Source organism: Periplaneta americana, chromosome 4, assembly GCF_040183065.1.
Source record: "Periplaneta americana isolate PAMFEO1 chromosome 4, P.americana_PAMFEO1_priV1, whole genome shotgun sequence".
In the NCBI taxonomy this organism is placed as follows: domain Eukaryota; kingdom Metazoa; phylum Arthropoda; class Insecta; order Blattodea; family Blattidae; genus Periplaneta; species Periplaneta americana.
Window position 1 is genome coordinate 109453487 of NC_091120.1, and position 60948 is coordinate 109514434.

Consider the following 60948-nt stretch of genomic DNA (forward strand, 5'->3'; position numbering starts at 1 on the left):
ATCAAATATAGAGAAAGAAAAGAAGAATAAAAAGAATAATTCCGTGATTGTAACTAAACTAATATAATATAGAATAATAACACCAAAGACAAGGAATAATAGGCACTAATAATCAAGAGTGGAAATAGTGAAATGATGAAACAATAGGAATTAAAAGAATGAGCGGGGAAACAAACTATGACTGCCATCTAGTGGTGGAAGAGAGTAATAACTAGGTGGATCAAATTAACCTGCAATTGCCATCTAATGGCTCCGGAAACAAACTACTACTACTGCTATCTAGTGATGTTACTTCATGCATTTTTCTTTAATTTTCTTGATATCCTGTTCGACTATAGGCACCCATATGTTTGGAAGAACGAGACTGGGTTGGCTAATAGCGTTATCCGAAAAACTCATATGTGCGGCTTCCTTGTACTTCCTCTGAACCTCTTCTTTTGTTTCTCTATTTTCATGCTACAACATCGTGTGATTCGTATTTATATTTCGCACCGACCTGATGGACGTCGATGATTCAGACAGGCTAGCTGTTTGTAACGATCCCCACAGTAGGTTTTCATCTTACGACGAAGAGAGATCCACTCTTCGAAACGTTGTGCTACAATTTTGAAAATTAGCAATGGAAAAAGTCCAAACAACTCAACCATTAAAGTATTCACCGTTGCTCTCCCCCCTTCATTCAGATCAGTATTATTAATTAATTAACTTATTTATTTCTCCATTTGTCCGTTCGTCTGTTTATTTATTTATTCATTTATTCATTTACTCATTTACTCGTTTGTTCGTTCATTCATTAATTCATTTATCCATTTATTTATTTATACTGGCAGAGTTAAGGCCATACTACTATACCATGTCACAAAGTACACAAGTAGTGTAATTTAACAAAGAATTAAAACAGAATACTAACATAATATTACAAAAAATAATAGCATAACAAAATCGACACTAAAAAATATGAAAATAATACCATAATAGAAAAAATGTAAAACACAGATCTAAAAATTGGAATATAATATACGCAACTCATTAAAAATAATTAACAGGGAAAATGTAATGAAGAATACAAAAAATGTAATGTAATAAATAATTAAAATAATACGAAATTTAAATAAAAGCCACAATAAAAAGGCTATGATAATAAATTCATATAGTAAACAAGAGGAAAAAAGGAAGGAAAAGAAATATATCCATGCTGAGAAAAGGTCCTATAATTGAAGGAATGTGAATTGAAAAAGTGCAATTCCAGTTTATTTTTGAAATTAGATGATGTCCGACAATCTTTGATATGCTATGGTAGAGAGTTCCAGAGATGGGCTACAGAGACTATAAGTGTTTTACAATAATTCTTGAGTTATTTTACAGAATTGCATTAATTGCAACTTAAAGTTGCAGAGGCTCTTAAAAATACGCATATAATAGTGTTATATGATAATATCAAAAGAGAAACGTAAGCAACAACGAAAATAAATCTCAGTATTTTTTTCCTTGAGAAGTTTGCCGGTTAGTGGTTCACAAAAACAAAATATTTACTTACTGCGGGTTCATATTATTAACGAAGAACTGATTAATATGTTATATATCGACGCTATATCAATTGCGAAGTTATCTAACGTTAATGAGATGAACCCGAGATTTCTTCATGGAATTACGTGATATTCGCCTTAGAGCTAATTTAAACATACGAAAAACGAAAGCAAGTAATGAGTCCAAGCGAGATTCGAACTCAACGCTGAATGCAGCTTCGAATCAGTAGCCAAACGCGCTACTGGCTGTACTACGCCGGTGGCTTCCAACGAAGAATGACGGCGTGAAAAAAGAGACTAATTTCAACACATGTTGCTGGACAGGATTTTCCCAACTTAGACAAAGGTTAAGACAACGATATGTTATCGAGATTAATCTGCACTTGAGCAATATATTCTAAACTAAGTACTTCAGAAATAGGTATAAAAGGATCCGTCACATCACAACAAGGCATCCTCCAGTAATCAAGCTACAACATGCTTCGCTACCTGGTACTTGCTTCCCTCATCGCTTGCAGCCTTAGTGAGTATTAGCATTTATATAATGTAGTATAAATACTGATCATTGTCATTCAATATATTAACAAGAAAATATCAGACCTGTGCTACAATTTTATTGTAAAAGTAAACAACGTTGCAAAAAATAATTATAAGTGGTTTCTTCCTTTTGCAGGCGCTGTTCCTAAAGCCAAGCGTCCCCGCCTTGATGGCCGTATTGTAGGTGGTCGACCTGCCGACATCGCCGATTACCCATACCAGGTAACTAAGTCTCGTCCACACTATATTTAGGTTATTTAAATACAATTAAAGTATATTAAATAAAATAATATTCTGGTACGCTGAAATAATCCTACTTTATTCTAAGATGTTATTAACATGCAGGCCTATACAGCCTGCATCTATTGCCCTTATTTTTCGGGGGAACACTGAATTTTAAGGGATGACAGTAGAATTCGGGCAATCTTCGTATAGGGATATCTCCCTGCATAGGCCTACAACTCACAAGCAAATATTCTGATGGCGACAGATGAAAACTTTATTTTTTTTCTTTCACCATGTTAATAAGTCAAAAGCAGTGCTGATATAAATTTTGGCCACTCGGCCGCAATCACGAAGGTCGTAAAAAAATAAGATCGCCAGGGGCCGTTAACAGAAAGCAAACACGATTTCATTGGAAAAATTTACTGGAATAGACACAGCAATTCTTGGGCTATTTTTCATCATATTACCACTGGAATTGAGAATTTTGTCATATTATCATCGGATCGACAAAGAGGTGCAGAGGCTGTCAAACTCTGGTTCCAATCCCAGACAGCTGACTTCTACGATACAAGGATACAGAAATTGATTCCATGGTATGATAAATGTCTCAATTCCAGTGGGGGATATGTTGACAAACAGCGCAACAATTACTGTATCTGTTTCAATAAATCTTTCCATGCAATTTTGTTTTTTTGTATAAACTGCCCCAGGGAAAATCACTTTCTGGACGGTCTCGTAATTGCGGTCGAGTGGCCAAATATTTGTATAAGCACTTCTTTTGACATTATTAACATGGTGGAAGAAAAAAAAAAAATATATATATATATATATATATATATAAGTTTTTATCTGCCCCCATTAGAATGTTTGCTTGTCAGACGCTTTACCTCTACACTACTTGTGACTTTGATAAGCAAAGGAACAGTTAGTTGTGCGCATGAAACTGTCTCCACAAATGATACGCATAGAGGCTCAAGGAGCACAGGTTTGTATTTACGGCATGCCTGTGAATGTGCGGGACTATATAACTTCAAAGAAATAGGGGCAAGGGTTACATTCGATATAATGGTTACATTAGCTTATGTTAAAAATACTTACAAATGAAATAAAATGTATTTTTGAAAGGAACGTTAAAATTATCAAAAAACGTAAATTATATATCTATTCGCTATTAAAATATCTTATAAAATGTGTTCTGTTTTAGCTTTCATTCGAATACTATGGCAGCCACATGTGCGGAGCTTCAATCATCAGCCCGAACTGGGTGGTAACAGCCGCACATTGCGTTGATGGGTAAGTTTGTGTTTCCGCAACTGACCGAATACAATAATGTAACTGTTATCTATGTTTCATCATTACTATCTACACAGTACTATTTAAAAACAGATTAAACTTCCCTCATCAGCATTTAGTCTTAGGTGTAGTTAACTAAAGCCCCTTTGAAGACCAGATTTGCTTTTAAAAACAAACATTCACTCCCTAATTCTGTGTTTTTGGAGGTGGTATAATATGCAAATATTTCTGTACGAAAATTATTTCTTAAAATTGAATGTTAAAGGCCCATTCACAATGAAAATTAAACATAAACATAACGTAAGCATAAAACCTTGTGTCCATGTTATTCAATAAAAACATTCACAATGAATTACATAAGCATAAACTTAATCTTAATCATAAGACGTTAACATGAAAGTTTGCAAAGTCCAAACTTTCATGCTTATGTTTATGCGATTTGGAAACAGTACACAAGCGGAAAGCGTGTTTTCACTTTTTGTTTAACATGTCATGGGCTTTGCCTACAGGCAATATTTTGATCTATTGGCCGTGATGATAGCTAGGCGCGCAACATGGAATCATATGACGAAAAGTTGATTATTTTAAATCTCCGTTTCTTTGATTTCAAGTATTGAAAGCCATATACTGATGCCATTGTAGTTATTAGAAACATAAATTGAATAGCTACATCGTCAGTCATTGTGCAATTCTCCATTTTTATGTAATAGATTCTGTAGTTTTGTTGATTCGGTATGTTTGTTTCCACACACGTGTTATGTTTACGTTATGTTTAATTTTCATTGTGAATGGGCCTTGGCTACTTAAGTTTGTGGCATATGTTTATGTGCTTATGTTAATGTTTACGTTATGTTTAATTTTCATTGTGAATGGGCCTTAATACTATTTAATTTTAACTGATATGATATTATATATATACATACATATATATATATATTTAATATCATCAAAAAACATACAAATAATGGTGTACCTTCATATTGCTGTAGGCCTATACAGGTACTCACCGTAACTATATATACACGTAGGCCTAAATATTGTTGTCAAAGTATATTATACATTTTATTGACGTCCTGACGCATTAAGCCTTTAGGTACTCACCTTAACTATAGCTTAACTATTACAACTAGGACGTCGTTGCTATTGTTACTAAAATTATAGATTTGTTTCTTTACATTAGTAACCGTGTAATAACAGATGAATTTTCTCAGTTTTCAATTTGCATCTGCGCTATCCTATTGATACACATTAGTCTTAATCACCATTCGTTTTGCAAGTCAAGTTACAACCTAATTTTTATTACAGTTCCTTCACATATTTCAATAACACTTTCACACAGTTTTCCTGAAAGAAAGAAAAAACAATTTCATTGAACAAATTTATAGGATCAGATACAATAACTGTTGAGCTGTTTTACAACATATTCCTCACTGGAACTGAGTCATTTGTCATACCATGGGGTCGACAGACATGTGCAGACAGCTGTCACATAGGCCTACTGGTTCCGATCCCAGGCGGCCAACTTCTACGATACAGGGCTATGAATGTTGATCCCACGGTATGACAAATGTCTCAATTTCGGTGAAAAATATGTTGAAAAATATCTCAACAATTGCTATATCTGTTCAAATAAATCTTTCCATGAAATTTTGTTTTCTTTCTGTAAACGGTCCCAGTAAAACTTAATTTTCTACCCCTCGTAATTGCGCTCGAGTGGCCAAAATCTGTATAAGAACTTGTTTTAACATTGTCAACATGGTGGAAGAAAAAAAAACTTTTTTATCTGCCCCTATCAGAATGTTTGCATGTTAGACGTGAGAGGTTGTAAAGGTAAACGAAAGAAAATCTACAGTATTTTTGAAATGAAGATGATAAATTAACAGTCAATCGCTAAACAGAGAGTACACTGTCTTAGTACAAAATGAGGCATACTGAAAACAAATTGTAAACTCGCTCGCTACAAAACAAATCTCAGACTGAAAGCGATCATACGTCACTTTCAGTTTAGTAGTTTCAAAGACTGAAAACAAGATACCGTACATAGTATAAATTCATAAAATTCGGAGGTTTGTTTAGAATAATAACGGGATGAAAATTTAAGAAGAGAAAGCACTTAAGAGAGATTATATTAGTAGTTGTTACATATTGATTGTAGTCTTACAATATGTCTTGAAGTCTGGAACAAGAAGAGAATCAACTTTTCAATAAAGAACTCGAAGTTATTAAGCAATATTCTCTTATCATCCCTTTTAAGTATCCGAAAGACATTATTTTTATTGTTACCGTAAACTGGGGTTACTTTGAACACAGAGGGAACTTTGAACATTATTTGAAAAATCATATTTAGGTTTCTACATGCTGCACGTTATAGATGGAGGTAAATTTGGTATGGGAATAATTTTTATGATAATTTACCTCCATCTATAACAAGTGCAGCATGTAGAAACCTAAATATGACTTTCTGAAAAATGTTCAAAGTTTCCTCTGTGTTCAAAGTAACCCTAGTTTACGATAATAATAATAATAATAATAATAATAATAATAATAATAATAATAATAATACTATAGTGATTGCCTTTTCTTTTAGTGTATCAGCTAGCTCTGCTACATTCCGAGCCGGAAGCAGTATCAGGGAGAGCGGAGGCTCTGTACATCAAGCCACACAACTGATTGCAAACCCCAATTATGACTACTACACCATTGACTTCGATGTTGCAGTCGCAAGGGTTAGTATAAAGACAGAGAAGTAGAGACGTTAATGATAGAAGTATTTTGTTATATGTGCAAATGAAGTACTTCATTTAGAACTTTTTGCAATGGAAATAATTTTGAGATTGAGAATGAAAAATTACAATTAATGTTATTTGTTTTGGTAGGAGATTATTTATTGACAACAGTTAATAATTCATCTATTTACCAATATTATAAAACTAAAGGGAATTAATGTCCGCTACATGTATGGCAATACAGTCGCCGACAAACTTTCAAGAGAATAACTGCAAAAAGTAAATTAAACTTAATGCATCCACATTATTAATAGGCCATGCATAGTACTGTAACTTTATTAACAAATTCTTATCCCTTTTATTGTGACAATCACGTAAGAGTAGTTCCTAAAAGGCTAATTTGGCCGTCTCTTGAGTGTTGCCAATAAATACCAGTAATCACCAAAGAAGGTAAAGTCAGAATGCCATGTACTGGAATAATAATAATAATAATAATAATAATAATAATAATAATAATAATAATAATAATAATAATAATAATAATAACAGTAATAATCTCTTGTTTATTTACTTATTTACCGCATCTCATTTTTATGTTGAGAGGTGTTTTCTAAATGGATCAATAATTTGTGAAAGAGTATATCTTCCTCCTGGACCTCTCGCACATTATATTGATAATTAGTAGATCAGTACGATCTAATTTTAAAATGTATTTTGTCTGACAACATGAAATTAATTGCTTTGACTGAACATTTTACGACACGATACCTAATCTAAAAATGTATTTTGTCTGATCATATGAAATTATTAGTATGAATTCCGAAATTACAGTACTGTAATACAGTACGGATTAAAAATAAAAGAGATAAAGTATGTTTTTGCTAAAATTGAAATAGAACTATTTACGAGTTTAACACAGAGTAAGACTTCTATCACAACACTAAAAGAATTCTATAAAACGTTTCAATACATCATCCCAAAATGCAAAAGGAAAGCTTCTTTTCACAAACGATGAGCACAGCGTCTCTCTTTGGAAGCTCAATCACGTCAGAGATTAATAATAACCGATCAACATAAAACCTTGTAACTACAGGTATATAGGAAAATTATGCAGTTTATAAAAAATGCACTCGTGAGTTTACCCAATGGAAACTTATCTAAATTATTATCATATACATTTTTATAATGTTAAATATACATGCAGAGCGTTCATTTCAAAACTTCCCAGTTTAAATAACTAGAAAATTTATATTGAATTTAATTGAACAAAGAACACTTCAATTTAGATATTGAGGGGGGAAGTTTAAAACCAGTCACAACTGCAGATTAAGTTTTACCCGCTCACCTCCAGTCACCCCTAATTTGAAATACAAATGGCACCCCTATCCTGTGATACTTAAATTTGAAAGAGTATTCAATTTTATTGTATATACCTCTCATTCGTTTTTGAAATAAAACTTATATTTATATACAGAATGAACATCAAGCAATGTCATTAATTCTGGTGGATAATTTCTTTAGTAAAGACCAACAAAACAGTCATATTTAGAATAGTTTTCCAGAAAATCATTCATTTTAAAATACGTAAATGAAGATATCGTGCAACACTGTAGTCAGGAGCGAGTGTACGTCAGGATTATGTTGCTCTGAACAACCCCTTGACCTGACTTGCTCTGAATAGGAAAGTGCAAGGTAATTGTCAGGAACAGGGAGAGACACAAACTGTTGAGGGAGTGAAAATGTTTCAATACCTGTATTGCAGTTCATAAGAGACTGTAGTTTTAATTTATTCTCATCATAGATAGGCTATGTAATTTTTAAACAGAAAATCGAAATCGAAGTGAAGACATGCTCAACATATGACTGAAAATTTCGACTCGTAGCATGCTTGGTGTGGCATTCGACTTAGGAAAAAGTCGAATCTCTCAACTATTATATCTCTCATTGTACAGTGTTTTAAACGCTTAAAAATACAAATGATACACCGTTTAATTTTTGTGTTTAAACTGTGTTAGAAAACGGAGAATGAACACTGACGATTTCACGTTAAACAAAATCTTGGAAATTTTAAAGTAAATTCTACAACCTAATTTTAACTAAATGTTCAGAGAACACATACAATAAGATACGCTTATCTTAAAATAAATTTAAAAGATTAAGAAATATTGATTATGCACTCCCATTTCAATTGAATGTTCTAGAGAAATAAAAAGAAAATAATACTTATTTGATGTTACAAAAAAACAAAATTTTTAAAGCATTTAAAATTCTCCAGTTAAAAATAAAAATACGATAGCTATAATATTTTACGTTAAACGAACAAAATTAAAAATATTTTTAACTATATCGACTTAATTTTAATTAAATATTCGGTGAAGATGGGCAATAAAAAACTTATTTTATGTTATATAAATCAACTTAATAATTTAAAACAACTCCGTTTTTCGTACTGCAAGCATCTTCTTTAGGCAATTAGATATAGTTCCTTCCCACTTTCATTTTGAAAGTGGTAACCGGTAGAATTACATAAAATAAATCAAATTTCCCGAGACGTATTTAAAATCAATCGCGTATGTTATGTTTTTATTTCTCGTTTCTTACTCGTCTCGAGCACGCCTGCTGTTCAGGGTGCCTGGCCTACGACACGTACATATATCTGCCTCTCCCAGGAGCAATAACTTTTACAGAGTTTCCACGCTGTCATTACGTTTAAAAATTCCTTTGCAGAATGAAAACTTACGTTTGTTCGGATCAAATTTCTGCACATTTAAAGGACAAAACTTAAATTCTCTCAACTATAATAATACACTTCTCTTTTAAATTTACTGATCATATTTAGAATTAATTCAATGGCTGTCCCAAAATACGCTATGAAATGTTTCATAAAGCATTTTTTTTTTCTCGTAAAGGAAGCGAAATCGAACAAAATTGCATTCATCATTTTGGTTTGATATATCTCAAAGAATAATTCCTTAAAATAACGCCACTTACGGAGCTTATGTCCGAAGACATTCTGAAAAAAGTCTCCTAATCTCAATATTTTCAGAATTTAATTAATATGAAGTTGTTTGTAAAGTACCATTATTCTTTAGTTTTAACAGTAAAATAATATTACAGATAAGGAATGAACTATTCAGGAGTATCTTTTCTTTAATTGGCTAGTATTCTGAAGCTAAATATGTATTGTTTATTCCATAGTTCCTTCGTAGAGTATTTTTTTGTCTATTTTTAACTACAAAATCATATTTTTTTTAGCATTTATCACAGAAATTGTTACAACTCACGGCACACTTGTAAATCTTTAAGACTGTCCATTAGGATGCATAATGAAACTGTAAAGAATAAAATTCCTAAAGTCGTACCTTTTGTAACAATTATTTTCATAACTGCTTAAGAATGATATAATTTTTGTTAAAAATTGGAAAAACAAAATCTGTACAAAGCAATTATCAACACATTTTTAGCTTCAGAACACTGGCCAATTAAAGAAATTACTTCTGAATAGTTAATTCTATATTTGAAATATTCTTTTACCCTTAAAAGTAAAGAAACAAGGTACTTTACTAACAACTTCAAAATTGCAACTCTGAAAATATTGAGATTAGGATACATGTTTATATGATATTTTGCTCAGAATATCTTAGGAAATAAGCTCCGTAAGCGGCTGTAAATCCTCGTGAATCACCTGTATCATATTGTCAACATTTACATCCTTGTAATGTGGAACTCACAATCTAGCGTGAAATATACAAATACATGTTAATTCAGTTTCATTGACGTTCAAATGTCATTCTGGGTGCCTGATATTACACTCCCAGTAAAACAGTGTCGTAACTCGAAAATTGTGATTTGTAAATATAATGGGTATATACCTAGTAAAATAATGCTATAAAATATTTTAATAAATATGTACCAAACTTTTGATAAGTTACTATTTTATTATTAGAATTTCATAACACGAACTAGTAAAACAGCGTTGGAAATAATTTACTACAATAATACGCGATTTTCGACAGACGAAGTTATTTTACTGCGCGTGTGATATATAGTTTAATGCATTTAAATTAATCCGGTGTAAAAGTAAAATATACGAGTGTTCGGAATTTATATCACAACATGAGGATATTAGGCTAGTTGTGCATAGACTGTCGTTACTTATGACTGACGTGAAGCTTGAGGTATTGCCAGGTTACAACTGAAATGTGTTGTGTTCGCAGCAATTGAATGGGGATATGTTTCTCGTGCGTAGGGTTCAGCGTTTTACCCCTACAATTTGTTTGTTTACATTACACTGCGGTTCGTTGATTGGCTAAGTTACGCTCTCACCCTGCTTATACCACGGCAGAGTTCCCTAACAGGTACCCATGTACCTGCATTGCTTGCTACTCTCACTCTCTCTTTCAACAACGAACACACTATCCATACCAAACCTTGTTGTCTCTGTGGGTAAATACCTATCTTTATTAATCACTATATTTTTAGTTCTCAAGAGAATCATTTTTAAAATTATTGTAATTTCATTTTTTTTTCAAGGTCTCCCCTGCCTTCAGCTATGGAACCGGAGTTCAACCTATTCCTCTCGCTTCCTCTGAGCCTTCAGCTGGACAAATTGCAACGGTCAGTGGCTGGGGAACCACATCAGAGGGCGGATCTACACTGCCATCTCAACTGCAGGTTGTCTCTGTGCCCATTGTGTCTCGTTCTGAATGTAATCAGGCTTATTCTGATTATGGTGGCATCACAGACAACATGATCTGCGCTGCTGAGCAACAAGGAGGAAAAGACGCTTGCCAAGGAGATTCAGGCGGTCCTCTCGTTGTCAACGGACAACTGGCCGGCATTGTATCCTGGGGTGTAGGATGTGCCGAGCAAGGCTACCCTGGTGTCTACTCTAATGTTGCTTCTCTCAAGGGCTTCATTACAGAACAGACTGGAGTCAACTAAGTCATGTAATCATATCTTGAATTTGTGAAATGTTGCATCTTACAATGATGAATAAAGTCAGAAAACATTCCATCTATATTATATTACATTAATATGACCTAATTTATTCTGTAATTTGTAATCATTCATTCCTTACCTTCCATTGCTTGAGAAATACGTGTTTCGCATGTGGAAATAATTTCATAGTAACAATTATAATATACCTAACTATTGCATATTATACAGTTCATCGCTTCTGTGGAACTTATGTTTCCTTTAATCCAAATCTCTAATCAATAATAATAATCATCATCATCATCATCATCATCCCTAAATGACTGTCTGCCAGAGAACTCTGTCTTCTTTTGTTGTTGTTTTTTTTTTGTGGCTCTGTACTTGTATAGCCTAGTTGTTTTGGAAATATCTCATTTTCTATTCTTTATTAATCTCCTTTGGTAATAATTAACTAACAAAGGAACCGTCTCAGGTTATGATGCTTGAATTTCATGAAAATGCATATTTAAGCTAATTTTCGTTCTTTAAGAAACGTAATGACAGCCGTTCGTTTCGCTTTTTCATCGTTTACGAATTATATTGATTTAAAATTTTTTGCCACTTATACCGCTTCTTTCGCGCACTCGGATCCTCATAGTTGCAAGACACCTTATCGCAGCTCTCGCATTAATGCTGTAGTTAATTTTTTTCCTCTTAACTCGTCTTAATACAGTAATAGTGCAATCTATAGCATCTGTCAGTCATTCGTACACCATACAAATCCGTATATCTGCAGCTGGAAGCCTAGCATCACGATTATACATACAGTATGCTTTCAAGAACAGAAAGGGGAATTTGGACCTAATGGGGACTATAGTGAAATATAAATTTTCAAATTTTTTTGGCTAGAGATTTTAATTTTATTATATACAATCCTCTTAATATCTAAATACAGTCTCTAAAGCTTCATCTTCCTAACACAAATATTTTTTTAGATAATCTCCTTTTTATTAAAAGAATACCATTTTTCAAAACTCTACTCCTCATGTAAAATACGATACTACACATGGAAAAAAAAAAAAAAAAAAATATATATATATATATATATATATATATATACGGTCTGTACTATGTATAAAAAGGACTACCATTCCACATTTTGCGAATAGGGCCTCGTTTCAAAAATAAAAAATAGAATGTAATGAACTTTGAAATTTTATAATTTTTTGCTTGAGATATATATATATATATATATATTGAATAATTACTTTTTGCAAATTTTAGAATATTAAAAATCTACAATGACCAAGTGATTCAGTATAGTATGTTGAACAAGCAAGGAAAATTTCAGGTTCCTAGAACTAAATTTGTGGAATCCTTAGCATTTTTCGTGCAAGAAATTGAGCAAAAAAAAAAAACAGAAACGGAGAAAAATGAGGTTAAAGTTTTACAATCATATTATAATGAAAATCGCCATACATATAGTGTCAGAAACACTTAGCTTCATATGTAGGACTTTCCTGGAGTCTAGCTACCTCCTCTCCTCTAGTCTGGGTAACTTCAAAACATCTCGATACTGCTGAACTTCTGAACTGCCCCACATTTTGTGTTCTTTACAAATCAGATATTCCTTCGAATCCCTAATTCAACTGCCGTATTGGCTGGTGATAATCCTGCAGCTGAGTTTCATTTACACTCATTAAACTCACTCACTTCTAGTCCAATTGGAGTATCGACTCGATCCTTGGAACCAAAAGTCTACTTCATTCACATTCTGAGTATTTCCCTGTAGACAGATCTTCAGCAAATCATCAGATGCCAGTCTTTGGTAGCCTATAGCAACCTAATTTCAATGGTTTCCCAACATGCTCTTTTTGTGCCCCATGTTTCCCCCTTATCTATAGCTCTGTTGAAGAAACACCAAGAATCCTCTCTTTTATAAAATGTCAAATGCTAGGATTTTAATCAGTGGAGATACTATACCGGTAGCATAAGGTGGCATAAACTGTAGTTTTCAGTTTTAATGAAGATCTGTACAGTTAGTTCTTATTGCCTTCTGGTAGTATGAGGTCAATTTTGCTATGGTAATGGCTTTTAGAGTACCAAGGCATCGACCACCCAATTTCATACTTTTCGTTCTCCATTCACTTACTGCATTCTTTCTAAGAGCAGTTCCCATCCTCTACCCACTATGGTTTCCACTGTCAATATATTTAGATTCTTAGCAAAACTATCCATTAATGTACTCAAAATACAACGATTTATAAAGGAAGCTACAGAAAATACACCCATGCCACGCCCATTAAGAGAGCGCAGACATTTAAATATGACGTCAAGCGCAGTAGGACTTTAAAACTTTGCAAACATATAAAGGGGTACGTAGGAACAATTTTATGAACTATAGCAATAATGCGCATCGCAGCTCCCTCATCTTAACACAGCAATAATATAATCTATGGTATGTCAGTCATTCGTACACCGTCCAAATCCATATGTCTTCAGCTGGAAGTCAAGGATTACGACTATACATGTGCTTACAAGAACAGCAAGCGGAATTTGGACTTCAAGTAAAACAACGTGTAGACAAAAATAAGCCATTTAATGTCGTGGTCGATGCAAGTAGTTCTGGTAAAGTGATAAGAAATCAAATGAGAAGATGGTTAAGAGATGTTATTTCTCCCCGATGTTAAGAAAGAGACACTATTACTTCTGGATTCCTGAAGTGGTTAGATAGATGATACTATATTTACTGATGAAGAAGTAAACAATACTTTACATAGCAAGACAATTAAAACAAAAATTATCACTCCAAAAACAACGTACAAGATTTGTGTAACCCTTGGATGTGAATTTATTTGAATAATTCATTTATTCATTCATAGATTTCTTCCCAAGGGCAGGTCTTTCACTGCAAACTCAGCATTCTCCAGTCTTTCCTATTTCCTGCCTTTTTCTTTATCACTTCATATCATTCATATATCTTAATGTCGTCTATTACTTGATATCTTCTTCTGCCCCGAACAATTTTCACCATTCCTTCCAGTGCATCTTTCATCAGGCAGTTTCTTCTCAACCAGTGACCCAGCCAATTCCTCTTTCTCTCCTGGTCCGTTTCAGTATCATTCTTTCTTCATCCAATCTTTCCAACACAGATTCCTTTGTTATTCTGTCCACTTGACACCCTCTTCTTTCTTCATGTCCACATTTCAAATGCTTCTAGTCACTTCTCTTCAATTCGTCGTAATGTCTATGTTTCTACACCTTACAATGCTATATTCCACACAAAGTACTTCATTATTCTCTTCCTTATTTCTTTCTCCAGACGTGCGCAGAAGACACTCCTTTTTCTATTGAAAGATTCTTTTGCCATTGCTATTCTACTTGCGACTTCCTAGTAGCAGCTCATTTTTAGACAATAGGTCTATGCAATTGTAATTCGAAGGCTAGAAGAGTATTTTAGATGCATTCCAGACAATCCACACACATTTCATGATTGGGGCTTCATAATATCATTACATTTTCTTGTATATCACCAGTTTCATTCACCTGTCACACAAAGAAGCCAAATCACAAATCCAGGTTTCGTCGCTTAGTTCTTGTATTTCCATGCCCTAAAAAAATTATACAATATCAGAAAGTAAATAAATGAAAGAGCAAATTATAAAATTTAGTGACAATAAAATTTGCCTGCTCTCACATAAATGTTGCTACTACTTCAAGGAGGTCAAAGAAACGTCGTGACATCGATCCTCTGCCAAGCCACATAACATGGCAGAAATACTTCATATCCTCCGTGGATTCTCCAACGTCTTTAAGCAGTTGTCTGAATTGTCTATGCTTCAACGCACTACCTTTTATTTTATTTATCATCTTAACAACCATATCTAGGACTGATTTCAACGACACTGACTTGGCGCAAAGTATATTATTTCAATATACCGAAGTACATATGATATTTCCATGCAGATATTCTGCGTCATCATACGATGAAAGAGTAATGTGGATAAAGCATCAGCACGTAGAGCTGAAAACCCGGTTTCAAATCCCGGCGCTGGAGAGAATTTTTCTCCGTTCCATTACTTTTTCATCGTTGGCGCAAAGTGCCTCTTGATGTAAAATATAGTGAATTGCATCAACTTTGTTCAGTACACTATATTTTTTTTCAGCAAGAAAACTTTTCAATCATCCAAGAAAGCCCTTCTTTTCGCCCACCATTACTTTCGCTCCGGCTGTTGCCATTGCCACTAGTTTTGACAAATCTAAATTGTGACTCTCGACACTCATTCGGAAAGAATTAAAAATCTCTTCATCACTAGCATTCCCTTGTATGGGAACTAGGTCTAGAAGATATTCCTCAGCATTTAACTTTTCGTCAACGCCACGAATAAATATGGCCAATTGTGCCCTATCTGTGACATCAGTACTCTCGTAACTGTAAGAGAAAAATATACAAAACTACTGAGTTTCAGGTCCATCTGTCTCGTGAAATCATTAGAACGTAATTCAATTTTTGTGGCGATGGTTTCACTAGAAAGATGTAAATTTTAAAAATTAGGAACCTTCTATGGACACAAAACTTGAGTAATTATAATCATAAAAGTTTTTAGAAATTCCTCTTCCTGAAATGCCTTACAACTCTTCGCAATTTCCCAGGCTACCCAATAACTAGCGCGGTACATTTTCTATGCCATGCTTTTTGTATTACTAGTAGTCTGGGGTTCATTTCTTTCTTTCAATTCCAGCAGTCTATTTGTTCGGTCTAGACCTGTTAACGAAATAAAAGTATGACTATTGATCCACAAATAATGACTGGTAATTATTCAGATAATAATAATAATAATAATAATAATAAAAATAATAATAATAATAACAACAACAACAACAACAACAATAATAATAATAATAATAATAATAATAATAATAAGAATAATAAGAATAATAATTTTCAATGTTACCGGTACATAAAGTTTGTGACATGTAGTATAATACCGTTTTCCTCGAAAAACTTGTGAACAAATCATACGTTTAATATTCTCACCGTATTAGCAGCAAAAAAAAATGCGTCCTCCCATCCTACTTGAAACTTTCGTTTTATAGAGGTACTGGCTATTCCATATGAAATCGGGCAACGAAATACCATGACATATCACAATTGCCTGAAAATTCGTACAGAGCTTTAGTATGTGAAACTAGTAAATGTACAAGTTTTGTCTTTCTTTAGCTCAGTAGTTTTTCAGATAAAATTCCTTAAGTTTTAGCGTATTTTATATTTTATTCTTACTTTCAACGCGTACTACTACGTCCGGCTTCGAAATAAAAACTTAAGCTATTGCTAATTTTGTAGTGCACATTTAAGTGTATTAATGTGGTATAACACATATATTTTTATTGTTTGTGGAAATTATGGATATATTGTTTTTTGCGATTTATAGCATGTTACCACCAAAAAGTATGAATATAAAATACTATAATATTAGTTATTGTTGAGACAAAAACCATACAATTTTTTTAACTATTTTAAATGAAAAGCTTTAAAATAAATAGTTCAAATCTCATTATAAAAATACGCGCTCTCTGCAGTGTCATGCGGAGATGTGAGAGGAGCCACAATATTCTTAACAGCTGGCCTTGGGTGGTCTTGAAATAGCTATTGTCTTAAAAGCAAGAATTATACCAATCGTAACAGTAAACAGGTTAGTGTAGTGATTATGTAATATTTGTATAAAATTATTTTAGTATTCAGAGAAATACATCTTTCATATCGAGTTGTTTTCGAATTCGTGAACTATTCGCATGACGGAACTTACGAGCGTCTAGCGTTGGCCAACTACGCGCACGCTCAGCTTTCCTTGGGATGGAGCCACGCGGGGAAGAAATGCGCAATGAGAATTCTTTTCTTAATTTTATTTTCCACCCTTACCCAAAGAAACTTTTGGATCTGTAAACTGTGTTTTATTCTATATTAAATCACTCATATTGTCGTATTTTTATTTTTTAGTTATTTAGTCAAGGAAAAAATAATATACATAAATCTGCCTATTCAAGTGAATAAGAATTAAAGAAAATTCCTCTAAAGTCGTTATATTACTCTCCGAGTCTGCTTTAAAAAGAGACATGGTTGAAAATCATACCACTAAATGTGTCTGAGCAATGTTCTTCCAAAACTAAGAATTTTACGAAAGTACGATAAATTTGACGCTCTATAAAATGAAAAGTAATACTAGTTGGGTATATTTTAACCCACCATTAGGCTTGTCCAGTGAAGGCCTTTCCATAACAGAAGTACCTTTATTTCCTTTTAAATGCGAGGTAAAATTTTCTGAAATTTTTTCCGATTTCATATGGAACAGCCCGTACATGGTTTCGAGAGAGACAATGTGATGATACGCCACTCGCAACAGGTCAGAGACAAATGGAACAGAGTTTGACTCCAGTGAGTGGGAGGGTGGGAGTTGGAGAAGTTAGGAAGCAAGAGAAATGCATAGTTACCATTGAGAGCCACAATATGCTCGCGAGTCACATTTTCGTCATGGCTGTTCTACTGCATTATTTGTTAGTATTCAGTAGACTGCTCATTCTCCCGTAGCGTGGGTGGAAACGGGTCGTCCGTAGAGACATAGATGTCAAATATATAGAAATAGAATTTAGTAATGTTATCATTTTCATGTTTTTCATCCAAGAAGTTGTCAGTAAAACAGGCATCCACTTCGTTAATTTGCAGAAATGAAAACTCAAAAAAATATAACAAAAACTTTTCAGTATCGCTAAGAATAATTCAACTATCTTGCGGTACCAGTTTTGTGATAAGTTAAAGTCGCATCCATGAATTTTACTAATTTGCAAAACTTCGCGTACAGCGCTATGTATAGCCTGTTCAAAATCACTCACAAATTGTTGCAAGATAGAAAGTTAAGTCTCGTGTAGTACATAGGCTATTTCCTGAATTTGACTGAAAAAAATTATGTAATTTCCAGTTGATATATTTGAAAAACAACATATAAACCAATGGTACATAATGACCATTTTTGTATTCATGACTGCTGAATAGCTGGCAAAAGAATGCAGTGTAATATTCGAATCTACCATCTAGCGCAGCTGTCATGAGCACACTGCACCCTCGGGCTAGCGTCTCTTACTCGCGGAGAAGAGACTGCACTATGGTGCATCCGTGGCTGCTGGTGGGTATGCTCTCTACCTCTTCCTGCTGCACGACGGTGCATATCACGTTGCTCCGCTTACCCTTTACCCATTACAACGAGTGCTGACGACCACTGGTCTAGCGTATATTTTTTCGCACTCTCAAAGAAATGTCAATTTAGTGTTGCACGAAAAAAATTATCACGTTACTGACCGTGTCATTAAGAAGCAAAAATTCTTCGTTCCTGTTACTCTTAGGAGATATAGCACGAACTGCTTCGTGCACGTCAGCTGTGCTTTTTTGCAGTGGTGGCGTAACCCCTCTCTTTAAGTTGTACAAGTTCCGACGAATACGTGAGGTGTCAATAGTACTCATATTACTTTTCTCCTCATACTCAGAAACACTCTAAGTAGCCTATCACTTTCGTAGGTTTCTCTCGAAGTAATGCATCATCTTCTGTTAGTTTTTTTTTTAACATTATTACACACGATTTGGCAGTTTAAGTTCTTATCGCGTTCGTGATTTTGTTCTAAATTTGATGTCTGTAAGTCAGCGTTATAGTCAGACTCGCTATACGTTGTATACTACAACACGTTTCATTTACACAACACCAACTGCACCAACCAGATTTACTTTTATGTTTTAGTCGGAATTTGTAGCCGTCAGTGAAGATGAGACGTTTCCCCGTTTTGATTCTCCATTTCAGAAGCCATCACGTCCATGACTGCGACAACTATGAGAGTTTAGACACAAAGCAATGACTGGTTAGTGGACGTGTGTTGTGATCTATTTTGTTATGATATAGAATAGTTATTACTAGACAGTGGATGCGGGATGACTTATCGTTGAAAGCAGGTGCACATTTACTACATGTTACATTTTTTTTTTTCATTCAGGCCATTGGCTCAGCAGGTTTTAAACGTAAACATACGACATCAACGTGCTACTGTATCTCCGTACAGTCAGAAGGAAAAGAAAAATAACGTACTGTAATATTGTAGTACATACCTTACAAGTTCAGTCCTCATCATCATTCATCATTGATGCAATTACCAGAGTTGCAGTAAACGACGATATATTCTCGTAAGTTGTCGAAGCAGAATCGTCTTCGCCTATCGCTTAAATAGTTTTTGTATCGAGAGAATTTCTGAAGAATAACTATAAAATGAGGATCACTCAATTTCTTTAGAGGAATATTTGCACTGAGCATCATGTTACACGTGTCGTTTAGACCCGAACAACTAAATGATGATGATGGTGATGATGATGATAATGATGGTTCCTCAGATTTCATTTCAACGCAATTCCTGTGCGATGTACTGTTGCAATGTTTCTCTATAGCCTGGGTTGTTCTGGTTTTTATTTCAATTTTACATACATTACACGCGATATTGTCTTCGTTAATACATAAAATGTCACTCTCATACTTCTTAATAAATTGCATTTCGTATCTCTAAGCGAATTTAACGTTTTGACTTCCACATTATGAATGGATCAGGACTACACTACTCAACTCTTACTAAATACTTGAGCAGGATAACACAACTGCACACATTGCTTTGCAATGTGGACCGGGGTTCCTTCGTTATGTACTTTGCTGTACTCGCCAGGTACACAAAAGACGACGGACGACGCGGCACGTGCCATATACTCCAATATGAAGCAACTTCACTTTTCCTTAAGTCATCCCGCATCCACTGTCTGGTTATTACCAACCGTCGGCAAACCAACCTATAGATAGATTCAATATTGACAGAACAGTTGTTACCAACTGTTGGCAAACCGCACCAACCTATAGATAGATTCAATATCGACAGAACTGTTGTTTACCAACCGTTGGCAAATCGCACCAGCCTATAGATATATTCAATATCGATGGAACTCGATCGATTTTGTTTATCGTATTACTCTTGGCGCAACCTACAAATCTATTTGGCGTAATTTACAAATCTTCGTGCCGCACTCTACATAATATCTAATTTTCATTCAATTTCAAATCTAGGTTAACCGTGGCACACATTCAATACACAGGATAGTAATGTAGGCAGCAGGTAGCCTCCCCGCAGGTAACAAACCATCCTTTCTCACAACGGAAAGGTGTACTACGCTAGTTGATTCTAAACTTAAATCAGACTGAGGTATAGCTTCCTGTGAAGCTGATTTGAATAATTTGAAAGGAAAAATTGTTTCGTGGTCGAGTCTCGAACCCAGGACCTTTGGCTGAGCGAAACAGCTACCCAGTAACGTACCAGACACCGGTTCAATTTTCAAAAACGGGAAAAAGGGCTAAATTTTCCCTATTTCTGAAAATTGAAGGTAATTCAGGATAAATAGTGAATATTTTACTGGGTGGCAAGAAGGACTATTCTGAGTATAAAACAGGTGCCCTACATTCAACAGGTTTGAAGATGCAGCTGTTTAAATGTTACGTATAACAAACGTTACAAATTGCACGTAGAAAAGACAAATTACTTAATGATTATATTTATTGCTTGTTTACTTGGTATTTATAAGTTACATTTCAACAGTTCAATGCACTTTTCCGCTCTGTTCACAAACAGTAATTGTTGCTTTTCTGAGGTCCTCTTCTTCTTTCATAGGGGCAGCTCTATTCATGATGCGAGCTACCAATTTGTCCCTTGTATTTACTTTGATAGTGTAGTTATGAAAATAAAACTGGGCAATTTATAAACGAAATGAAATCCCGAGAAAATTGTCATAAAAATTGGACGTGAAGGAAATGCAAATCAAATTTAGACTAATCAAGGAGCCGAACAACATTGCATTCACTCTCCAGTATTTTTAAGTAGGCTATTTTACGACGCTGTTTCAACATCTCAGGTTATTTAGCATCTAAATGAGATCATGATGATAATTCCAATGAAATGAGCCCGGGGTCCCGCACTGATAGTTACCCAGCATTTGTTCATATTCGGCTGAGGGAAAACCCCGGAAAAACCTCAAACATGTAAATTGCCCCGACCGGAAATCGAACCCTGGCCACCGTTATTGCGGCCAGACGCGCTAACCGTTATTCCACAGGTTTGGACTAAAGTGATCTTTAATCTATATATTAATAAAAATAACAAAAAATGGAATGAAGGAACTAAATCTATACTAACAATAAATCTGTAGCCGAAATTTTTCTGGTAATTTTCGATTTTCCAAAAATAATTGGTCCTAACATATATAATTAACCACCCTGAAACCGAAAATCGCTTTTTTGAAATTTTTGTTTGTATGTCTGTCTGTCTGTCTATCTGTATGTTTGTTACCTTTTCACGCGATAATGGCTGAACGGATTTCGATGAAAATTGGAATATAAATTAAGGTCGTTGTAACTTAGATTTTAGGCTATATGGCATTCAAAATACATTACTTAAAAGGGGGGTTATAAGGGGGCCTGTATTAAATAAATCGAAATATCTCGCTTATTATTGATTTTTATGAAAAATATTACATGACAAAAGGTTCTTTAAAAATAATTTTAGATAAGGTTTGTTCCTTGAAAAATGTTGATAGAACTGATATTTAATGAGATAAATGAGTTTTAAAATTAAAATAACTGCCATCTAAGGACGTGTAATGAATTAAAAAACAAATAACTTCGTCTATAAAGGGCCTTGGACAGCAACAATCGAAAGCTATGAAAGATAGCCTACAGAGAATGTTTCTGTGATTGTATGAAGTAATATCGGAAGCTAAATTAACCGATTTGTATAATTAATTATTATTTCACCATTGGAAAGTGTAGTTTCTCTAGATGGACATAATGCTATAATGTTATTACAGTAACTTCTGATATAATATAATATAATATAATATAATATAATATAATATAATATAATATAATATAATATAATATAATATAATATAATATAATATAATATAATATGTAATATTATATAATATAATTTAAGTTATTTGAAGGGTTCAGAACCATAGTGGGCCAAGCGCCATTTACTGAATACGTAGAAAACAAGTTATTACCATAATTCAATGGAAACCTATAACAAGTAAAATGAAATATACACATTAAATCTAAATGATGTCAATCTTCATTAAGCTATGGTTGCATGTAATAAAAATTAAGAAACATCTTAAAGGAATTGTCATTGCACCAAATGGGTGTCTCTGGACCAAAATGATCGCATTTTAATTATTTGGATGCAATTTAAATTAAGTAATATATTAAACGATTTATCCTTCTATCAAACACGAATGTTCCCTGGATCAAATGTCCTATTTTAATTATGTAATTACTTTATATTTATTTCTATCGGGTGCAGCGGAGTGCACGGGTACGGCTAGTAAAGGAATAAAATTGGGTAATACAAATTACTTCAGAACATTGCTATATGTTTATGACCAGGTAATGGTATCAAGTACAGAAGACGAACTGCAGAGAATATTTTTAAATGGTATAAAATAAGCCAACAACGCTATTTTAAAATATGCATTGAAAAAAAAAACAATGTTATGGCATTCAACACCAAACAACAAATTAGATCCAAAATAGTAAAAGAAAAGAAAATCATCGAACAAATAAACCATTTTAATTACCATACCTAGGATGTGATATCTCATTTGATTATTGCAGAGATATAATGAATAAATTAGCAACATTTCAAGGAATATGTGGAAAGATAAAACGATCACTAAATAACAAAGGAATAAAAGGAACATAATTAAATTCTACAGGGTATTTCAGAATTATTTTGGCAAACCATGGTAGCATGCCCCCAAGGTTTGTCAAAGTATTTATGACACACCCTGTACAAAATATTGGCAGTGTCAGTATTACACTACATTCCTCTGACCAACTGAAAATCCAGGAGTAAAATTATACGTTTTTAGTTTTATAATTAACAGTATCATTACATAGGATAAACTTAATGCTATACATTACAACTACTTTAGATTTATTATTACAGTTAATATAAATTTCATTCACTGATACAAAACTTTCATCCTGTACTTTGTTTAATGTATATTATATTTGACTGAAGTATTGTAATTTTTCATGCACTGTTACAAACTCATGCTATAAAACTTCTTATAGGTAACGACAAATAGATGAAGGCTCATTGGAACGTCAACTAATTTGTCGTGAATTCTTTTTTATGTCCTGCAGTTTTTTCATACGAAACAAAGCAACTTATGGGAATATAGGAGAAATAAAAATTTTTTACTCCCATATGTGCTTTTGTTACTTCAATTCCTAAGCCATTATGGTGTATACGAGGTGTCATCCAAACTATCCGATAATTTTCTCGTAACCCCATTAATACTTACTTTAAATCCTAATTTCTAATCTCAAAATTGCCTCCTTGCGCATATATAGACCTACTCTACCGATTTTACCATTTTTGGCGGCGCACTCTTTTAGTCTACCGATGCTAGCATGTTCAGCACCTTCTGCGATTCTGTTCGATCTCTTCAATGGAGTCAAATCACCGACATTTCGACTTGAGTTTCATTTTAGGTAAAAGGTAGAAGTCGCAGGGATCAGATGAGGCGAACAGGGATATTTCCGGTCAGTGGTTATGTAATTTTTGCCAGGAAATTCCTCGCAAAACCCAGGTTGTATAGGCGTATTGTCAAGTGCAACATAGAGTCTATTATTTCATGTCTCAGCCAGTTTCCACCTCACATTTTCCATCATACGTTTCAAAACTTTACACAAACACTCCCTGTTGACGGAATAAGTCAAGTGTAAAGAAGAAAGCCTAACCTAGGAACTCATGACTTGTCGACTTACGAAGACGCCACTTGGCAGAGTAGTGATTGAAGGACATGCCAAGAGATAGCTATAGGTACAAGTTCGAACTACTAGTGGTTTGCGAGGAATATTCAAAATCTCTTAAACTTTTGGTAGCACTTCGTAAGTCAGTAACAAGTAATCTCTTCTCTTGAACTCTATCAGGTAAAGGAAATCCACTAATGCAATTATTATATTGCTTTTGTAGTTTTTTTTTCTTCTCTTTCTTTAGAATATTGTTGAATGTGAACATTATTTGTGTATAATTTCGTCAATCATTTCAAGTAAATTATTTCCGTAAGTGCACTTCTTTTACTTGTTACTCCTTTCGCATAAATTTCGAAGCTCCAAATTATTTTATACATGGTATATTATATTCAAGAGAAAAGGACCATGCATTAAGTGTCTATAGTATGGGAGATTAAGAAGCAAACACACATTTATCATATGTCATATTATTCTCAATGGTTTTGGAGAAAACCAATCGAAACTTTTAGGAGCCATAGAAGTGAGGGAGATAGTAATTTCAGAGATCGCTACCTATAAGTTGTATTTTGTCATTTCTCTTTATATGGCATGTTCAAAAATGCCACCTTCAATCTCGGCGCAATTTGCAAGCTCGTGTAGCCATATGCTGTGTTCCTAATTTCAGCTGGTTTGGATATTCTGTAAAATGATCATAAGGATTTTAAACGAGAGTAAGCAATTATATCCTCGTTTCTACTTTTCATTCGTAGACTTCACTTTTATTCAGCAGCCAGCCCAACAAACAATAAACAAATTACGTAAGTTCGGATGATCCCGTTGGGTAAGAAATGATGTCACCGCGACCGATTCTACGCCAAGGATAGGTTTTATTTATGTTCTGGTTCACTGGCCGGCTCGAATATGTAGGGCCCAATCTTGTCGAAAGTATATACGAGTCCGTGTTACCAAAGGAACATCCTAAACGTATTCTTATAACACAAGAGCAGATGGTAGTGGCCAACATAATAAAGGCAATAGTACAACCTAATGACGGTTTTGTTGCGTCTACATCAATGTGAGCAATTATGCGGAGGAAGAAAAGAAGAATCATGCCTGTTGTTTAAAATAGTGTTTCTCGGAAACCAGACTCGGACATATGTTTACATAATGTTTCCGTTTTAGAATCGCTCAAACTAATCGCCCCTCAATATATGATCCTTTCCTCCTGAACCATATTTTATTTCTTTATTTTTCGTTTCACCGGTCCTAAAAAAAAAGAAAGTTCTAGTTATATTTTTTGGTCCTTGTATTAAAACATATATATTTGTTTAAAAAATTATGTTTTATTAAAGAAGCTCGCAACTGCAGAGGTTACATCAGCGTCGCCGGTGTGCCGAAATTTCGTTAAGCAGGAGTTCTTTTACATGACAGTAAATCATCTGACATGAGTCTGTCTCATTTAAGCAAGCTTAAATGTAATTGACCTGTGCCCGGATCGAACCCGCGACATTGGGTACGGAAGGCAAGACTACTGACATATATACAGGGTGGAAGTGAAATAGTCTTGCAGATTTCCAAAGCGAATAGCTCATGTTTTATGTAACAAAAAATTGTAATATTAGCCTATTGGTGGAAAGTTTATAGTTAAAAAAAAATGTTTCTTCTTTTCCAAAATGTTTAATAATCTCTTATTCGGTCACTGTTAAGAGCAGGATCGTGATTTTTACCCATATCGATAGGAAATCTAATAAAGAATAATTTATCCCTCTGGCGTATTTCAATAGCGTGCACGGTTTAAGTGTAAATTTAATTAAAACACATCCTAAATTCAAACCACTGCACGAAGCGAACGTGTGGCAATGTCTTGACAGATTGGTAGCTTACGTACGGAAGCTTATCGAGTTCGTTGACCTCTTACTTATGTATACGAGTAGAGCGTTTTAGCGGCGGAATGCAGAAACTTGAAACTTAACTTTCTATTTAACTGTGCATTTAATAACATGATGTAATGTAGATTTTCTATACATTTACGTGTACCCTATCGTCTCTTTCAATCTGCAAGGTTATTTCACTTGTGTTTGTGTTTGTGTGTGTATGTGTGTGTGTGTGTGTGTGTGTGTGTGTGTAAGTTAAATCAGGTCAGACAGCTTGATGAAGTTATTTTTACTGCTTGTTCTGTATTATTGTGAAACTTGGATCTCACTTTGAGAAAAGAATAGAGGTTAAGAATATTCGAGAATAAAGTGCTTAGGAAAATATTTGAGCCCAAGAGGGTGTATATTTATATCTTTGTTGCAAGAAGGTCACTCGTTTTATTCATTACAATCAGAATCATACAAGTCCTCAGATTCTGATTCATTATTACTTCTTCATTTCTATTTTATGTTCGAAGTCTAAATTCTCTGAAACCTATGACTTCTGTCATCTGCTAAACTTTTACTGTTCGAGATAAATCAAGCATTTTATTATTAACCATTGGATCAGTATGCATTATGTATTACAGATACGTATTTACAAAAAAATTCATATCGAAAATAAAACTTAAATATTGAATACCGGTATCTTTGATTACTCACATTACTTGATACGCAGCGCTTTTCATGCAAAAATGTGATACTGTTTACCTTCATAAATACATACTGCAATTTGCTTGGACAATGCGCAATCACAACTGCTCACTGCGCAGTCCAATGTAACAGTGTTTGAATATTAGAACGTTGTTTCCGATGCATGAATAGGTACAGTACAATTATGAAAAATTTCCAGAATCTCTGATTCGTTATCCCGATTCCGGCCGACCCGGGTGGCGCAAGCCGTAGAGGCACGCAATGACTCTACGGCTTGGTCTGAAGGGTTGTGGGTTCGAGTCCCGCCTCGGGCATGGGTGTTGTGTTTGTGTTACTTTAGTAAGCAGAAATAAGAAAAATTGAAAAAAAAAAAAAAAAAAAAAATTCCGCGGTTTGATTAATCGTAAACAGCCAGTACAGATCGAACAGTGTTCTCGGCGTAGCTATGCTGGGTCTCAGTGACCCATACTAGCTCGTAAAAAATTTCGTAGGCAGTTGAGTTGAGTATGGTGCTATTTTGAAATGTTTATTACTCTGTATTTGGTTGTTGTGTAATGTTGTGGGAACTGAATACAATTTATAAGAAAAAAAGATTCATTTAAGCCAGTTATGTAAAAAGAATAGCTTCCAGATCCTGCAAGATAAAATTTCGTCGTAATTCTCCCGGGATTCACGTTTCTTCATCACAAACAATATTTAAGTTAGTAAGAAAAACACGGACACACGGTATTCTTAGACAAACAACATTCAATAAATATGCCCAATCCTGTTTGAACATAGTGTAACCTTGACACTAGATATCGTTTAGAAAATAAACTTGGCCGAGTTTCCCGCTATATTTTTAATGAAACTGACAATGATCAAACAGTGAATACTTTCGATTATCTGAAGTAATGGAGGCACCATTTCATTAATTGTAATTATTAACTAAAGTAATTGCATCAATAAATAAATTATTAAAACAACGAATTATTCTGACTGGTGGACACCAGTTATTTATCACTAACATACGTTAAAATTTATTTTCGTGCATTATTGAAAAACTGATAAAACTTACTTACTCGGGTCTGTATCATTTTTGGTAGTGAAGGTGGAAGGTTGGTTAGGCGTAGAAGTGTAGACTGCAGTGGTTCCAATGTTATGTCCCTTGGCGGTTTGTAAGTGTCACAAGAGCTCTCGAATAACTGTAAATAACAACGCACAGTCAATATCTAATTAGCATGCTAAGTCCAAGGATATAACTCAATTCTGTTGTAACAATATTCATAGCACAAAATAACTTACTCTTTCCACTTCAGCGATGGGAAGCGGCGAGGAAAATATCACAAGTGCTAAAGCGTTCAGGTGAATTTACGTCAAAAGCCATGGTGTTTTTTTTTTTTTTGTTTCGCCCAAAACGCTAGCGTCTTCAGGATTTTATAGATTACGTCTCTGTAAAAAAAGATTCAGACCAATTTCTGATACCTGAGATTGCAATTTATTATTCTACAAAATTATAAAATACCAAGTGTGTTTTACTTTAACGTTTAACATACACTGATTGCCATTGTTTTAATACTTTCCTTCATAAGTCGACGTCATTGCAGGTGCAATATTTTACCGTAATACTGATAGGTCTACGACTTTACCCGAAACTTTCCTCATCCTGTGTTGAAGAAACTAAATTTTTCTTTCTACATCTTTTCAAAGCCTTATGCAATGAAGAATCACAGTGTTGCTTAATTCAAGTGAAAATATTTGTCAGTAATTATCTCTTTGATCATTCTGTTGCACATTAATTAAGTCCATAAAATTTTTAATAGTTCCTAGAAACCTTGTTGAGTCATTTCCCCTCCCTCAAAATATTTTCACGAATTGTTATACTTGTCTGAAAATTGATTTGGAGTAGATAAGGTACATTGCCTCACAAAACTTTTGTCCTATGAAATAATCTGAAAATAAAATCTGGGGCAAATTATGTTGGCAATATGCCTACATACCCCACTCCACATTTCGTCCTGGGGGAAGGAAGGTATTTGAATTCTGAATTGCATGTATATACGTAGCTAATCGAACCAATAATAACCTCTTAGAGCAATAACGGTACATATAACCTACGGAAATAAAAACGTTGAGTCCATTTTGTAGCCTATCGAAATGTTTAAAACATGTTTTTTTTTTTTTATTTCTGTTGAGTAATATAGAACATTCTAGGAGAATTTTTCATTTCCCTGCACGTATAAATACCATGTTGGATCACAATAATATAACATCAGTTTATAATAATGGATATTAATGCTAAAGTGACAGCGCTTATTGAGGAGAGAGGAATGAGAGCTGATAGTGCTGGAGAACGCTACGCAGCGTACCCAAGAACAGCATCCCGTTGGTGGGAACAATTACAAAACGAGGTTATTTAAGAAGAAACCAGGGGAGGACGACCACGCATTTCTACTTCAAAACAAGACGCTGAATTAATTGCTACTTTTAGGCAATAACCATTCAGTACTGCTAAATTCGCGCGTTCGTGCTAACTTCCCAGAATCGAAAGAGACAGTTCTTCGTCGTATTAAGACACAGCTAACACAAAGCCAAGGTGGGCAGCTATCAAAGACATACTAAAAGATGAACATAGAATAAATCGCATCTCGTTTTGCCGAGAATATTAAGAATATGCATAGGTAAATATGACATTTACAGATGAAAAAATTTTCGCAAATACCAGCCATGGATCTCTTTTATTTAGTCCTATTCGGTCCACAGGGTTCCAGTCAGAATATGTACCAACAAGGCATCGCAGTGGACGTATTTCTGTCGCTGTTTGGGGATGGATTTCCAGGCTATGAGGAGTAACCATGTGAAAAATTGAAGAGAATTTGACTTCCCAGAAATATATCCACATACTGGAAAACATAATGCAACCCAGCGTGCGCATTGAGCAACCTGATGAAATTGTAATTTTTCAACACGACAATTCTTCACCCACACATCTTTGTTGTGTCTGAGACGTTTTCAGAAGATGATATTTCACTTGACCCCTGGGTTCCAAAATGTCCTGATCTCAAACTGTTGAAAAATGTTTGGTCTGAAGTGCAGAGCACGGTGAATGATATCCTGGATAATATAAGACCCCCAGACGTCACAATAGCTATGGGGAATACTACAGAATGCTTGGGTTATGTAGTCTCATCTGAACAGTATATAAATGAGTTTGTGTCTTCCATAAGGAGAACAGTGGACAACCTTATACGGTATGATAGTAACTGGAGTGGCTATCGATTACATTAATAAAAATTAAGTATTTCATTTATTTGCTACCACTATTCATTACAAAAGTTGCCATTCATTAACATTTACATAGGTGGAAATAATTTTGTAAAATAAATGTTATAAACCCTGTTAGAGTAGAAAGAAAACAAATAATGAAATTCATCTATATCATGCTATAACTACCTAATTTTATTTTACTTAAACTAAACATTTACATTAATTTCCTCTCCGAATAAAATGCAAAGCCTTGGCGTAGAAATGAGATTCTTGTGTCTAAATTTTGAAAAAATAATGTCATTCAACCTAATAACATGTAGAGACCCTGTGACGAAGAATTTGTCCGAGCGTACGTATTATTTTTACAAGCGGCGTCAACGAATGTTCGTACGTGGTCACACAGCACAGTTGCTAATTTCTATTGCCGTATAAGTGAACACGTCCCAAACGTCAGGAGAGTTGGACCATACTGTAAAGGAATAAACTAAAATTCTTTCTATCATTTATTATCAATCATAATACAACGCTCCCTTAAATTGACTGAGCATACTGGAATTCTTATAGCCTATTAAACTTTTTAAAGTTAAATGTATTAAGATTATGTATGCCGTCTTGTTTAGCTTATCAAAATTACATGCGATTTATTTATTCACAACATCACAACACAGAGAGCAATAACAGATGGACATTTTCGGCATGGTATGCCATTATCAGATCGTAAAAACCATCAGTAACAAGATATGAACACTTTACACTAGTTATGAGTCAAATACCATATTTATAAACATTTGCTATATAATGATTAAAATAAGTTAAATTAGTCATATAGTGTATGGTATTGAAGTTAAAACAAGTGATGTGATTGTTCATTAACATATGACATAAATATGCACAGTAGAAAACAGTGAAACATCACGAATGAATGCAAGTTTGTTGTGTGGACTGCTAGTTTCGTAATGTGAAGTAGTACAAATTCTTCCTTGGGAAGTACAGTGGTGACAAAAAAACCGGACCGACGGAATAATCAAAGTCTCCGAAATGAGCCACTGCGCATGCCACGCCCGCATTCGCAAGATAGCGAGTAATCTATTGAAATTGTTGTAGTTTCGACTGCTGATGTAGCCCATTTCGAAAGTCATTAGAAAATAAGCTGGTAAGAATTTATGTTCTAGGAATAATAAGTTAATTAAATAGTAAAATATCGCTGCAATCGAAAAGTATTGGGAATAAATTTGAATATGGGACAAAAAAAGTTTCCTTCCCAAGCAGGATTCGAATCACGAAAGTCTTAGTTACCAGTCTATCGTGCTGTCACTGTGAACAAGGCTCTGAAATCAGCTACAAGGGTCGGTCCGGTTTTTTTTTGCCACTGCTGTACATTACATGTTGCGTGTTTCAGTGAAGTCTTATGAACTACAAGTCGAACGAAAGTTATTATTGTGGAAGCCTACTGTGAGTTGATTTCGTTAAATGCAAAATAATGAAAATAATATATGTTAATTCATTATATGATCGTTAATTGTGTATGACAGAAACTTACATGTTGTGTTGGAAGCTTAGTAGTGGATGCATGGCGCGAAGCAGCTCGACTGAAAGACGCAACGAGTTTACAAAATGCGTGTGGCGTTACGAGGGAAGGGTTTGTGGAGTGGGGTGAACAATAAAAGATGGTGGGGGTATACTGAGGGAACAAAATTATTGAGGTTTGTGTTTGTAATTGATAAGTCTATATAAATTAAAAGTTAATGTTACTTATGTCCCGCCCACTATAGGAGACATAAGCCAGTTTTACACTAATCCTAAACATTTAGTATCACTTGTTGCTTGTGTAGGCAGTCTTTTACATTAGATTGCGAAAATTGATTTATAGCGCAACATTGGCAGTGATAAAAGTGTGAAATATTCTGGTGAAACGAGCGTCGAGTGACTTCCGCCGATTTTGGAATAGATACCGACGCACTTGAACTGCCAACATAGAAAACAAAAAGTCACACTCAATCGCTTTCACCTTCATCTTAACGGGGTAACAAAAGCATAAACTAACCTAACCTAATGCGTCGGTGTCTATTCCAAAATCGGCGGAAGTCGCTCAACGCTCGTTTAACCAATATTATTTCAGTGGGCGGTGGATACTCTACATTGACCAAATTAAATAGGCCTAAAGGTTTACGTGTCTTACGGAGTTGTTCATTAAGTAAAGAAGTTCCTGAGATTAATTCCTTGCGATGTAGTATTCTTCTATGGTTTCAGTTTTAGTACAGTTAATTGATCTAACGATGGATAAAGAATCATGAATGATGGTTAATTCATGACCTCTTTCTATGAGATGTTGAGCAAATTTTGATTTGTTGCGGTTGAATTTAAAGTCAGATTTATGTTCGTTATCCCGGGTACGCTACCCGAAACACATAAAACTGATGTATCAATGAGGCCAATAGTCAATAGTAAGAATACCCGTAACCATAAAATTAATAAAATGAATAAATTGTCGTTTATAGTTCCTGGGGTAGCTCAGTCGGAAGAGCATTTGTTCGCTAAGCGAAGGGTCCCGGGATCGATACTCGACCACGGAACAATTTTTCCTTGAAATTATTCAAACCTGCTTCATAGGGAGCTACTACCTGAAAGATTTGCATAATATATTCGTTACTGGAGGTACGTTAATAGGAAGCCACAATTTATGTCATACAAAATTTGTGTGAACTCAAAGTTAGCTTCAGGCGTCTTGTCAGCCCATTTGATTTGTGTGGATATAAAGGAAAAATTGTGACGTCGTGTACAGTTTCTGGGGTAGCTCAGTCGGAAGAGCATTCGTGCGCTAAGCGAAGGGTCCCGGGATCGATACCTGACCACGGAACAATTTTTATAAAATTTTCAAACCTGTTTTACAGGAAGCTACTATCTGAAAACCAGGTTTGTATTATCACATCACTTGTTTTTCACTTCAATGCCATACACTATATGACCAATTTATCTTATTTCAATCATCATGTAGCAAATGTTTATAAATATGGTATTTGATTCATAACTATTGTAAAGTGTTCATATTTTGTTATTAATGGTTTTTACCGATCTGATGATGGTATACCATGCCGAAAATGTTCATCTGTTATTGCCCCCTATGTATTGTGATGTATGTGAAAAATAAATCACATGTAATTTTAGATGAGCTAAAAAAGACGGCATACATAATCTTAATATTTATTTAATTTTAACAATTGAGCTTATCTGCCATCCCACAAAATTACTATAAAATTTTTAACTTTTTTGTTTGAAATATTTCAAAGAATAATCCTCTAAAATTAATAACATTATTTACGGTTCAGCATGTACAGACATTTTTTCCCTCGTAACAGAGCTTCATATTAAAAGATATTACATTACGTTTAATGGGTGCCGTATGAAGATCGTTAAGTGTGATGTAGTTACGTACCAATGTGGTTTCTTCATTCTTTGTGATCCATTTCCCATTGCTTTCATAGAACAGAATAAAATGGTATTGACGATTTTATCTGGATTTCAGACTTAACTGATATCAAAAATATTCACTCCGTTTTCTCCTACAGTTTTTGACTTTTTTTACAATTAATTCCTATTTGGTTCAGCTTGTCACGCACTCTGAATTAAGTACTTACGGCACCATCCACTAATGTTTTTTTTTCATCCAATTAAATCATTTTTATTTGGGGAACTTACTATACATAAAATCGAAGTAACAAGAGACGCGATCAAATGGAAAGCTAATTAATTATATTTATTAATTTCGACAAACATAATAAAATACATAGTAAGTTCTTGAGTCACACAATACTCTATAATAATCTATCTTATGTTTTTTGTCTGGGATAATTTTAAAAAGACTTTCTATTTTGAGAAGTCAGTGTAGAGACGTACTGAAATTTATTTTTCATTGAAGAAATAATCCTATCGAAATGTCCTAATCAGTATAGATCAGGCATGCCAAAACCCTGCACATTTTGCAATCACGCACATTGTGCAGTAGTCTCTGTGTGATGTGCACTTTCTATTCCCCTACCTGAAGGGAGTGAATCGCCTTGGAGGGGAACGCGACAGGGCTATACAGACCTGCAACAGCATATATTATCAGCTTTTCTTTCAGTAACGCAGGTTGAGTACGGGTGCTGATTTGGCTGTGTCTGTGAATGAGTTATAAATAAAGTGAAAAGTTCACAGATAACGAAGAAGAGAATTACGAATCATATAACATAATTGTTATAATGTTTTCCTCAGCCAACAATAATTATTTTAAAATGAAAGGCTTTTATCAGCCTATGTCGAGATAATAGTCCTGTGACAGTTTAGATCAGATTATTAAAGTTCTCAAAATATGACATTGCCAGCGCTTATTTCTTAATCAGTACTCTCATAGGAAAACGAACTTGACAATGGCGTTGTTTTGGAGTATGTACTAACACAGCCAACAAAGATTAGACGACTTACGACTTTCATTTCATAAGCTGGTAAGTGATGAGAATATAGTGAGGAATACATATTAGGCTCTTGAGGTTGTAAGGAGCGAAGGAAGCAACTATTTTCAAGGCGGAAAAATTTTCTGGAAAAATATGTAATGGTAATTTTCCATCTCAGGTCACCATATTATGCTAATATAAACCTTTAAACCTGACATTAACAGAATATTGTCGCTTCACAGCTTGTGAACTATACTTTTAATTTCTTTCAGTAACGCTTCCAACTTGTTGATACTTGCTCTCAACGTTTTCCAAATAAACTATATGTCAATTTAAATTCTAAGCTTAATTTATATAATTTATTAATATAAATGTTAATTTATATTGACATACGGCAAGGAAATTATTTCAGTGTAAAAACTTCACAATGTCCTACTACATGTAATTAATTGGGAGTATAATATTTTCTTCACCATTTGTACCAGTGGTCCCAATAAATAAAAATGCTCGACGAACAATGAAAGAGTAGGGTCTATTACTTTAAAATAATTAGTACCTACTACATACAATGAAATACTTGTTCGTTTTTTGTTGTTTCGAAATTACTGCAATATTTTTTTTCTTCAAATCTTAATATATAAAATTGAACGTGGGTATGTATGTATGTATGTATGTATGTATGTATGTATGTATGTATGTATGTATGTATGTATGTATGTATGTATGTATGTATGTATGTATGTATGTATGTATGTGTGTATGTTCTCTATACAAATCTACACGCTTTGACCGATATGTGCCAAACTTTGCACATTTAACCTTCATAACCAGGAGAAGAACATAGACTACATTAAAATTGTGCAAATGGAAGTTAAACTAATTAAAAATATAAAAAATAAAAATAAATACGGTCAAACATTCATGTGTGATACTAAAATACAATCTTCTACAGTCAATTGTTTTTTTTTTTTATTATTGTCTGTTGTATTCAACATCGACTTTCACGAGACCATGGAAATTTTAACACGAAATTAAATTACATTGTTGTTACAGATCATGAAGGCTAAAACTAGGTAACTTATGCAATAAGTATCTTTACGCAGTCTAGGACCGTATTATGAATTCCTCGATGCAATTTTGTAGATAGTGAGCAAACTGTCTAGAATTCTTTGAAACTACGAGGATTGCTACCACATAATTTACTTAATATTGAATAACCAATAGTACTAATGCGAAATATTGACCCACTAAAATTATGCACGAATAAGAATTGGTGTGAAAAACTCATACGAAACGTAATAGAATTGGCAATATTAACTGCAAAAATAAAAGAAGATGTTTTTATTCCACGCATTGCTAGGATACTCATTCAATTTTAAGCAACTGCAATTTCAATGCCACTAGCATTTGTAATGGCCATATTAAAATGAAGCTCAAGGACAGTCGTTCAAAGTTGCAGACATTAATTAAAAAACTGCGTGTTTTTCTCATCATCGCTTTATTTTATACAAAGAAGTGGGGGGAAAAGATTTTACACATATCAATAAGCAATTCAATGATACTTTTGCCATGTATGTGAATGTATATAAGCCCACTGAAAATAGCACTGTATTAATTCTCAAAATATTGTTGTTCACGTCCGAAAAGTGTTGCTGCGAAATTATATCTGTATAATAAATGTAGTATGTTAAGCGTTGTGGAAATAAAAATCTCTTAATTTCTAAAATACCGGTAGGCCTATACGTTTCTCAGAATATTAGTCTTTATGTTAAAAAACGACATTGCGAGTTTATATTGTATCTGTATTCTGTGTATAAAATTAGAATCAATGTAATATGTACTGAATTTATGAGATATAGTTTCAAGTTATATTAAAAAAAAACTGGGTAGGCCTATGGTATAAGTGGGTGTACAGCGGTCAAGAGGTAAAAAATCTTCCAATATAAATTAAATTATACAGTATATGTATATATTGGTTCGATGCTGAAACTGATCAGAAAGAGGAGAAGGAATTATATTTTCGTTGGGTTTTACTTTGTTTATAGTTTGATTTTTCTATTACTTTATTTGTATTTCTGGTGGTGTGGAAGAGAAAGCCTAATGGCCTTAACTACACCAGAATAAATAAATAAATAAATAAATAAATAAATAAATAAATAAATAAATAAATAAATAAATAAATAAATAAATAAATAAATAAATAAATAAATAAATAAATAAATAAATAAATAAACACAAATGAATAAAACAAATAAATAAATAAGTAACAACAAATAAATACATAAAAACAAATAACTATATAAATTTAAAACAACAGTTTAACGTCAGGCACATGATGAAATGTTTTCTTTTCGGTGCATGATTTACAACCCTGAGTTAATCCTGGAAGACATTTGGCTAAGGAGTTCATTAATTCTTGTAAGTGACGTTAAGTAAAGATTCATCTTTATGGGCGAGGAAAGCTTAGTAAAGAAATTCGTTTTGGTTGTCTGTAGTTAGGTTTCCGAGATTTCCGAAAATGTAATAACCAGTTTAATTAAAAATAGAAGCAGAAAGGTAAACCCGGGCAATGCCGGGTACTTTCAGCTAGTACTATATAAAAATGAGATTTATAAATTATGCTTTACAAAACACTATTTTGTGAAATATAACTGAGTAAGCCTCCAGTTTCTAGTATTACAACTGTCAAGTATAGACACTGATAATAACCGTGTTTTTTTTTTCCTTTTGCTAAGTGTGTTTATAATGTCTAAATGCCTATTTAATCCAACCCTAGAAGAGCAGAATAGATTATTGTACAACCCTCCAGCTAAGAAAGGGTAAGAGCAACGCTCGAATGATACAGTGTGCACAGAGCGGCGATCCGCGCACAAAACTGCACATTTAGAGTCTGATTTCTGGCATGCCTGGTATAGATTAATATATTTCCTTAACTCCTTCATTCACTGCATCATCTACAGAGAACAGCAACTTCAATACCGCTTCATGGACAATGAGTTGTTGAGAGCGAGTCCTCTCAAGAGCACAGTTCATATCTGGAAATTCAGGCATCATGCTATAAAAATGAGTCTATGGGCAATTCACAAAAACTTAAAAGGAGTCAAGAACAAACAATTAGACTTTTCCAAACAAAACCGTAATTTTGCGACTGAATGGGTTGCTCAGAAATTATGTTCTTTTTTGTTGTAGAAAAATAATAGAAAAACATTATTATCATGAAATGTTTATACTGACCACTTTATCTTTAGTTCTTTATTCATTTTTATTGCTTTAAATGCTATAAACTCCTTTAATAAATTATCAAAATTCAAGGTCACAAATATCGCAACATAATTATTACGGTAGACATATTAAGTACTTATGCATACTCAAATATGATCTAATCATAAACGAGTGACATTCATTTGGGATATCAATGTAAGAATTCAAAATGATATCGGGCATTATTTTTGTACATAAACGTTTTCTATGTCATATTTAACGCTTTACGTTTCACTTTAAAGGGACAGTTTGGTGAAAATATTAAATTCTATAGTTATTTCAGATACGCATTTGAAACATCGTTGTATCTATGTTATGCCAATCTACGATAAAATTGGGAGGCTGTATTTTGAATAGTTCCTAGGCGGGCGGGCGGGCTCATTTTGCTGATGTTCCAATTTCCTCATCACATTTTTGGAATTCTCAGTTCTCCTAGCCTTGGACACGGACGTTCGGTTCTTGTCTCGTTGAACACTGATTTTCCTCGCATTTTCACTGATCTCTTCTGATTTCCAAACTTCACACTTCATTCCTCATATTGAATTGGCTTGCTGCTGTTACAACAGCATAGTACAATATTTTTGAATACATTTCTTTGTTTACTGCTAAACAGAAGAATCATATATTGTAAAATGGAAGAAATTGTAGAATAATTTTTTATGGAACTATTTTATACATAAATACACACTTTGAGAAAGATATTACATTAAAATATTTCAAATAGGAGGGCATAGGAAAATAATTTCCCAGAACAAATGTTGTAGCTTCATTAAGAGGGGCACTGTGCATAGTGATTTGAAAATGGTGACTAAGGACCTTTCAACATTCCCAATATGAAAAATAGCCACAGGTCATGGAAAATAGAAGTCAGGAGATTCCTAAATTGAAATAAAATATTTTTTTCGTTTTTTTTTATCACACTATCCTCTTAAAATTTATTTTTTTGTGCAACAGAATTATAAACAACCTTTATCCATGACCATAATGAAAAACATGCCTTTACTAAATACTTTTGCGTTTGTAAAGTAGGATTTTATTCAACATTACTTTATTTCACTAGTGACTTTACCTCACAGTTTAGTATTTTCCTAGTACCCGGGTACACACGTATACTTTTCCATTGAACTATTACTCAAGAAGTTAATATATTAAAAAGGGTCAGCTGTTTGAAGAAAATTTCCACATCTCGTCTGGAAATGAAATAGCTGGTTTGCAAAAAGGTGACTTCATTCGCTATCTAGGAGTCAATTTTTATGATGAGATTAATTTTGATCCTCTTTCAACATTGTCTAAACTAAGAACAAATGTAGAATTGCTTATTTCTTCACCACACTTACAAGCGGATCAAAAATACAACATCATTAACACCTCAATCTGCCCTAGTCTAATATATCCATTTCAGACAGTGCCTCCAAAAAAACTTTCTAATAAATTCATAGTGGATGCAGATATTATGATAAGGGGTGTGCTGAAAGAAATACTGCAACTGCCTAATGACCTTCCTACAGATATGTTGTATACAGACACAAAATTCAAGGGATTAGGTTTATTCTGTTCAGCATGGGAATTACACTTACGAAATATAAACGCATGTAAGATATTGCTTAAATCCAATAATTCCTTCCTACATGCTCCAAGGAAATTATCCCAAGAAATACATCCAGTATCACAGCACTCAATATCACCGAATCAGCAAATATTTTGGACAAGTACGGCACTGTAGATACGCGAAAGGTACGGCAAGTATTAAGAGAAAAAGCTTTTGAGAACTGGAGCCAGAAAAAAACATAAAGGCAAAGGCGTGCTCTTATACCAACAATATACCCCGTCCAATAAGTGGATCCGGAATCACAAGGGTCTTTCCTGTAGTGAGTGGAGGGAAGCAATCAAGATGAATGCGAACGTGTCAGCTGTGCGTAGTGTACCTGGCAGGTCTTCGGGCAGTAACCTCTGTCGACGTTGCGAAAGGGAGGTTGAAACCCTTGCCCATGTCCTGGGGGCCTGTCCACATGGTGAACTTCTACGAAATACGCGGCATCATACAGTAAGATCTATAATAGCAAGTGCCTTAAGGAACAAAGGTTATTCAGTATATGAAGAAGTACACGGCATATCCAGTGAAGGCAGTAATCGAAGAATTGACATAATTGCATTTAAACTTCCCTCTCTTGAAGGTTACATCATAGACCCTACTGTGAGATTCGAATCGCACGAACACCAGCCAGAAGAAGTACTCGAGGAAAAAAGGAATATATATGAACCTTCCATCAGTTTTTATAAGGACAAATACCATCTGGAATCCATCGTCATTACGGGACTAATGATAGGAGGCCGTGGGACCATACCCCGGTTCCTAGTCGACTTCTGTATATCTTTTGGCCTGCATAAAAGTATTTTAAGAGATCTAACAATTGCAGCATTCAAAGGCTCAATAGCTATTTTCAGGCATCATACATATGGACCATGACTAATTCGCATCTTCTTGACGTTACTTCGTTTAACATCATGTGTTTCAATATAATTCAAATTCTTTCTTTTTCACTCTAACAACAATTTATCACTAAGCCTCAAGGCTTTTACTCTATTGTATCATGGTACTCTTTGTCGACGGCAACCTGTAGTGGTTACAGGAAGAAATTAAATTAAATTAAATTAAATTAAATTAAATTAATACACTCAATCTCCTTCACTTTTCTCTATCTGCTACGTCGTAATTTGTACATTACATCCATATCTAATATGCATCTTTCTAAAATTTTGTAATAATTTACCTTTTGGGATGCGAAGAGACTTGAATCTGACAAAGTGGGTTTATAGGATTTTAAAACAACACGCGTTAGCCAACTGAGCTAAACAGACACGATGATTAATTAAGTTTTAATATTCCTCTTAAGTTTACAGAAGTAAAATGTGAAATTATTTTAATCACAATAGTCCCGTGAACACTTCTAAATAATCCCTAAAAGTTCAAAAAAGACGAAAATACACGTTTAAAATGAAAAAATATATATATTAAAATTATATAATTAATTATAATTTGTTATTTATCCAACGCCTTAGACACCATTCTTTACTAATCATGGCCTCCTACATCATGACCTACCTAGTACACGTATTGATTCTAAAATCCATGCCATGGTATGTGATTACATGAGGACTTATTTTCAACATATTTTCTTTTATAAAACATCGGCTGACGCCTCGTGCTTAAATCTTTCCACTCGTGCAATAAAGATGTACTTACCTCACAAGTACCATAAATAACTATTATCGTTAGTGAAAATGTGCATAATATTCCACATTGTTTTACCAGAGCCGTAAAATATTACCATGCCAACTAAAACGTCATGACTTCTATTGTGACGGCATAACTTGTGCCATAAAGTTAATATTATGAAACGATTTGACATGCTATAATATTTAATACATCATTGTTGCAATAGCAAACTTTTTCTACATAGACCATGATATCGAACTACCCATCATTGTTATTTCTTTATTAATATTTTACAATGCTGTCGTAAAAAAATATGACACACGTTTAAAATGTTATACAGTTAATGCATTTATCAAAAGTAGCAAACTTGCTTCGCTCGTTCCCAAAAAATTGAGTCATCCCATTAAGTATAACATTATAAACTTGTTTCATAATATATTATTATCGATTACATTAGAGACAATAATACGCTTGTACCAGAAATACAGTTATAGTAACTTATATAATACAAAATTTCCTTCAAGAAATTTAGTCCTTAGAACGAGAAATACTTTATTAACAAGGAACTCAAATTAAATAAATCACTTCCCTTTCTTCCAAATTTCTTAGATTTGTCGTTGCATATTTATTTTATGTTATAAGACAAAAATAAGTACTCAAAAATACAAGTCAATTCGATATAATATCAAGTTATTTAATTTTTGTCATTTTTTTAACTACTTAACTATAGACAAAGATCGTGTAGCAAAAAAAGCTGATAGAAAGAGATGGTGATACGAAGTACTAAAATTTAAGAGTAACAGGCCTTATGCCCACCGCTGTGGAGTAACGGTTAGCACGTCTGACTGTGAAACTAATGGGCTCGGGTTCAAACCCTAGATAACCATAGCAGTTGATAAAGCGTTGTAAAGCAATCCACTAAAAAAGCATCGAAGTAGCAGGAACAGTAGACGAACTAGCATCGGGAATAACTATAACAGAAGAAACATTATCATTAGCGCAAATGTTATTAGTAATAAAAGCATTGGTAGTAGGAATATCGTTGTTAGCAGAAATAATATTAGTATTATTATTAGAAGAAATTATTATCATTGATATTATTAAGTGCAGATAATAGTATTGATTACAAAGTATTAACTGTAGGAGAATTAATAGTAATTTTATCATAAATAATGATGGTAGCAGAAATAATGTAATAGAAAAGGCAGTAAAATAATAATAAAATAATTCATTATATTGGAGGCAGAAATATTATTAATAGTAAAACAGTATTTTTTTAAATATTACAGTAAGAATTAATAGCTATAGCAACAAGAATTTAGTCTGTACCAGAATTAGAGTTAGAATCTGTAATAATTTACAGGCAGACATACCAGTAGCAAAATTTTAACATATTCAAATGATATTACTAGCAATAAAATCAGTTCAGATATATTATTAAACTATCACAAATATGATTAATAAAAGATAAAATATTAAGGAACACCGAGATGAAATTTCAATTTTCTAAACTAGGCCTATTAAAATTTTATGAAAATTTGTAGTTATTATATCGAATAGCCTATATATAGTCTCTTAACGAAATTTCATGTAATTTGATTAAGAAATTTGTCAATTATTAACAATTTGTAAATTGCAATAGCATTTTTGAAAACCGTTACTCTTCCCAAATAATTATTTAATTTTTTTTTCTAAAATTGTGTCTATATAATTGTCAGGCGCTCAGAAAAAAATTGCTGCTCTCAAAGGTATCCATTTAATTTAGGCTACTCAAAAATATGAAAATATATTATTCGAATATAAAATTTCCAAAGAATTATAAGTGTTTAAACTATAACCTGTAAAAATGAAATATGGCATCTGAAGGAAGTCTGATAGTAATTAACATTATCGAGACTACATTCAAGAACATTCACAAAAATTATGCAACTACAACAACATTTGTAGGAAGAGTAGTATTTTAAATGAAGAAAAATGTATAATCAATCTAATCCGAGAAAAATTAGTTTAAAAGTTTGGATCTATAAAGACAAAAATAAACAAATGCCGTTTCTGCGAAGTCTTATCACAATAGACAGCCCTATGGACATGAAAATTGTCTATTTTAGTCCATATGCAATTTTTGTTATTAAAAGAACGAAGGATCCTAATTTTTTGAGCAAAAATTACAAAATTTCAACTCGGGTATTTAATTATAGCTATTATAATATAATGGCATGGAAGAAGTTCTGGTCTCTAAAGTTCATACTTACAGACAAATTCCAGAGGCTAAGCTTAAAGGTTGAGACGCTGGAAAAATGTGTATTACCTGTCCTACTGTATGGATGCCAAACCTGGTCCCTAACATCAAAACAGAGGCGTATGCTTCAAACCTGCCTACGCAGTATGGAAAGAAAAATCCTGCAACTTTCTCTGAGGAACAAAGTCAGGAACGAGGAGCTACGTAACCGTACCGGCATGAAAGACGTCCTAAACACCGCAGAAAGCCTGAAGTGGAAAGGGGGACGGCACGTGGTAAGGATGGACCACAGACATGGACGCACAGACTCACATTGTGGGATCCCAGGATCGGCAGAAGAAGAGTGGGACGCCAGACCACTAGATGGGCCGATTTCTTCAAGAAGAAGGCAGGACCACATTGGACGAGCAGTACAAGAGACAGACAGCTATGGAGAAATCTAGAAGCCACCGTCCTCAGTGTGTAATGTGGTGCGAATCTTACAAGTGCATATAGTGTTTGTGAACATAGAACACTCCTTAGGATCGGCTCACCTAACGAGTGAAGTCTACTGAGCCAAGCCCTGTCAATCAGGAGGCCCTTGCCCTTACGGGATCTAGCAGGTTAAATTGATTATTTATTATTATTTATTATAATATATTATTACTATTAATGAACAAAGTATAGCAAGAGTAGAAATAGTTGTAACTGTTGAGACACGTAACATTTTCAATAATTGTACTTTCCTTAAACTCGATTATCCGGCGTAATCAACAGCATTAACAAAGTGACGAGCTCTTATCTATTGATTATTATATACAATGTTTTGAAAAAGTGACAAGTTTGATATACTAAGAAGACTTATCAGCTGACCCTCTTAAGAGAATGAACACAATACAACTGATTAAATGCAGATAATTTGGAAAATCCTACGGCCTACGCTTGTATCTGAATGTAGTACTACTACGATCGATAACATTTTTACCAAGGTTGCGGCAAAGGACACTTGCTGTGTCATTGACAATAAATTTTCTGATCATCGTACTGTTCTATATGAATTTTATTATAACGATATATTTATTGATAATTTTGCATATCCCAAAAGAATTTTTAATTGAACCAATTGTGAGAAATTTCTAAATATGGTGGCTGGTCAGGATTGGATTGATGTCTTTCAATTCTTACATTTTTCTGATAAAATTTTAGTTACTTTTATAACGTATTGATGTTTTCCTGTTAAATCCTCTGAATCCTCCAGATACTGCAGACGGAATAGATTCAAATTGCCAAATAGATGCAGTGACTGTTGACTTTTCACGCGCATTCGATGTAGTCCCACACGATATATTGTTGGTTAAACTACAATCAACGGCGATTGATTTCATAGTACTCCAGTGGATCAATAAATTTTTAATTTGTCGCACTCAAAAGAGTACGGGTGGGGGAGAAATTATCGAACCCAACAGAAATTACTTCCAGAGTCCCACAGGGGAGTGTCTTGGGGCCTCTTCTATTCCTGACTTTTATAAATGATCTGCCAGTTAACGTCTTGTCTAGGGTTCGCTTATTCGCGGATGATTGTATCGTATACAGGCAAATAAAAAGTTATGATGAAAGATACTACTCTTCTGCAGAATGACCTCAATAGAATAAATGATTGGGCAATAGACAACAAAATGAAAATAAATTCTCTAAAGAGCAAAGGCATGAGCTTCGCAGGAAAAAGAAATAAAATAATCGCATCGTATATGTTAGGAGGTGAAACCACTCCGGAAGTTAAATGTAAATACCTAGGAATAACATTTAGCAGCGATCTCGGTTGGAGGAATCACGTTACTGACACAGCGGGAAAGGCATGGAGAACGTTACACTTCGTGATGAGGATACTAAGACAAGGCTCTGATAAATGCAAAGAGATTGCATATAAATCACTAGTTCGTCCAGTAATGGAATATGGTGCTGCATGTTGGGATCCTTACAGATTAGAACATAGTAAGACACTGGAAAATATAAAAAAACGGGCTCTCAATTATTGTCGTAATAATTCACCATTAAAATGGGACACTCTCACGGAAAGGAGAACGCGAATTCGATTATTCGCAATGTTCAAAGCCTACAGAGGTGAGCCTGCCTGGAGAGAAATAAAAAATAGATTTCAGCAGCCAAATTACTCTTCAAGGAACAACCACTCATATAAATTGAGGGAAAGAAGACAGAGAACGGACACTGGAAAGTTTTCTTTTCTCAATCGTACTATCAGGGACTGGAATGCTTTACCTGCAGACTTAATAAAGGTTTACCAATAACCAAAAATGTATTTAAAAATAGGCTTAAGGACTTTACTAATAGACGGTAAAGGATGTAATTGATGATTTGTTATTGAATTGTCGTATCAGTGAAGAAATGTGTTGTGTCAATGAAGTGTGTTGTGTAAGTGAAGTGTGTCCCTGTCAGTGAAGCTTTATAGTTTATAATGACAGTGCAAAGTATTTGAACAGTGAAATGTTTTTGAAGTGTTAGTGAAATCAGGATATAATCAGTGAAATGTGTCGTAGTTCCAGTGCAGTAAGTGAGTTGTCGGCGAAACGAGTGTGGTGCTGAAAGGTACTTGTGCAGGTATAAACATATCATATGCGTGGTTTTTTGTTCGAACTTAGGATTAAGGTACAAATTAGATTTATTTTAAATGTTATTTTAAGTGATCGTTCTTCATTTAATTTAGGATATTCCCTGTCTTTAATATTATTATTAATTATTATTAGTATTATTATTAATTTATTATTAATTATATTTTTATTAATTGTATTTATTATTAATTGTCATTATTGAGTGTAATTAGCTACCACTGCCACCGGGTATATACCCATTTGGAGTATGAATAAATACACACATACACATACTGGTGTAGTAACGAAGTAAAACACTGAAGCATGTAGCTTAAGAATTTATTTCTTCTATCTAAAGTTTATCCGGAATTTGATACTGTTTATTAAGGTACTAAATGTAATCATAGAATATTGGTCAATAACACCAAACAAGGACGAAATATGTAGAAGAGCTATACGAGACAGAGAATTGTCCAGATGACTTGGCTAAAGAAGACAAGCAGCCGTATTAGAAGACGAAAAAAGATTTTGTATTTTAAGGGAAGAAGTTGAACTAGTACTTTAGGAAATGAAGAATGAGAAAGCAACAGGAGTTGATGGAAGCCCCATTGAATTAGTGAAATGCTTGGGTGAAGACCAGAAGGAAATTCTATCATCATGTAAAGAAATATATGAGCAAGGCGACTGGCCCGAAGATTTCACGGAGAAAGTGTTACTTCCAATACCGAAGAAAAATAATGCCAAGATACTTAACAATTTCAGGACTATCAGCCTCGTATCACACTCGGCGAAGATTCTTCTCCGAATACTGAATCGACGTTTATACTGTATTCTAAGATGGAAGAACAGTTGGAAGAAGTGCAGTTTGGCTTCAGGAAGGGAAAAGGTATAGAGATGTAATTGAACTGCTACGAACAATCGTCGAAAGATACCTAGATAAGAATAAAGAAGTGTATGTGGTATTTGTGGAACTAGAAAAGGCGTTTGACAGAGTGGATTGGAATAACCTTATGGGGATCCTGAAGAAAATTGGCGTGGATTGGAAAGAGAGGAGGCTGTTCAGTAACCTTTTGTCTATATGAAACAACGAGTCAAAATAAGGATAGGAGAAGAAATGTCAGGAAGAATTGATATAAGAAGTACGACAAGGATACCCTTTATCACCTACCCTGTTCAACATCTACTTGGAGGATCTAGTGAACATGAGAGGAGTGATTTAATTGAATTGAATTTTTTTTTAATTTAACGGAGGGGGGCACTATGGCCCAGCACTGCGACCTTGTTCACATCTATTGCGCAAGCCCTGTGGTGACGCATTCCCAAACCCACACCGGCCGACTACACTAAGGTTCTTTGGTCCAGGTTTCGAGCAGGCAACCGCACTCGTCCCTAGGCCTACCTCCTCCATGCGTCGCTAGCCGGCGTTCGGAGAACGCTACGAAATGATAATGGAGAAATAGTGACGGAATGATGTAAATGCCTAATTTGAGGAAAAACGGGAGAACCTCGGGAAAACCCCAATTGCGACCTTGTCCGCCACAAGAGTCACTATGGATTTTTTCAATGAAAAAATCACAGACCTGACCGGGAATCGAACCTGGGCCGCCTGCGTGACAGTCTGAAGGTCTGACGATTCATCCACCGCAGAGGTTGGGAGGAGTGATAGTAGAAGGGAGAGGAATATAGTTTGTAAGATTTGCTGATGATCTGGCGTTGTTAGCAAAAGAGGAGATGATACTAAGGGATACACTACAGGAGCTAAATGACAGCTGTAAGCATTATGGAAAGAAGATAAATGCCAACAAGGCGAAGACCATGGTCATAGGAAGAAAAGTAAAAAAAGTAAACTTGCGAATTCTAAATGAGGCAAAAGAGCAAGTGGACAACTTCAAATACTTGGGATGTAACATGAGCTGCTGCTAAGAAGTCAAAAGGAGAATAGCAATGGCAAAGGAAGCTTTTAATAGAAAAAGTAGCATCTTCTTCGGACCTCTGGAGAAAGAACTAAGGAAGAGACTAGTGAAGTGTTTTGTGTGGAGTGTAGCATTTTATGGGGCAGAAACATGGACGTTACGACGCAGTGAAGGGAAGCGATTAGGCATTTGAAATGTGGATATGGAGAAGGATGGAGCGTGTGAAATGGATAGACAGAGTAAGAAACGAAGCTGTGTTGGAAAGAATGGATGAAGAAAGAATGATGCTGAAACTGATCAGGAAGAGGAAAATATTGGCTGGATCACTAGTTGAGAAGAAGCTACATTTTGAAGTATTCGCTGGAAGGAATGGTGAACGGGAGAAGAGTTCATGGCAGAAGATATCAGATGATAGACTACATTAAGGTGTAAAATTGAAATCTGTAGTTATACTGTTACTATTATTTATATATAAGGGATTAATATTACTAACAACAATAGTTGCGTACCCATTAATTATTTTTTTATATTTTTATGGATCATATGAGGAGACAAAGAGAAGGGCATAAAATAGGAACGACTGGAGAATGCTGGTTTTGCAGTGAAAGACCTGCCCGTGGGCAGAACACTATGAATGAATGAATGAATGAATGAATGAATGAATGAACACCAAACGTAATTTCTATAGTACTAGGCCTATGTTGGATAATGCAGTGAATAAAGGTAATTTGGCTTGGAAAATAATTAATAAGTAAGAAATCGTCATAGTATATATGAATATATTACTTTGAAAAATCTAAAAAAATATTTGATAATTTAAAAAATTTTTCAAAGAATCTCCAGCAGATTTTATTTCTCAATTGAATGGTTCTAATTTCGTAGTCAATGTTAGTAATTTTAAGTCTACTGACAAATCCATGTGTTTGAGTGAATTCTCTGAGTCCGATTCATAAAATTATATAAACTAAATTTAAACGTAAATTTTCATCTGGTCTAGATGATTTTTTGTCCATGTTAATTATTACAAGTAGTGAGCGTACATTAAACCACTTACATATCTTACTAACATGTCTTTCTATTCAGGCATTTTTCCAACTGAATTAAAACTGAATAAAGTTATTCCAATCTTTAAACAATCTGATAAACTGAAAGTGGAAAATTATAGATACACTGCAATTGGTAATACTATTTCTAAGGTTTTAGGATATTACATGTTTGACAGACTGCTCAAGTACCTGGATAGGCTTAATATCTTAATCAATAATCAACATGGTTTCAGATCCTCAAAGCCACTAATACTGCGATTTATAGTGTATTCAATGAAATTTTTCCTGCTCTTGATAATGGTAAGCCTCCTGTTGGAATTTTTTGTGATCTTAGCAGAGCTTTTGACTGTGTGAATCATAACCTTCTTCTTACTAAGCTTGAAAGAAATGGTATTCTTGAGTAGTGGTAAAATGGTTTGCCTCTTATCTTGGAAACAGATATCAATACGTGAAAATATTACGCAAGGATTATAAAATAAATAACTTTATTAATAAATATAGATCCAAGAATGTACATATTGATATGGGCGATCCTTATGGCTCCGTTGTGGGCCCTGTATTGTTTCTTTTATATGTTAACGTTGTATCCATTTACTTAAGAAATTACTTTATGTGTGTGTATGACGATGGTATTTCTGTTTTGTTAAATATGGAAATGAACAGGACTTAGAGACAACCTGTTGTGAACTGTTAAAATATCTCAAAAATGGTTCGATAATCTGCTTTTCTTGAGTGTTAATAAAACGGGATGTATTCACTTTCACAATTCTGAAAAGAAAAATTTGAAGGACATTACTGTAATATTTCTATTCAAGATCAATATTTATGTAAATGGGAAACTATACTAAATTTCTGAGTGTTACATTTGATGATCATTTGTCTTAGAAAGCCCATTGTACAAGTTTAATTTCTAAACTTAACAGTATTTGTTATCAAATCCGATTTTGAGGATTACAATTAATCATGATGTATTAATGTTTTTATTTTTATTCTGCACAAGTTCAGTCAAGGCTTTCATATGACATTTATTTTTGGGGATCTGGAACCATGTTGAATGAAATTTTTATAGCTCAGAAGCGTATTATCAAGTGCATAGCGAGTGTTGATAGTAGAACCTCTTGTAGGGTATATTTTTTACATTGTAACATTCTCACTGTTTATGGTATATATATATATATATATATATATATATATATATATATATATATATATATATTTTCAATATATTGCAATTAATTTATTCAAATCTTTCTGGTTTTCAACAAAATAGTGAGTTTCATACTTATGATGCAATAAAAATAGTTTAAGCATTCCGGTACACCACCTACAAATATTAGCAGAACTGATATAGTTTTTGATATTACAATTTACAATAGCTTGCCTGAAGATTTTAAATATAAAAATCATACTTACTCTTAAATTCAGGAAATATATAAAAAAGAAATTGATACAATTGTGTCCCTACAGTCTAGAGGACGCACGTGTGGCCCTTTAAACTATTGCCTAATGTATTTTATATTGTAATTTTAATGTATTTAAAAGTATTTTATTAACAATCGTATGCATATTTATGCCTCTGACAATAAAGTTTATCTGTCTGTCTGTCTGTCTGTCCATCCGACCGCCCGCCCATCCATACATCCATCCATCTCTATCTATCTATATCGGTATATCTCTATCTCTATATCTACATCTCTACATCTCTATATCTCTATATCTCTACATCTCTACATCTACATCTCTACATCTCTATCTCTATATCTACATCTCTACAGCTACATCTCTATATCTCTACATCTTACATCCACATCTCTAAATCTCTATATCTCTACATCTATACATTTCTACAGAGCGTTCGCCTACGGGTGGGGCCAGGAAAGCGGCCTGCCTGCGGTGTCGCTTGCGGGAACCGTCTATCCGTAAGCTTCCGCTTTCTATACTATACTCTGTAGGGTTTTAATTTTAAAAGTTTAGCAGCAGTAAAGACTGATGTTTTTGAAACACTAACTTCCTGTGAAACAAGTCTTATGGCCGTGTGCACCATTCTCGATCATCTAGCCCGTTTATCAGCAATCACGAAAACATGGTTAATTCTTGACAATGATCAAGTTACAGATGCGGTGCACCGACATTTTCCCTCGATCAACTCAGTACCGTCAGCTGACGGTACGCTCGCTTGAGAAGAATCATCTGAGCGCTAGGTTACCGCGTATAAAACAGCGAACGAACGCACTCTGTCAATTATCGCTTCGTTTTTGTTTGTCGGACTGTTTCAAACATCCGCGCAGATTTCAAATAACAAGTTTCAATAATCATGGAAGAAAAAAAGAAAAGAGCACCGAACTTCTCACAGTTCGAAGTGGGAATTCTTTTAGAACTCGTCAGCAATTCTGCATCCATATTAGAGAATAAAAGTACTGACGAAAGTTCTCTAAGAGAAAAGCAGGCTACCTGATCGGATTTAACCTCACAATTCAACATGAGTTATACGTGTTTACATAATTCCATATAATTTGTAGCGTAATTTATACAGAGGTTATTTCATATTATTGATAATAATTGGGAAAATTTCAGTATACGGATACCTCACTCACAATTATCTTGAAATAGGCTACTAAAAAGAGCAGATTTGTATGTATTTGTCGAATGCTCATCATCTTGCTTACGAAAAGACACATTTCAGTGCCAATAATTTATCTGGGAAAATTTCAGTATACGGATACCTCGTTAACAATTACTTAAAAAAAAAAAAAAAGCAATTCGTCTGTGTATGTCGAATACGCATCATCATGCATACGAAAACGAAGTTTTTAGTGCCAATTTATTTTGTATGCACAAGGTGGAATTTTGGAGTAAGAGAGAAAGAAAAGTATCCTTGTTCTGAAATTTATCCATTTATTTTGTGTTCACAAGGTTGGAATTTTGGAGTAAGAGGGGAGGAAGGTATCCGTGTAATTTCTCTTAATTCAAGCGTAAATAGCCTAATTGTCCAAAACGTCATGTAGTTCCTAACAGTTTCAAACGGCAAATCTATAGCTAATAAGTGATAATCTCGCATTCTACAAAATGGTAATTTAGTTTTACTATATTATTACCGGCATAGAATAACTACTTTATTATTATGTTAACAAGATTGGACTGTTAGGCCTAAATAATATTTTGTCCCGATCTTCCAAAGCAGAAACATATATAAAACATTAGTCTATTTTGAGAAAAAAAAAACATTTTTATTATTCTTCTATAAACTTACTCTTTCTACAGTAACACCAATTCTGTTATTTCCGCAGAGATTTGCGTGTTCAAGATATATCATTTCATCTTCAATTCCATCAAGTACGTCAAATCGTGCCGCCATTTTTGTTTTCTCGACTTGACCATGTTCAATTCTAGATAATCGGTCCCACACCCGTGATCAAATTTGATCATCATCAACTCGCTTGTTAACTTTGATCGAGATTGATACTCCGCAAATTGGCGTTGAAGATGGTCAAGTGCCGACTTAACCAAGTCAAATTTTAATCGAGAATGGTGCACACCACGGGCATTAGAGATTTATTAGGAGAGCGTGTAAATGATGCACTGATTTCATCAATTGTTTTTCTCCCGTCAATATTCTTTGTTTTCGCTTAGGAATTGTAGCATTTATCGACCCTATTGTCCTTAATTTGTTAACAAGACGTCTAACAGTTTCTCTACCCTGAATTGGAGCACCCGGATATTTCACTTCAAATTGCCTACGCCTATATGACTCTTGTTTTCACATATGCATCATACATAAAACTCTCTGTCCAAGCGTGAATTTTGCGTTTTGCATTGTTAACAAATTTTACACACACGCTGAATATATTTAAGCAACTGTGTCAAGAAACTGCACTGTACGTGTTAAATACTGCAACATCTGGCTCACAACTGATAACATGTCGACCTTGATGTCCTTGATTGTCGAGCGTGTCTCAACAACTGCGCGAAAAAAAACGGCGTATCAGTACATGCCGCTTTCCTGGCCTCACCCGTAGGCGAACGCTCTGTATATCTACATCTCTATATCTACATCTCTATATCTGTCCACACCTGTGGCGTAACGGTTAGCGCGTCTGGCCGCGAAACCAGGTGGCCCGGGTTCGATTCCCGGTCGGGACAAGTTACCCGGTTGAGGTTTTTTCCGGGGTTTTCCCTCAAAGACACCAAATACGTTTTCTAAAAAGAATTGTTACCATAACAGATATTATATTCTGTAGGACCAAAAATTAATCTTTACGTATGATCTTTAAGTATATAATAATAATAATAATAATAATAGTAATAATTTATTTAATACTTTACACTTGAGCTACATTAGGCATTGCAGCCCGAAAGAGCAGAAGCTCGTGCTCGGGCGTAGTTCAGATCAGTTATACAAAATATATCACAAAATTAAGAGAGTTCATTGAGCACAATAACATTAATAAGTGGTAAAATAATACAGCATGTAATAATAGGGTCTATATACAAATAGAAAATACACAGGTACATAAATATTAGAGTTTCAATTTTTAACTCAATTAGCTTAAAAAATTAAATAATTAATCTGATTTGTTTCTTAAATCTATGTGAGTTAAGTGTACTTAGCTCAGGGTAAGCTCTAATTAATTCATTATATATTTTGGGTCCGAAACTTCTGGTGTGTTTTAATCCGGCAGTTGTGTGGCATTTCGGAATATTTAGAAAGAAACTGTAAATTTGTCTGGTATGGTATTCGTGACGATCAAATTTAAATTTATTGTGGTTTTTATGGAAGTAAATCAGCAATGTTTGTTTATAAATTTGTTCTAGGTTTGATACACCAAATTCCTGAAAAATTAATTTTGTTGGGTAATCAAAAGGTTTATATAGACAAATTTTTATAATTCTTTTTTGGAGCAAATTTAAAGGATGGAGAGTCGAAAACAATATAAAAACAAGTTCTAATAATCATAATTAATATTAATGAGAAAAATAAAGAAAGTGATAACAATAATAATAAGTTATTTATTTAACACTAACTGTGTATAGCTTTGCGGCAAATTTCACGGATTCATTTATGTGCTTCAGTTTTTATATGGTGCGGAGTAGGCTTATATACTGAATTTCTACAATAAATACTGAGTGTTCAAAAGTCACTCATATTTTCTGCTACAGCTAAATGGAAATGTTTTTTTTTTTTTTCGAAAAACGCTCCGACACATCAAACAATATAAAAAATAAACAGTTTTTCACAGAAACAAAGCATTCTTGATATCATTGTTGTGCGGATAATAACGCCATCGGAAACATTTTTAAATTACACTCCGTATTTTTCTGTATAACATCTGAAAGATGTTATTATTGTTCAATGTTACACAAGATATCAGTTGTTTTTAAAACAAACATTGCTATGGTAACAAAATAAGTAGTTGGATTTCCTGATGGTATGGAAGCAGTTTATTCGTAGAAATTAACAGAAAGTAACGACGTTATTGAGTGAAAGTGAGAGAATTGAGATTTTAATGATGATTGGATAAGGTGAAAAAGAAACGTATACAAGATGAAGTATGTGCACTTTTCAATTAAACACACCCAGGTCGACCTCCTAATTATCAATCTACTGTGAGTAGAATACAAAACAAATTGCATGAAGAGGGACATAACGTAAGAGATGTCTAAAGCTCTGATAGATCATCACCAACTACTGAAGAATTGGAGGTAGACATTTTGATAACAGTCAAAGATAATCCACATTATTCACTTACTGAATTACTATCTACATTTGATGTATCGACAACAACCATCTGGAGACTGCTGTGTCGTAATACCATCTTCATAAAGTGCAGCCCTTGCAGGAGCTAATGGAAGATGACGGAGACAGAGTAAAAGAATTTTGCAATTGAATGTATATAAATATCCTTGACCTCTGTTTCTCTCTCAAATTGTGAGTCTAAGTTACGGATGAACCGGTAATATACTGTATAACTCTTTTACGAATACTAATTTTCAGTTTTTTCAAAGCAGAATGGATGGCAAAACCTTTTCAACAATATAATTGCAGGTATTTCCCATATTTTTTCTGCGCTTAATTTTCTCCCTAGTGTCATTTATATTTGTTACTCTTGTTCCAAGATATTTCAGTTTTTTAATCTTGCCATGAACGTACAGGATTGTTATTTATTTGTTTTCTTAATTGTGTATTTATTTATTCATTTCTTCATTTATTTATTTATTTATTTATTTATTTATTTATTTATTTATTTATTTTTCTCTAACAGGGAAAACCCCAATTACAATAAACGGTACAAATAGTAGCTTATATCATAAAAAATTTGTTCGTGAACGGGGAAAGTAAATGAAAACACCGGTTAAATTCTGTTCGATTAAAATCGGTTTTGAAATCAGTCATGTGGAAAACAGAAGAAAATTCCTGCCCAGGATGAGATTCATCAGTAAAATAGACTAGAATTTATCTCGTAGAAAGTAAATAGGCCTAATTACTGTATTATTCTCTTTTGCTGCCATAAATGTTATAAGTATGTAAGGTGAACATTTTCACAAAGTCAGAACTTGTGACGATAATGTAGTGTACCTTCATTTCATACCTCAGGAGGATAGATAGGCAGACTGACTGACTGACTGACGTAGAGAGACAGCTATAGATATAGATATGTAGATAGATATATAGAGACAGAGATGTAGATATATATAGAGATAGAGATGTAGATATAGAGATGTAGATGTAGAGATGTATATATAGAGATGTAGAGATAGAGATGTTGAGATGTAGATGTAGAGATATAGAGGTATAGCTGGAGAGATGTAGATGTAGAGATATAGAGATGTAGATGTAGAGATATAGATGGAGAGATGTAGTTGTAGAGATATAGAGTTGGAGATATAGATGCAGAGATGTAGAGATATAGAGATATATAGATGTAGATGTAGAAATGTAGAGGTATAGATGGGTATAGATGGAGAAATATAGATGTAGGGATGTACAGTTTCCCTGGAAAAGGATGAGACGATTGAATATTCCTAAGTCTCAGATTTAAGACACTGCGCATGATCGGAGACCAGAGCACCGATACACAAGATAACGAATATTGAGTTACTTAAATTCAGGCTATTTGGTTTGTTACTAGCATCGTTCCGAAATTCAATTAAAAAACTGCAAAAAATATGATAATATTACGTAAATAAAAGATAAATATATACATAAATCGTGTAGTTAAATCGACAATGGACCTTCATGACTAGATCGACACTCCGCACAGAAAGGAAAGCTTTCATGTCGTTTCAATAGCTCAGACGGTAAGACTTCTGCGTGTTGTGTAGAAGAGTGCGAGTTCGATTCTTAGTCTACACAACAATTTTTTTTTGTCTAAATAACGTTGAAATAGCTAAGTCAAGTTGAAATATAGTTTTACAAAGTCCTGAGATTAAGTGTTAATGATCGCAAACAATACAAAATTACAAGTTATAATATTATAAACGTTAATCTAATGAATGCATTTATACACACACATATATACAATGTAAATACATATATATTAAAAACTAACAATTAAAATGAAATTTAAAAAATATATAATAATAGACAAACTTTTACAAAGGTTTAGAGTCCTTAGGCTATGTCATTTGTTGAGTAATTATTACAATAATTTATTAATAGCTTTCCCATATGTCTAAGAAATGCACTCGCAAAAAACAATTTTTGTTAAAAGTATGGCTTTGGATTATTTCATTCTCACCCCTGCAGTTAATTTTAACTATTTTATCTACGTGTTTGCATTCAATTTTATTCATGTTATGATTGAATGTATAAGCACTGTTGCAGTTATTGACTAATTACATATATTAATAATAATTATTAAATACATCTGTTAAGTAACCAATTGCAGTATCTTTTGCAAAATCTTGAATGTTTAAGTTGTCAATAATATTTCTGTACTATATACTATAATACGTTAAAAGAATTTGCAATAGATTTGGGATCCTCTACTTTATAATCATTGGTTTTAATGAAAAAATATTTTCTTTCTTAGGATATCTACAAGTTTAAATTTAATAATATTACGAATAGGTTTAATTGCATTATCTGAATTTTGTACTTTTCTACTCAAATATATTCTATTTCCCTCTTTCATAATTTTTGATAAATTACTCTGTACTTCTTGCAGTATTTAAGAACATGAAGATCATTACATTGCAACTCATTACATATAGATTCTTCTTTTTAATACATGAGATTTTGAAGTCCCTGCGTTATCTACATGTTTTAACTTTTGAATTTTTTCACAACATTGAGTGGAGAACATCCACTGAAGTGATTATGAAATTAAGTGAAAAATTCAATATATTTACTCTTAATATCAGTAGTACCAGTATCAAATATGTTTTTCCAAGATTCATATTGTAGACATAAATGTAAATAATCACTAGATACAGCAATTACGATCCTTTCTTAGTTTTTAAATTAATATTTTGAAATTGTTCAGTGACATTGGAAACACATAGGATTTGTTTATCATGGTCAGACAAGCCATTGATTATAGGTTCTGTCAAATAGGAATTCAGTCTAATTCTGTGTACAAAACGTTTATCAATGGTTGTGTTACTTCAGCTTGTATGCTATGGGAAAATGACCCTACGAATAAGGTTTCCAGTTTCAAGGAGTGAATTTAATTTACTTTTACGGAAAAGTTCCGAGAGATAATCTATGTTTATGTCACTACAGATCACAAATTCCATATGAGATTTCTAAAGTCTTTTCTTTACAAATTCAATGTTGGCTATAAATATTAATAAATAATGTAAGAAATATGAATGATTGTAGTTATAAGTCTGATTTACATTATAAAAAGCAAGAAGTTACATTCCTCGGCAAGATTCGAACTTTCGATGTTTGGTTTTGTCGTCCAACGCACAACCACGGACCTATTCAATGCTTATGTTAATAACATACAATTTAGCTGTAGCAATGTGGTGTCATAACTTGGGGTTTGTTTATTTAATGTAATTAGATTTAATTTGATTAGTTTCGCAACAATTGGACTTCCTGTTATATCCTGTTATTTAGATATTTAATTTAGGGTTGATTTATTAACTCTTACTATGCAAGATGCCTCTTATTTCAATAATTCTATATCATGTTAAATAGTCATTGTCTACACTAAAGTATTATCGTCATCTCTCATTTCTCATCGTAATGGCGAACCGACGTGACATGAGAAAGCGAGTTATAGCTCTAGTTGAGGCTGGATATGGGGCTAGATCTGCTGGCCGTGTGGTCGGTGTTCCTGGAAGTACAGCCGCGAGATGGGTTCATCGTTACCAAAATTTTGGGGAGGTCGAAAATCGCCCTATTCCTGGGCGTCCGCGGATTTCTTCATTGGAAGAGGATGCTCTTTTATTCGAGACAGTTCGACAGGACCCCTTTCTGACTGCTAACGAAATAAGAGCAGCATCTAACTTTCCCGGCTCTTCACAGACTGTGATCAGCAGGTTGAGGAACCGCGGTATTAGGAGCCGGAGGGCTGCGCAAATGGAAATATTGGGGGAAGCACAAGCTGTCGACCGTCTTGCCTTCGCTACCAATCGAGTGGATTTCGATTGGAGAAATGTAATTTTCTCCGACGAAATAACCATCTCGAGTGATTACGAAGGTCCTGTCCGTGTCTATCGTGAGGATGGTCTCCGACATGATCAGCGCTATGTGCACCAACGTGAAAGATCGGGGCGCTTTAGCATATCGTGTTGGGGGTGGATGTCTTACGCTGGACCTGGCGTTATAGAACGCATCGATGGCCGGTTTAATGAGGAAACTTACGAGCACATTCTGGAAAATATATTCCTTCCCTCTGCCCGAGAACGTTTTCCCGAAGGAACATTGCTGTTCCAGCAGGATAACCATCCCGTGCACTATGCTGCAAGCATTCAAAGATGGTTTCAAAGGAGACCCGAGATCGAAATCATTAATTGGCCTCCGAAGTCACCTGATTTGAATGTCATCGAAAATTTATGGGCGGAATTGAAAAAGAGAAGGATAGCCACCTATGCCCACCGACGCCCTTGAAATCGAGACGAATTGTGGGATCAAGTTGTTGACACCTGGGAAGATCTCGCCGGGGATCAGAACTTATTCCACAATCTCGTGACATCCATGCCGGATCGACTTAGAGCTGTAATAGAAGCTGATGGCATGTGGACAAGATTTTAAGTTAACAGGTCTCTTTTTTTTTTCTTATGATTTTTGTTTGAGGAAGAATACTTTTAACTTCCAAGTAAGATTTATTTTTTTGACGAGGTTCAGCCCACTTGTAAGACCCAGAAATTGGGCATAAATTATTCCATATTTTTCGACAAATTAGACAGTCGAGGAACTCTGAACAAATTAATTACACCTCAATAAAAAAAAAAAGTTTTACCTGGGATCGAACACGAGACGTTTCGGTTATACATGGAACCGGCACGCTACTATATGAGCTACCGAGACGAGACAGTGATAGCAGCAGTCCAGAATGTAGATCCCTTATCAGGCATTTGCCATTCGGTACAGTGAAGCAATGATATTTTGGGACTCGAGCTATGTTGTGAAATCCTGGCCTTAAATGGCAGTCTTCTTCGTGATCCTTATTCTGGTCCTTGTCCTTGTTGTGGTCCTTGTAACAATTCTTGTATTATCTGTCATGTTATGTATCCCTACGTCGATATCGAGTGAACCGCGCTGTAGAACTTTAACTTCCGACGACCAAGAATCGTCTCATTCTTTTTCAGGGTAACTGTACATGTAGAGATGCATATATAGAGTTGTATATATAGAGATGTAGATGTAGAGATGTAGAGATATAGATGTGGAGATGGAGATTTAAATATAGAGAATTTTTATTTATTTTAGTAGATTATTTTACGACGCTTTATCAACATCTTAGGTTATTTACCCAGCATTTGCTCATATTGGGTTACACTACACAAACACACCCCCACAGGAATCAAAACAAAAGGCGACAAGACCAGCAACAACCAGTTCTGATGATGGCCAATAGCAGGCCGAGCTTTGTTAACAAGGTAGCATAAAATGTAATACGTGAAAGACATATAATACGTTTTCCGAAGTGATATAGTGTTAAAAGTTGTGTAATCAAGATGTCTAATTGTTTTTATATGACTCTGAACTTTAACACATATTGATATAACATTTAAACGTAACTTAGTAAACATAGTAACTTACGAAATCTATTTGTTCCTGAAGTAATTCAACTCCTCCCATCAAATAATATAATGTGCACTCTTTGGCGGTATCAAAAGCTACACCGCGGTCAGTAAACCACTGTTGCCTATCACTGTTCACGGAGTTACGTGTTGGAGGTCTGTTATCTTATTTATTATGATAAGGAGTATTATGTGTAACTACTCATACAATGCTCGCTTTTGAGAATCGTGGGATTAACTGTGTGGTCAACCATTTAGACAATTTTTATTATTCATTACGTTATGATAATCGTCACATTTTGTTTTGGCTTGGTATACCAAAACTGCCCTCGAAATAAATCCCATATCACCACCTGCATGTACGACAATCATTCTCTGCTCCGCACTGCTATTACTCCTTAATTAGTGCACATACCAGACTCATTCACATCTTGCCAACATTTGTAGAAGGTAGAATGCGTATGAAACCACTTTTCGTCGATGTAGAGAACTGACTTCTGTTCACTTTTATCATTCTTACTCATGAAACGAAGGTATGCATCAAGTTCAGCCGCAATATCTCTGTGACGTTTGTTTTTACACTTTCTGAATTTCAATCCTATAGCTTTAAGAAATCTTCTCAGTTTTGCCACCACTACCTTTGAACCCTGCCTAGTTCTGACACAATTTATGTAATTTTCGTAATGTCGGTATGTACTTTTTTACGATTACAATAATATTTCTGAATATGACGTCTAATAAATAATAGTAATAATGCATTTATTCGTATCGTTAACGTCAATTTTATTTGCAGGAGCTAGTCGACATTTCTAGGGAGTTTTAATATTAGACTCTTGTTTTTCACTTAGCTTAACTTCTTTCCGTATCTTAGAAACAGTGGCTTTATTTATGCTAGGTAATGCATCAGCATGTTCCGTTGCGTTGGATATAGTTACGGTATACCAGTTTCTTTCTCATATTTGTCTAGCTTCACTATGAATTACCTTTCCTGAATTCGACATAATGTTTTGCTCCACTATTGACTGGAACTGAGGATACTTGTGGACGAAGCATGAAGTATACATTGTAGCCTAGTTCCCGAGTTCACAGGTACGTTTTTTCCGCAGTGTCTACTAGTAGTATGTATAAGCCAATGTTTACGAGGAATGAATAAGGGTC

At 34.1% G+C, this 60948-nt stretch overlaps 1 protein-coding gene and 1 long non-coding RNA gene across 2 annotated transcripts; one reads left to right on the forward strand and one right to left on the reverse strand.

Moving 5' to 3' along the window:
• The first annotated feature begins 1895 nt into the window (after window positions 1-1895).
• On the forward strand, window positions 1896-11327 carry LOC138698103 (trypsin beta-like). Its single transcript, XM_069823832.1, has 5 exons — window positions 1896-2049; window positions 2200-2285; window positions 3493-3581; window positions 6169-6307; window positions 10841-11327. The coding sequence occupies exons 1-5, from the start codon at window positions 2004-2006 to the stop codon at window positions 11249-11251; spliced, it is 771 nt and encodes a 256-aa protein (XP_069679933.1). The 5' UTR covers window positions 1896-2003; the 3' UTR covers window positions 11252-11327.
• Window positions 11328-27717: 16390 nt separating this feature from the next.
• Window positions 27718-59914, reverse strand: LOC138698859 (uncharacterized). The gene is made up of 3 exons (XR_011331965.1): window positions 59810-59914; window positions 27942-28088; window positions 27718-27841 (listed from the first exon to the last, which is right to left on the reverse strand). It is a non-coding gene; the product is annotated as an uncharacterized lncRNA (long non-coding RNA).
• Window positions 59915-60948: the final 1034 nt, after the last annotated feature.

Coding starts and splice junctions, on each gene's coding strand:
- LOC138698103 (XM_069823832.1), top strand. CDS start 2,004: ATGCTTCGCTACCTGGTACTTGCTTCCCTCATCGCTTGCAGCCTTA. Junction 2,050..2,199: donor CCTCATCGCTTGCAGCCTTA/GTGAGTATTAGC, acceptor TTCCTTTTGCAG/GCGCTGTTCCTAAAGCCAAG. Junction 2,286..3,492: donor TCGCCGATTACCCATACCAG/GTAACTAAGTCT, acceptor GTTCTGTTTTAG/CTTTCATTCGAATACTATGG.